This window comes from Anomaloglossus baeobatrachus, chromosome 12, assembly GCF_048569485.1.
Source record: "Anomaloglossus baeobatrachus isolate aAnoBae1 chromosome 12, aAnoBae1.hap1, whole genome shotgun sequence".
NCBI lineage: Eukaryota > Metazoa > Chordata > Amphibia > Anura > Aromobatidae > Anomaloglossus > Anomaloglossus baeobatrachus.
In genome coordinates this window covers 59,818,475-59,890,563 of record NC_134364.1, presented here as the reverse complement: position 1 = coordinate 59,890,563, position 72,089 = coordinate 59,818,475, and the positions used below count along the sequence as shown (strand labels likewise).

Sequence of the window (72,089 nt, the reverse complement as noted above, 5' to 3'; positions counted from 1 at the left end):
GGGGGTGCCCAGTTGGGTATAAAGTTGTGGCCCAAAGTTTTGAGACTGACACAAATTTCAGTTCTTACACAGTTTGACCATTTAGTCTTTTTAGATCTTTTAGTTGGATGTTTCTGTCGTTACTTCAGTACGATTTAATTAGCATTTCATAATTTTTTAATCTTTTTTTGACAAATACATCAAGTTTATGTGGACTCCATATTTACAATGTTGACCCTTATTCTTCAAGACTTGTGCCCTTCGCCCCAACAGTATCAATATAAGCTTCTGGGCCACATCCCGATGACCCATTATTGTCTAATCACATTGTTGTCTTATCACAATTTCAGAGTTTTTGTTTGTCTACCCACTTTTTGAGGATTGACCACCAGTTTTCAATGATATCGAGTCAGGTGACATGGTCTCCATCTCGAGTAAACATTTTTCATCAACACATTGATCTTAGAGGTTAGGAGAAGTCGCTCTTGGAGGAGGTTTAGATCACAATATTTATTCCTGGCATTGATCTTGGCCAACATAGTAGTGAGCCCCCTCCATGGAGGAGAAGCCACCACACATGAAAGATCTCAGAAGGCTTTACTGATGGTAGACACCAGACTCATCGCAGTGCTCACCTCTTCTTCTCCGGACAATCATTCTTCCTGAAGTCCCAACCAGTCTGAAGGAGGCTTCATCAGAGAGAAAAAACTGTACCCCTGTCCTCTTAAGTCCAATCCATGTACTTCCTGCAAAGTTATTTCTCTAATGGAGCTGCCTTCAGACTCGTTGAGACATCTGGAAGAATGTCCGGAGAAGAGGTGACCACAGCCATAAGTCCTGTGTCTGCCATCAGTAAAGCCTCCTCAGACCATTTATGTGTAGGGGTGTCTCATCCATGGAGGATATACAATTAGAGAACCCCGGCACACAGTATGGAAGGAGAAAGACAGTCAATGATTCTTGTTGTATGTTCTAGTTTTATTCAGGAAGAATTTTTTCACAGTAGGTTGAAAAACAGTCTTTTCATGACAACAGGGAGTTACATTAAAGTCCGACGTTTCGGCTCTTAAACTAGCCTTCACCAGGGACAAGAAAGGTACTAAATTTTGAACAGACAAGATCATAAGAGACATAATTATAATGACATCATGTTCAAAGTAAAAACATAACAACAGAGTTTTTTCAAGTGATGAGGTTTTAGAACGTGAAATATGTGCACGTGGAACAGTGTTAACCAGATGTAGATTTTTCCCCCGAGCACCAGGTTTATAGTAGTGAGCCCAGCTTATTCTTTACTGTCATCCATGGAGGAGGCTCACCAAAATGTTGCCATCAATAAAGAATGGTATCTAAACCTCCTCCAAGAGTGACTTCTCCCATCATCCAGGAGCAATGTGGTAATGATGCTAATTCCAGCATGATGGAGACCAGGTTATAAGGCAAAAATGATGACTAAGTGGCTCGGGAAACAAAATATTGACACTTTGGGTCCACGGTCAGAAAACTCCTCAGATCTCAATCCCCCTGAGAACCTGTGGTCAATCCTCAAAAAGTGACAAATAAACAGAAATTGTGATGAACTCCAAGCCTGAATGGTTCCTCAGTCAGTATTTGGCCCAGAAGTCGATAAGATATCCAGCTGCTGGGGAAAAGGACAAAAGTCCTGAAAAATAAGGATCAACACTGTAAAAATAGAATCTTTGCAATTTGCCGAATTTGTCAACAAATTTAAAAAATATATATATCAAATGCTGATCATAGAACTTCAATAACCATAAAAACACTAAAGAAACAAACTGTGGAAACCATAATTTTGGTCAGTCTAAAAACATTTGGCCACAGCTGTACACACACAGTATTGATGCTTCTTGTAAGTGTTTTATCTCACCTCAGAGCTGGAATAACAGCTACACTGCTCAGTAGTGAGGTATCATTATGTATCAGTATTGACCAGTGTAGCTATTATTCCAGCTCTGAAGTGAGATAAAACACTTACAAGAAGCATCAATACTGTGTATAGTCGTGACCAAAACTTTAGTGCTGCATAGAAACATTAGAGAAGGAATCCCTCATATCTCTGTGTACAAGCGACATAGCAGCTAGTCGATAATGTTATCCCTCATCTCCATACACGGCTGCTTATGCTGAACAGCCACCAGATCTGCTTTAACTATACCATGTTTCCCCAAAAATAAGACACGGTCTTATAATACATTATTTTTTGCCCCAGAAAATGCACTAGGGCTTATTCTCAGGGTAGGCTTCTTTTTAGGGAAATATGGATTGGGGTAAGTTTACCCCCCAAAAAAGGCAGCCATCCAACCAGGAGAATCATACTTACAAGACGACGGACATCTGCGTCGCTACCAGGTCCTCCTGCGATCCACAGCTGGCGCTCCCAGTAGGTCCTTGTGTGCTCCACAGCAATCCTCCCCTGCTTCAGGTCGGCACACATATATACACACATACTGGCATGCAGGAACATCATACATGCATACATATACACACACACATCCACACACCAAAACATCCGATGATACCATACTGCTTTTGTCCGGCAGTGCTGTGGAACGAGAGGACCTGTGGTGGAACATATGGAGGACCTGCAGTGGAACGTATCAATGCATTCCACTGCAGGTCCTTGATGAGTTGCACCTCAGGTCCTAGCGTTACACTGTGTCCCAAGTCCCCGGAGCAGTACGGTATCATCGGATGTGTGTGTGTGTGTGTGTGTGTGTGTGTTCATTTAACCGCAGGTCTTTGATGCATTCCACCACAGGTCCTTGCGTTCCATATCGTCCCATTCTGGGTCTGGTGAGTATGATTGCATAGTCTGTCTTCTCTCTTTTTGGGTTGTCACTTTATTTTGGGGGTGTCTTCTTTCTTTTGGGGGAGTCACTTACTTTTGGGGGTGTCTTCTTTCTTTTGGGGGTGCCCGCTGTCTATAATGAAGTGTCCTGCAGTATTATTTAACTTTTTTAGCTGCCTGGACACTTCATTATTGAACCGCGACTAGGGCTTATCTTCAGGGTAGGCCTTACTCCGAAAAAGCCAAAAATTCATGCTAGGGCTTATTTTTGGGTTGGGGCTTATTTTCGGGAAAACACTCTGGACATGTCTTTAAAATGTTCCCCCTATAGGTAAATCTGTCCCTGTCATCTCTGGTAAAGCCCAAAATATTGCCTGCCCAATGTCTAACTCTTTTTACATACAATTAACTATTTCAGAACAGGTAAAAAAAAAGAAACAGCTCCTCTAAAACTCAAAGGAATTAACTTTACCGTTAACGACTTAACAGATAAGCAGGTAAATGATCCTTGAAGGGTAACTACACTCAGGAAGATACTTTAAGTGTAGAGCCTGAAAATAATGAATTTTCCTGGACGGCAAAGTGTAATGGACGCTCCCTGCAGTCTGATTGCAGTCCATAGATACACGGACGATTCCTGCAGAAAATGCCATTGAAGGTAATTAGGAAGAATTTAATTTAATGGATTTTATCGCCTTAACTTTCTTATGCCTTTGTATTCACAGCATACGTTTCCATGTATTCTCACGGAGTTTAGGTAGATAATATGGTGTCCAGGGACAGTCGACTATGAGCGGGTAGGGGGGACATATCAACTTGTAGGGTCCACATCAGCAGCTGGTAGGTTTTGAGTTTTGAGGGCTGATTAGGGACATTCCCATCCCCCTTCTCTACTTACCTGGTTACACCCATATCATATACATCCATAATTGTATATTTTAATCTGAGAGCAACCTTTTTTCTTTCTCTCCTTGTTTTTCAGTATACTGTATAGACATACAGTGTCATAGGTTGACCCAGTGTTGGATTGTGATGCCAAAAACCCTCCAGTAACATTGACTCTGAGGGCCTACTGCTCAGCTACTGGGTATTGTCATGGCTTGGTTTCGGGATTCGATCCAGTGACCTGTTGTTGCATGGAAGGTTCTTATGTCTGCTGCGTCATTGTCTTTTCTTCCCTGTCCAAAAACTGATGGTTCTTATGGTCTTTGTTTTCCTTTCTTAGTTCACTCAATACCAGGTGTTTCTCATTTTCCCATCATGTTCACATTCTGGGTAGGATTATATATATTCACCTTGCACTGCACTTCCTTGATGGCTATACCTCTACGTAGGTGTGTGTGTGTGTGTGTGTGTGTGTGTTCTTATAATAGGCATTTAACCTGTCCAAGTCAAAAATGAATTGGAAAAATGCATAATTTGTGTTTAAACCGCATAGGGTTATACTGCATGGAAAAAAATGCATTTGTCAGGTCCCCTACCTCTTTAGATAAGTTGGCCAAACATTGCCATTTCAAATTAAAGAATGTACGTCTGGAACACCAATGGTGTGGACAGGGTGCAAGACTCATAAATATACAACTAAACAATAGGATAAAGAATTGCAACTCTTTATGCTATTGTTTAGTTGTATATTTTTGAGTCTTGCACCCTGTCCACACCATTGGTGTTCCAGACGTACATTCTTTAATTAGTATGCATTTTCTGTCTGAGAACCCTGCCCCACCCACAGCCATGTGTCTTATTTCACATATATAGCTTGGTCCTTTGCTTCCCATACAGAGCAAGTTTTTTAACTGCAGGTGAGGTTACACATAGGTTAGGGACCCCAAAAATAGAGATTACCTTGGCGTTTGGTTTGGGGCTCCTTTGCATTGATCAATACAATGGCTAAACATCTCTCATCCCTATTATTCATAGCAGTTATGCAGATACCATTTTCATGTTTTTCACTTTTTTCAGATAGCCCATTGTATTTATCAGTCTAGTATTCCCATAGCAGTTCTGCTTTTCATTATTCCCCTATACATTGTGACTGGTGTGCGACTCTTTAAACATTGCCATTTCGGCAGATCATCTAATGTGTATGGAGGCTGCCTGACATTACCAATGAGATGATCTTCGGGTGAGAAGGATCAGTCTATTGGAATTTCATAGGTCCAATCCTTGTTTTCAGGTGCAATAAGCCGCTTTCAGAGAAATCTTTAGTGGGGCAGAGGAGTCTGTAGTGGGGTGGAGGAGTCTGTGGTGGGGAGGAGGAGTCTCTGGTAAGGTGGAGGTGTCTGTGGTGGGGCGGAGGAGTTTGTGGTGGGGTGAAGGTGTCTGTAGTGGGACAGAGAAGTCTGTGGTGGGGCGGAGGAGTCTGTGGTGGGGAGGAGGAGTCTGTGGTGGGGAGGAGGAGTCTGTGGTGGGGCGGAGGAGTCTGTGGTGGGACGGAGAAGTCTGTGGTCAGGCGAAGGAGTCTGTAGTGGTGCAGAGGAGTCTGTAGTGGTGCAGAGCAGTCTGTAGTGGGGTGGAGGAGTCTGTAGGGGGGCAGAGGAGTCTGTAGAGGGCAGAGGAGTCTGGAGTGGGGCGATGGAGTCTGGAGTGGGGAGATGGAGTCTGGAGTGGGGCGATGGAGTCTGGAGTGGGGCGATGGAGTCTGGAGTGGGGGGTGTAGGAGTCTGGAAGGGGCACAGAGGAGTCTGGAAGGGGCAAAGAAGAGCCTAGGAGGAGATGTAGGAGTCTGAAAGGGGCACGAAAGACTCCCGAGGGGGACGAAGGAGTCTGGAGGGGAAAGACAAGTGGAGGGGGATGAAGGAGTCTACAGGGGGATGGAAAATCTGAAAAAAAAACAGGGGAGTCTGGCAGCAACTTTCTTCTCTCTCCCTTTTGAAACCATATGAACTGTGTTAGTCAAGTACCCATATGTACAAGGGTGTTTGGGAGAGGTAACGGTCTGTCGAATTTATGCTCAACTGACAGCCATCTCTTTTATGGCCATCTTTAGAGATAGACTTGGCAAGTGATCGACTCAAAAGTCGACTCCCAATTGGGTTGTTTTCTGCTGGACATTTTGGGGTCCATTATTGTGTCAGATGATGGATCCTCTTGTGAGCCATTCCGACCCTGAAAATGAAAATACACCCTTCTAGGCCGTGCACCTATATACTCCCGGTCTATTTTCCGCTTCCATTATGAGATCATATTGAAATAGCCAACCCCATAGAAAATTACCGGCTACCGGAGAAACAAAAATACATAGAAATGGATAATATAGCCACAAGGTGAAAGCTATAATACAGAATAAAAAGAATAAACCAGAAAATAAAAAAAGAATTAAAAGTAAACCTTAAATTAAAAGAAAAAAAACAACCTTATTTGAAAAAAAAGGCATTTCTCAAACTCAAGCAGAACAGTAAAAATCATAATATAAAAAAAAGCAATAGACACGTAGAAAACCTCGGGGGCACCGGAGAATATGAGAAAGGAGAACTTACAATGAGAAAAAAGGTGAATATATGCAGAAAATGCACCGAACCGACCAAATGTCCTCCAGCAAAGGTAATCTCCTTAAAGTGAACCCTTTCCTGGGATGAATTATTTTTATGCAGGTTTTTCATCTCGCCAAATGAGAGCTGAAATTGCGCTGACAGAAGATTATTAGCGCGGTGATGGCTCCGAGTCCCCGGAATACACTTTTAAGTAATTTGAAAACAAATATTGTATTTATTGCATCTTTAGAGAACAATAAAAGGCGAAGAAAAACTTCTGTCTGGCGGTAATGAAAGGTTTGTGTTAACACGGCCGTAAAACGCCGCCGCTTGTAAACGAGAAGTATCTATATTGAGTTATTAAGGACACTTTAGTGTGTTTTAAAATATAAAATAGGTATTAGAGGGAGACATTACTGGTCTTATGTGAAAGAGAACGGCTTGTGTCTGTTTCCCTATGACAACACTTCTGTTGTCATAGGGAAACACACTCAGTTTTCCTTATTTCCTAAATTTGTATTTGCTGCTTTGAGATGAATAAGCATCATTTTATTTTTTGTTTTTCAAAAATCAATAGTGCATATTAAAATGAGAAACTTTGTATTATATCTTATCAAAGAAATCCAATTCTTTCACTCTTAATTCGTGGCGAAAATTTGTTTTTAGAGACGACAAGGTTTCCATTACCAAGGGAGGAAAGGGCACTTGGTGCTCATAAAGTTCTATGGAGAACTGTGACTGTCATTTCAGGATAACTTGCAGCAAAATGTCTGTGTTAGCCTCTAACTCATCCTCCTCGGCTGTGTCAGCATATAGCTCCTCCCCTTTGTCTGTGATGGCCTCTAGCTCCTCCCCCTCTGTTGGCTTCTAGATCCTCCCCTCTGTGTCAGAGAGGAGGAACTAGAGGCTGACAGATGGAGGGGGGAGCTAGAGCAACACAATCAGAGGGGAGGAGCTATAAAGAAAGGGAAGTGCAAGAGGCAGACACACAGGGGGAGAAGCTAGAGGCAGACACACAGGGGGAGAAGCTAGAGGCAGACACAGGGGGAGAAGCTAGAGGCAGACACATAGAGGGGAGGACCTAGAGGCACACAGAGGAGGAGGATGAACTAGAGGCTGACAGATAGAGGGGAGGAGCTAGAGGCTGACCAAAGGGTAGAGGCTAGCACAGGGGAAGAAGTTATAGGCTGACACAAAGGGGGAGCAGTGAAAGGCAGGCAGAGGGGGAGGAGCAAGAGGTCGATAGATACAGGAGGAGGAAATAAAAGCTGACACAGACAGAGAGGAGGAACTAGAGGCTCTCTGTGTTGACCTCTAGCTTCTCTTCCTTTGTGTCAGCTTCTAGCGCCTCCTCTCTGTCTTCATTTAGCTCCTCCCCCCTCTGCCTTTCTCTCCTCCCCTTTTGTATTAGCCAATAGCTCCTCCCCATCTGTTTCTCTCTCCTCCCCTCTGTCTGCCTCTAGCTCCTCCCGTTCATCAGTCAGCCTCTAGCTCCTCCTATGTGTGCCTTTAGCTCCTCCCCTTCTGTATTGGCCAGTAGCTGCTCCCCCTATCTTTCTCTAACGCCTTCCCTGTCTGCCTCTAGCCCCTCCCCTCCATCTGTCTGCCTCTAGCTCCTCCCCTTCTGCATTGGCCAGTAGCTGCTCCCCCTGTCTGTTTCTCTAACTCCTCTCCTGTCTGCCTCTAGCCCTTCCCCTCATCTGTCTGCCTCTAGCTCCTCCCTTGCTGTATGTGTCTGCCACTAGCCTCTCCCCTCTTTGTGTCTGCCTCTAGTTCCTCCCTCATCCATAGAATTTTAAAAGCACCAACTGTCATCTCCTATCTCAGTAATGGGAGACTCCGTCTTCACTGAATAAAGATTTTAAAAATCAATTTAAAAAGAAGAATCAATCCAGGAGGGGAAAGAAGTGAATTTCGCTTATAAAATATATTACAAAGCTGCTTATTTTCATGTGTACAGTACTATTAATTTATGAAATAAAAATTGAAATCCGTGTTACTCTTTAAATTCACCATATAAATGAGAAAACTTTCTCCCCTAATTTCCCAATACACATACTTTAATAAATGTTTGGAGTATTTTTTATGTCCTTAGGATAACAGTTGTCAGAGTAAAAACAAGTTGCCCAAAAAGATTTTAAAAAAAAACAACCAAAAACGTTTCCAGCTTCCTCTATTACCCGCATAATTAGAATTCTTTATCTTTAGTACTTTGTGTTCTGCTGATGTTCTCTACTCCTCCTGAAATGTCTGAATTGTTTAGAAATGAAGTGTCAACATACACATACTTATTTTGACAGGATCCAATTAGTGATGAAAGTACTGGGCTAAACATAGTTGGCAACATTATCAACTTTGCTTTGAATGTTCCAATTTTAAAGTTACAGTTGTCACGGGTGTCTCACAGGTGACAGACAGGCCTGTGGTGTCTGGCTGAAGAAGGTCACAGCATTTGGCTGCACAGAATGCTCCCTGACTTTCTATTATTCTTGCTTGATGTATTTGGTATCCTATGTATCTCCTCTGCTTGGTTTTTATCACTTTCCCTTTAGGACCCTGCGGAGTTCCTCATCCTTTCAGCTGCTTTTCATCAGCACTTCCCTTGGTGTCTTTATACACCCTCATTCCCCCTTACTCTGTGCTGGTGATAGGTCTAAAGCCCACTTTACACGTTGCAATTAGTTGTACAATCGCATTTGCGATGTGACACGCCCAGGTTGCATATGGGATCTTATGAGATTTCACGTTGGTCGTTCATTTGCTGTCACACGAGCGTTAGTAGTCTATCTTAAATTGATCAATGTTATGTGCGATCCTTTAGATCATGTGTTCTGTGACGTATGCATTGGGCACCTTTTTTTTTTTTTTTTTATTTATTGACTTGCCAAGCGTGTGTAATGTGTAGGGATGCGTTTTTACTATGTCATCTGCCATTCAGCTCTGCTACATGGCCGCTAACAGCAGACACAGACAGCCATGTAGCAGAGCTGAATGGCAGATGACAGCAGACACAGACAGAGCCGCACTGTCAGAATGAACTCGGGTGAACTTCACCCGACTTCATTGTCATGCTGCGGCTCTGTCTGTGTCGCGTCCTGATTAGCGGTCACCTGTGAAGGACTCACCGGTGACCGCTAATCTCCTAAATTACTGAAGTTAGCAGCCCTCTCTCATACTCACCGATCCCCGGCTCTGCACGGCGTTCACACTGCTCCGGCGGCTTTTACTGTTTTGAAAAAGCCGGCCGCCCATTAAACAATTTCGTATTCCCTGCTTTCCCCGCCCACCGGCGCCTATGATTGGTTACAGTGAGACACGCCCCCACTCTGAGTGACAGGTGTCACACTGCACCCAATCACAGCAGCCGGTGGGCGGGTCTATACTGTGTAGTGAAATAAATAATTAAATAATTAAAAAAAACGGCGTGCGGTTCCCCCCAATTTTAAAACCAGCCAGATAAAGCCATACGGCTGAAGGCTGGTATTCTCAGGATGGGGAGCTCCACGTTATGGGGAGCCCCCCAGCCTAACAATATCAGCCAACAGCCGCCCAGAATTGCCGCATACATTATATGCGACAGTTCTGGGACTGTACCCGGCTCTTCCCGATTTGCCCTGGTGCGTTGGCAAATCGGGGTAATAAGGAGTTATTGGCAGCCCATAGCTGCCAATAAGTCCTAGATTAATCATGTCAGGCGTCTATGAGACACCTTCCATGATTAATCTGTAAATTACAGTAAATAAACACACACCCGAAAAAATCCTTTATTAGAAATAAAAACACAAACATATACCCTGGTTCACCACTTTAATCAGCCCCAAAAAGCCCTCCATGTCCGGCGGAATCCAGGATGCTCCAGCGTCGCTTCCAGCGCTGCTGCATGGAGGTGACCGGAGCTGCAGCAGACACCGCCGCTCCGGTCACCTCCACGCAGGTAATGAAGACAGCCGCGCGATCAGCTGCTGTCACTGAGGTTACCCGCTGTCACTGGATCCAGCGGTGGCCGCGGGTAACCTCAGTGACAGCTCAGCTGATCGCGCTACTCACCTCAGTTGCTGCGTGGAGGTGATAGGAGCGGCGGTGAGTAGCGCGATCAGCTGAGCTGTCACTGAGGTTACCCGCGGCCACCGCTGGATCCAGTGACAGCGGGTAACCTCAGTCACAGCTCAGCTGATCGCGCGGCTGTCTTCATTAGCTGCGTGGAGGTGACCGGAGCGGCGGTGTCTGCTGCAGCTCCGGTCACCTCCATGCAGCAGCGCTGGAAGCGACGCTGGAGCATCCTGGATTCCGCCGGACATGGAGGGCTTTTTGGGGCTGATTAAAGTGGTGAACCAGGGTATATGTTTGTGTTTTTATTTCTAATAAAGGATTTTTACGGGTGTGTGTGTTTATTTACTGTAATTTACAGATTAATCATGGAGGGTGTCTCATAGACGCCTGACATGATTAATCTAGGACTTATTGGCAGCTATGGGCTGCCAATAACTCTTTATTACCCCGATTTGCCAACGCACCAGGGCAAATCGGGAAGAGCCGGGTACAGTCCCAGAACTGTCGCATATAATGTATGCGGCAATTCTGGGCGGCTGTTGGCTGATATTGTTAGGCTGGGGGGCTCCCCATAACGTGGAGCTCCCCATCCTGAGAATACCAGCCTTCAGCCGTATGGCTTTATCTGGCTGGTTTTAAAATTGGGGGGAACTGCACGCCGTTTTTTTTAATTATTTAATTATTTATTTCACTACACAGTATAGACCCGCCCACCGGCTGCTGTGATTGGGTGCAGTGTGACACCTGTCACTCAGAGTGGGGGCGTGTCTCACTGTAACCAATCATAGGCGCCGGTGGGCGGGGAAAGCAGGGAATACGAAATTGTTTAATGGGCGGCCGGCTTTTTCAAAACAGTAAAAGCCGCCGGAGCAGTGTGAACGCCGTGCAGCGCCGGGGATCGGGGATCGGTGAGTATATGAGAGAGGGGGATAGACTGACATGGACAGAGAGTGAGGGACAGAGATAGTGACCGACTGACAGAGATTAGTGACTGACAGACATTGTGAGGCGCTTCAGAACGCAGCTTTTCAGCTGCGCTCTGAAGCGGACCTTTTTAAGCTGCGGTGCAGAGCGCACACCTGCGCACATAGCATCAGACACCAAAATCGTATGAGGGATGTCACACGTTACAATTGACTAGGTTCATGCAACAAAACGCTCAATTCTAGAGAATGATACGATGTGTTTGCGATCAACGGTTTTGCGTACAATCCTGATCGCAAGTAGATGTCACACGCAGATACCTCACAAACGATGCCGGATGTGCGTCACTTACAACTTGACCCCAACGACAGATTGTGAGATATGTTGAAGCGTGTGTAGCGGGCTTAATACCCTTAACAAATCTTCAGTGCAAGCAGTCAGCTTGTATTCATCTGGAGAAACTTTGCAGTTCCTTTCCTTGAGTCATCTGGAGAGAAGTTATTTGTTTACTTTCCCCCTGTTTGTTATCCCTGTGTCTTCTTTAGGGCTTAGTGGGGTTGACTAAGTGCTCATCCCATCCACTCCCTACCTATGGCCTACTTCTGGATCAAGTATCAAGCTGAATGCAAAGGTGCAGAATCTATCTAGGGTGGTGAGGGAAGCCGAGGCCCAGCGGTAGGCTTGGTCAGGGGTCACCATGTCCCCTACCCTTTTGCTTGGTACTTACCTAGTATGATAATAATGCTGGAAAATGCTTGGGCCGTAAAGGGGTGATGTTTATGGAAACTCCAACTATGAGCGTGCAGTTCCTGTGGATTGCTGTTTGTCCCCTGTGGGATTTCCCAGACAGGTCTCCATATACTTTTCCATCCTTGCTGTTGGCAGTATGGAAATGCTGGGACACAGAATAATTTCAAGAGAAGCAATTCAATGCAGAGTTATAAGAAGGGTGGCTTCACCATTATTATATCATAGGGAAAGCAAATTGAGAAAGAGAGTAGAGACTCTCATAGAGCAGTAGCACAAAATAAGCAAAGTTGGTTGATTAAAGTTAGTGCACAAGGGTTCACGAACAATTAAAGGGTGTATAATGGTTGCCAGACATGTCACGATGGGGAGATATGCATCATAGAGGTGGTTATCCTCAGTGTTGTAAACCCGGAAGCAAGCTGCAATACTGAGAGTGTTAATAGGGCATTGCAGGGCCAGGCTCACAAGCAGTCAGAGAGATGGGTGGGGACATACTGTGTGGAGAGGTGTGGGGGCATATTGTAGAGAGTCATCCATCATACTGGGTGATGTTTATTATATTGTGTGTGGGGGTATCATACTGTGTTGGGGCCATCATATTGTTTGTCAAAGCCCACATAATCCTTCCATACAGTTTCAGGCCTCCACACTGTGTGTTTTGGGTGTCACTGTAAGGACATAATTTTGTGTAGGCTGTCACGGTGGGGTCACCGTAGTGTGTGTGTACTGCCCAGTCCCACCAAGTACAATACGATGGATCTTACAGCTTCTTCGCCTCCCACCCCTTAGAGTATAATGGCTAAAAGAGCTCCCTGCACACTATGGGGCTGTGGTGTCGTTATATGGGGACAGTGGGGACATTATACAGTGTGGTGGGGAGTTACAGTTGGGTCTATCATGCTATGGGGGCATCATTTTGTGTGTGGGCTGTCACAGTAGGGACATGATACTATGTGCGGGGCTGTCACTGTGGGGACATCATATTATGTGGGTGGTAAAGGTGGCGACATTGTACAGCGATAGAGGTTGTGGGCGCCCTCATACTGTATGGGTGGCTTGGGGGACATAATAGTGTGTGTGATGTCACTGTGGAGTCTGATTTTTGGGACATTGTACTTTGGTAGGGGCTATTCCGAGGGCAGCATTTAATGTAGAAAGCTGGTAGGACACCGTACTGTGTGGTGTTGTCATGGTGGGGGAATTGTAGCACCCCTGAAGTAATCAGGGAGCTACAAGGTACTGCATCCCCACCGTGATGCAGGGCCTACCCCCTTAGGGACCTGGAAACCCAGTGCCGGTACCACGCAAACACGCAATCCCAGTTTTCCCCAACAATACCCCATACAATCCCCCATACTAGGGTCGGCCCAATGGATGGCCGCCTAGAGGTGGAGCCAGTCCTCCACTAGTTGACCAGGTGGGAGGGGCAGACTGTGGACGGAGAGACAGTAATGGAGTAGGAGTGTGATCTTGACCGTGAAGGTGTGGAGAGAGAGAAGAAGACAGTTAGTAGTAGTAAAATACAAAAAGACAGTTTGCACTCGGATAATGCTAAAGTATGGAAACCATGAATATGTGAACATAAACCTGCATTACTGCTAAGGAAAATCTGAGAAAAATGAGATATTTAGCATATAGAAATGGCCATTTGTATGTCTGCCCAGTTGCCTCGTCACGGCATATCTCGTAACTGGGTCCCTAACGCTATGCTGAAGCCTCTCTCTGGGTTAAAAACCTCCTGTGTATGGGCAAGTAGGAACCTGCTATATAGGATAGGATTACCTGTGGCAACTGGGGGAAGGGTGCACGGTCAGAAGGTATGACCCTCTTCATATAGACAAAAAAAAAAAAATGACTGCACCCCTCGACCCAACGTGTGAACAGGTGCATAACTGAACATGACATAAAATACAAAAATACAGTTTGCACTCGGATAATGCTAAAGTATGGAAACCATGAATATGTGAACATGGACCTGCATTACTGCTAAGGAAGGGGAAACTGGGAAGATATACAAATGGCCATTTATATATGCTAAATATCTCATTTTTCCCTTAGCAGTAATGCAGGTCCATGTTCACATATTCATGGTTTCCATACTTTAGCATTATCCGAGTGCAAAGTGTCTTTTTGTATTTTATGTCATGTTCAGTTATGCACCTGTTCACACGTCGGGTCGAGGGGTGCTGTCAGGTTTTTTTTGTCTATATGAAGTTAGTAGTAGTAAGACGGTGAAGCTGGAGAGGAAGTGACTGTCGGTCATGAGTGAACAGTAACCTGGTGCTCAAGAGGGTAGTTGCCGGTGGAGTACTCCCGGAACTACGCACCGAAAAGGTACAGGACCCTAGGACAAGCAGAAGCTCCAGGCAGGTTTGTTAACACCTGCACATCAAGGACCTTGCTGACCCTAAGAATCCAAAGACTCAGTAGCAAAGGGAGAACCAGGGACAGGACCAGAGACTCCAACCCCACAGGGTTCACAATACCGTCAGGCGGACAGCAGTGGAACACCACCACCAGACGGGGAGCCCCAGTTGCTCTACGCCACGGTGACACACTAACCAGAGACAGGTGCAGGGGAAGAAGGCACCAGATTACTAACTGGCACTGGGTACAAGGAAACCTGGTTGTGAAACCAGCCGGCCTCGGGCAACCAGTTACCCTCACCGGACAGTTAGTAAAACTAGTTGCACTGAACGTTTGTGTGGACTCCCTGCTTCTAACATCTGTCACATCACCTACCCTCTGGGGCCCGGCCCTGCTTGCGGAGGGCCTACCATCCAGGCTGCCATTAACACCAGCCCCAGCAGTGGACATTGTGCAGCGGCGGCTCCATACACATAGCCGCAACACCGCAAGTGGCGTCACAAGTCAACATTACTTTAACTCCCCTGTAAATATCCCCCTTTACAAAAAGGGCCCAGGGCACGGAACCGGGCAACGGCCACCACAGTGGTGATCCCCAGACATACACCGCCCGGGACCGAGTACCCCATATCCCTGGGCGACACAGAATATTGGTGTGTAGGGGGACGATCATACTGTGTGGGCTCATTATGGGGATATTATACTGTGTGAAGGTGTGAGGGACATCATGTCGTGTGTGAAGCCACCTACAAACACACAGTATGATTACTCCCACAACCTCCAATACTGTGTGGCCATCAAACTGTGGTGTGGCTTTGGGCCATTACACTGTGTATTGGTGGCGTTACTATTCTTTGTGGGGGACTCCACACTGTTTGTGTTATCTATAGTTTCCCTTATATTGTGTGGTGTCCTTGTGCGGTTACTGTACTGTCTGAGAAGCTAAAGAGGCCATCATGCTTAGTAAGGGGCTATGGAAAAGTGTGGGGGGGTTCAAAGGTGTGGAATTGTAAAGTTGGGGACGTAATCTGTTGGCGGGGGGGGGGGTCATTGTGGAGACCTCAAGCAGTTTGTAGCGCCATTATGCTATGTGAGGGGTTGTGAGAATAGTGTACTGTGGGTGGAGGTGATCTTGGGGACATCATACTGGGTGGGGTAGGTCATTATGGGGGCCGGCACATTGTATGTCTGGGGATGGGCTGTGGAAACATTATACTGGGTGGAGGGTATTATTATACTGTTCAGGGGGGACACAGTATGTCCCTACAGAGAGTGGGCAGTGGCTATGAGTTGTGGAGTCGAATTTGTACTTTTCGTAAGGATCACTCCATACATAATTACATTAGTCCAGTTGGGACACTAAAATGTTAAGTCCAAGATACACAAAACATGAAATACTCAAACCAGTTACATTGTACTTATAGAGGTTGAGAATAACTTGCCTTTCAATGACGGGGTCTTTGTTGCTCACATTTTGCTGTTCTGCAACTATTCTAGGGGTTTGCAGCTTTTGGGAAAACTACAACTTTTAACAGTCCAGTTTGTGGTCTTTATTCAGGGCATGCTGGGAGTGATAGCACAGTCTTGAGCAGTGGTTCTTAAACAATTGCCTTTCTATGCAGATTCCTGCATCAATACTAAGAAGGCGAACGGGGGATTTCGGGTGTGATGGTGCAGAGCACAAACCTGAGCGAAGGGTGCGATTTAGCGACCCCGAGGCCATCTACATCCATGGTAGGTAAAAACTATATTTTACTCTGTAAAGATGAAGATTTTATTAATTATTTAAAATAATGGGATTCTGGCAGCTGCCGATTTTAGACCAAGAAATCTTTCCCCTATCTGTAGACTGCACTTAGTACAATATCGGTATATTTAGGAACTGAAATAACAAGGTTGCAAAGGCAGAGAGTTTCTTGAAATATACAATAATTGTCATTTTCTATTCTTTTAATGGCACTTTGTCTCTACAGCGCCTATTGGGACGAAGGAGGATCCATGGGTACAGACTACAGGTAATTGACTGATTCCTTTTCTTTTTTATTGACCAACTGAAGTGACAGAGTAATACATAACTACATGAAGAAATAATCCTGTGTATAGCACTACTATGTAGTGCAATTTTTTTAATAATTAAAAATTGGAATTATTTTTTCACAAATTAGGTCAAACTCACACAAACCCCTTTTTTGAGGCAATCTGTCAGATGATTTTGTAGTACAATACTAATGTCTTTAAATCGGGCTTAAGAAGACCTTTCCGGATCAGTGAATGTTATTGCTCTACCTTATCCTGTTACTCTGCTGTAAGCTCCACAGAATTCAGTGTCTTGTGCACGCTAGTCAAGTGTATGTAAATACAGTCTGCTCCCCCCACCCACCTGCTAGTGCATTCACTATCACTGCTGAGAGATGGGGAGAGTATGAATGAGGGCAGCAGTGCAAACTCAGTTCAGATTTACTATCACATCACTGATGGCAGCCCTGAAAGGTGGGAGCAGTGAATTGTATTTAAATATGTTGAATGGGTACTAGTCCCACTGAATTCTACAGAGTTTGCAACAAGATAAAAGGATAAAGTAGCGCAATAAAATGTTCTGATCCTGAAAGGTCTCCTTAAGCCCTATTTAAAAATAACATTAGTATTATACTAGAAAATCACCTAACAGATTCCCTTTAATGGGCTTCTAATGTACCATGTTTCCCCTGAAAATAAAACCTACCACAGAAATAAGCTTTAGCATGAATTTTCAGCCTTTTTGGAGAATGCTTAAAATATAATTCATACTCCAAAAATAAGCCCTAGTTGCAGTTCAATAATTGTTCAGGCAGCCAAAAACGTTAAAGAATACAGCAGGACACTTCTTTAAAGAAAGTAGAAAGCCCCAAAAGAGAGAAAACAGTCTTCCCCTCCAAAAAAAAAAACAAAACAAAAAAACACTCACCAGACTCTGAACAACTACAGCAGTTACAGATGACGGTGGATGGGCTCTCACATATAGATCTATGTCGCTTATGGGTCCCCCGCTATTCTGCTCATACACACCCATCAGGTCCCAGTAGCACTCCACTCACACACACACAGGCAATATCACTCTGCTCTCACAAACTCTGCATGAATGATACTGCTTCGAGCTAGCAGGGGGAGCAACGCTGTGGTGTGCACGGGGACTGGACAGTGACGCAGACCAGAATGTGAGAGGAACCCATACACTTGCCAACTCTACATGTTAGGGGTCTGGTAAGTGCAATTTTCCTGTAGGGTATCTGCCTTTCTTGGGGGGGTAAACTTAGCAGTACATAGGGAATACAGTGTTTCCCCAAAAAATAAGCCCTACTGCATTTTTCGGCACCAAAAATGTAAGTCCCTGTCTTATTTTCGGGGAAACACTGTATAACAGAACTCACCTCGTGGATTGATTTTGTAACAAGAACTGACACAATCTCTGTTTGAGGAATGATGGTAAAAAAAGTAAATCTGTTCCTCACGTATCATAAAAAATTCATTCATTTTTCTTCTAGTGTCACTGATTCCTAAATTGTAAGCCGGCCACATAACAATACCCCCAAATCTGCTAGAACCACCAAATTTCCTGCATCATGGCACAAACCCTGACCCCAATCTGTTTTGGTTCCCTAAGCCCCCTCTCATCCCTTACACCTTAGACTACTGCCATTAGTGTGATCAGGTGACGCAAGTCTAATTTGTGTTGGTACCCACGACAGATGACGAAAAGGAACTGGCTTGTCTGATTTTGGACTGGAGATTCTATTGTAATCCGCTACTCACAGAGAACACAGGAGCGCTCCTGTGTATGGGAGAATTGGGCAAGATGGCTGATGGCCAAAATATGGTCCTGTGGGTAGTTATCTCATTGTATGGGGAAGCTTTAGAAATTGCAAAAAACAAGACTGTTGGAAAAGTTGTATTCTAGTGTCTGGAAAGTGGATTTGGCATATTAGTTGAATCTGTAAACTACCAGAGGTTTCTTCACCAAATGTATCAATCAATAGGTCAACGATGCAAACTCTAGTTCTTGAGTTTCAAGATGTAAAATATGTGGTGTCCCCTACTGTATGATATTGAAAATATGAAATATTTCCCAGATTTGTACATTCTTTTCCCAAGAAGCAGCAAAAAAAAAAACAAAAACCTAGTGAATGCCCTTATTGTCTCCCGCCTGGACTATTACAACCTCCTGCTCTGTGGCCTCTCTTCTAACAGTCTCGCACCCCTACAATCTATTCTAAACTCTGCTGCCCGGATAATCCACCTGTCCCCGACCTCTCCTCTCTGCCAATCCCTGCACTGGCTTCCCATTGCTCAACGACTCCAGTTCAAAACATTAAGGGCTAAGCCACACGGCGAGAAAATCGGTGCGAGTGGAGTGCGATAAAACATCGCATTCCCCTCGGACCAATTCTAGCCTGTGTGTCAGCACACATGGGCGATTATTTTCTCAGCCCTAATCGGACTGAGAAAACAATCGCAGCATGCTGCGATTGTAAGCTGAGTCTCTTTCTCTCGCACCCATTCAAGTGAATGGGGCGAGAGAAAAATCGCACTGCACTCGCGGTACACCGGTGTACTGCTAGTGCAGTGCGAGAATGGCAATAGCCGGCTACGCAGTAGAGAGGGAGAGAAATCCCTCCCTCCTCTCCTGAGTGCCGGCCCGCCCCTCTGCAGCTGAGGTCTGCTCGCACGAACGGACCTCAGTTGCAAGGACACAGGCATGACACTCGGCTCTGCTGTACTGCCAGCACGAGCCGAGTCTCATGCAAGTGGATCGCAGTAGTGCCCGTGTGGCCCCAGCCTTACCATGACTTATAAAGCCATCCACAACCTGTCTCCTCCCTACATCTGTGACCTAGTTTCTAAGTACTTATCCGCACGTAACCTTCGATCCTCACAAGATCTCCTTCTCTACTCCCCTCTTATTTCCTCTTCCCACCATCTCATCCAAGATTTCTCCCATGCATCCCCCACTCGGGAGTGCTCTGCCACAACACATCAGACTCTTGCCTACCTTGACAAGTTTCAAAAAGGAACTTGGAAGACCCACCTGTTCCGACAAGCCAACCTGCTGTAACCCTCAGTCTGATATAGCACCGCATGACCATCTCTACCCTCCACCTACTGTATCCTTACCCACCCCTTGGAGACTGAGCCCTCACCGGTAGGGACCTCTATCCTCCTGTACCAGTCTGTGCCTTGTTTTATTTATGTTTATTGTACTTGTCCCAACTATATGTACCCCTTTCAACATGTAAAGTGCCATGGAATAAATGGCACAATAATAATAATATTATTATTGGTGTCGTCTTATGGTAAAAAAGGCTCTTTGAGCCCCCAAGAATCCAGGTATCTTCCCCTGAAACCATGTTTTTGAGTGTAAGGGTTTAGGTTTTAGTTCCACTCATGGTAGGTCCTGGTGCCTGAAGAAGTTCAGTGGTTCCTTTACATCAATAATGTCCTTCTATGTGGATAAGTGTTAGGAAACCTCTACTTGTAGGAGCTTTGAATACAGGTAGACCGATAACCACAACAAGCGGATTGTTCCAATGCTCCATGTTCTAAATAAATGCTGTCAAGAAGCTTGTCCATGTTTTTGATGGCTCAAATAAATGCATATATGTATTACTTCATGGAAGAATGATATTGATTCCTTCTTGTTTCTGCAGCCAATGAAAATTATTCTGTCGGTTTCCGGCGACCCTTCATCATCGGTGTTTGCATTTTGACAATCATGGGACTGATTCTCTATTGTCATCATTCGCAGCTGAGTATCAACGCGTTCAGTTCGAGTTTTGTAGTCTTCCTTCTCCGCCTGAAGCACAATGCAGCAATTTGCTGGAATTTCTTAAAAAAGGCAACAATAAAACAATGGCAGGACATCTGAACAATCTCACAAGTGTACAATGGTCTCCTGTACAGCTGCGGAGTACTGGAACAATACATCACATGTGACTGTAAAGACAGAAGACATCGGCGAAAATGTGGATGGAATAGAACATCTCTCGCCTTCAACAAGGACTCTATAAGGTTACATTGTTTTATTGGCCTACCCATTACTGAAGGGGTTGAATACTTTTGCTGGATACAAAAAAGAAATGTGAACTTTGGTGTTTTGGTGAAGACTTTCGAGAATCTTGTGAATCAGAAGTAAAACTTGATCCCACGATTGACCACACTGGACCTTTCCCATCTTTCATCTCCATCTTGTGGAGATCCACCTCACTGAGATGTACAGTTATGAGCCCGAGGAGTTGTAGGAAGGACAAGAAGAGGAAAACCAAGTTTCTCAATGACTTTCTGCAATGGTTTCTTCATCCATAGTGTTACTGAAAACCAAATATTAATACAGGGCGTTCCGTGGAGGACAATATGGGTTTCCTCTCTTGGCCACGATGCCGGAGTGATATTTCAGGGTTTTTTTTTTATACTACAACATTAATCACCTAGGCATAGGGTAGATCACAAAGAGTCCTATATGAAGAAAGATCCATAAAGCACTAGTACAAAGGACCCCACGCCACAGTTTTTCCTTATTAGCGGTTTCGCTCTCTACACCTGTGCTCCTATCTATCAATAAGGAGCACAGGCGTAGAGATTGAAAAAGCTAATATGTATCAAATTACCCACCCTAAACCCCTGCTACTGTTCTGTCTACAAACGATCAGACAATAGGGGGAGTAATTCATGTTTGGAAGTGAGGAAAAGGAGGCTTCTGCACCTATAGTGCTGGCAGTATAGGCACAAAAAGGGACAGCCCACTCAAAAAGAAAGAATGGCAAATTATAGAGTGAACATTGGGATAATACCTAGATATGTTAGACTGGTTTGTCTGCAAAAAGCAGTTTAAACCTGGTATACCATAAAGAAGATCTGTTACTTGCCATAAAAAGGACATTATTGGCATCTTTAAAGGGGGGTTGTCTGCTGAAAACAGATGATCACCTATCCGTAGAATAGGTCATAGGTTACTGATATATAAGTGGTGAGACAATCTGCTGGGAATTGCTCCGATCAACACAATGGGGCAGTTATATCCCCGTGTGTAAGTGGTAAAATCTGCATGTGAAACTACATCAATACAACAAAATTATGCATCGAAATAAACAGTCATCGATGTATCATTCATGGTTTATTTCAAGTATAAATGGTGATATTCTCTTACGGCTTTGATACAAGCAGTAATAGGTCTGCACCGGACAATAAATAATATTACCGTATGGCTGTTTGCAGTACATGTAATTCTTCAGTTTGCAGCACATAATAAGCTGAGCGGTAAGTGTAGCAGCGTACAATCATCAGGATTCCTACAGGAGTTTCTACAGTGCATGCTAAAAAGTCACAATCTGCTCACAGGTATATGTATATAATTGTGTCATAGTATATGCCAATAACTACAGTGTTGGTGCTGTACCTTTTTATAAAGACACATTACCCTTATACAACTTTAAAGGAAACCTGTCAGTACATTTTTACATATGGATGTAATAGTCTTGCTGTGTAGGCGCTTGTCTGACAATAATATCGATTAGTGATGAGCGGGCACTACCATGCTTGGGTGCTTGGTCCTCGTAACTAGTGATGAGCGGGCACTACCATGCTCAGGTGCTCGGTACTTGCTCGCTCATCACTAGTTACGAGTACCTGATCATGGTAGTGCCCACTCCGCACTAGTTACGAGTACAGAGCACCCGAGCATGGTAGTGCCCGCTCATCACTAGTCACGAGTACTGAGCACCTGAGCATGGTAGTGCCCGCTCATCACTAGTTACAAGTACTGAACATGATAGTGCCCCCCATCGCTAATTATATCCTTCTTGTTATATGTTGATAAGAACCAAAAAGTCTCTTTCTCCCACAAAATCAGCACATTCCTCCCATCATGAATGTTGCCACAGGGTTGACTTTTTTTTTTTAAGCTACTTTTAAACAAGAACCCCTGAAATTCCTATTGCTGTCCTACAAAAGAAACCCCCCTTGATGTTATTTATGGCATTTATTATCTATTATTATGCAATTACCATCATAATGTGTTGCAATTTTCGAAAATGCATAAAATAAATATCTATTTACATCAAGCAAAGTGAATAATAATAATAATTATAATATACATCTCTATACACAACAAATCATGCAGAAAAAACATAAATAAGAAATAAATAATAGATATGAGATTGATAGAGAGACGGCCGTTTCCATTCATAACAAGTGGAGGCTCACAGGGTGAAGCGCGTCATTTATCGGTACGAATAATAAATACTCGAGCTTATTCACATACGATAAAGCAGAATCTATGCTGCTCAGTTACATAGGAATACACATGGTTCTGTGGACGGATTGCGTACGCCATCTTCACACTGGAAAGCCTTGATCATAAACCAGTGGTTATGGCTGTATCTAATCTTCAGGGACAACAGAATACAGCCTATAACAAACTGACAGATCTGCAACAAAATCAGACATCTGAATTTCCGTCAGCCCCATACAATAGGGTATATTAATAAATGATCACAGTCACTGTGTTTATGGATGTGAATGGCATTGTTACCTTATAGGCTGTATTCCGTGTAAATTAAAAGGAACCTGGATATCTATCAGCCCTTTATGCTAGGCTATTATGAGAAGACTCTTGATATTGATCAGAACGACATTCATTTCCTTCCAGAATAATCAATACATTTTAGGCTGTATTCTTTAGTGAATGCAGATAATGTACAACTATAAAGAAAGATAATCTGTCTTTCCAACAGCCTTATACCATAGGCTAGTCTTTTTTTATAGGCTATTCTATAATTTACAGATGAGTATGGATGAAAATGATAATTTAGTATATAGGGCTGCCAGAAATTCTGTGAGTATTCTTGTTCTTAATAAGAAAGACACAGATTTCCTTTCGGAATCATCAGTACGTTATAGGCTGTGTTTTATGTAAAGGCCATTCACAGGTTATATACAGCCATAAACAAAGAAAATCTGAATTTCCAGCAGTATTGAACAGTAGAATATTAATCTAATGTATTCCACTTACTATTAGGATATCCATGGTTTACAGCTGTATAAAACCTGTGAATGGCATTGGCATGTTATAGGCTGTATTCTGTGTAAAGGCAATTTACAAGTTATATACAGGTTATAAAGTCTAATAATGAATTATTAGATTATAGTTGTGAATACCCCATGTTACATTGATGCTGGAAAATCAGATTCCCTTCCAGAAAGATCAGTACTTTATAGGCTGTGTTCTGTATAACTAAGTCTGGAAGGAACCTGATTTACCATAGGGTATTATCAACCCTAATACAATAATTTATGGGTAGACCTTGTTTATGGCTGTTTATAACCTTTGATTTGCATTTACACAGAATACAGCCTATACAGCTGATACACCAGCTATTATGAAAATATTCATGTTATTAATAGGAAAGACATTATGACTGTAGATAAACTGCAGGTGCAAACCAATACCAACAGTCTTTCCTAATTGTAACAAGAATATCCTCATAATAGCTTGGCAAATATGGTTTCTGGAAATAAAAAAATTGCTTGTGATCTCATTCCAGAATCATAAATACCTTTATAGGCTGTATTCTGTACTACTGGCAGGCTATATACAGCCATTAACTACAGCCTATAACTTACTGAGGAGTCTGGATAAAAATCACAGGGAACCCAAATTTACAGCTGCCATATACACAAGGTTAAGAAATTATTCCTCTTATTATTAGGAAATACGTAGATTGTGGCTGTATATAACTTGTGAATGGCCTTTACATAAAACACAGCCTATAACTTAGTGAAGATGAAAATGACAATGAATTTGAATATACATATTTACAGCTGCCATATACTTAATAGAAGAAATAATTTCTCAATCTTATTAGGAAATATGTATAATATAGCTGTATATAAACTGCGAATGGCCTTTACATAGAACACAGCCTATAATGCAACGATGGTTTTGGAAGTAAACCAAAGAGAATCTGGATTTCCAGCAGCCTTATACAATAGGGCAATTATTAAATTATTCCAGTTACTATTAGGATAGACTTTAATTATGGTTAAATGTAACCTGTGAATGGTATTTATAGGCTGTATTCTGTTTAATGTACCAAAGAGTCTAGAAGGAGATCATGGGGAACCTGAATTTACAGCAGCCTTATACACAAGGTTGAGAAACTATTTCTTTCATTATTAGGAAAGGCATAAATTATAGCTGGATAAAATCTGTGAATGGCCTTTACATAGAACACAGCCTATAACATAATGATGATTCTGGAAGGAAATCACAGGGAACCCAAATTTACAGCTGCCATATACATAATGTTGAGAAACCTTTTTCTTTTTATCATCATCATCATCATCATCATCGGTGTATATAACCGGTGAATGGCCTTTACATAGAACACAGCCTATAACGTACTGATGATTTTGGAAGGAAATTAAAGAGAATCTTCCCTATTGTATAAAGCTGCTGGAATATAATTTATTAAAAGATCCCAGTTACTATTAGGATAGCGTTTATTTATGTCTAACTGAAACCTGTGAATGGTATTTATAGGCTGTATTCAATGTAATTTGCCAAAAAGTCGAAGGAAATGACAGGGAAATTGATTTTTCAGCAGCTCTATATAGTAGGCTATTGTGGGAATATTACTGTTATTCATAGGAAATAAATTGTTTATGCCTGTATATAACCTTGCAGGTACTACAGAACACAGCCTAGAACATACAGATAATTCTGTAAGGAAATCGATTGGAATATGGATTTCCAGCAGTCATACACACCAGATTATTGTGCATTTATCATTATGAAAGATAACGATAATGGCTGTAAATAACCTACATTAGCATTTTCATAGAACACAGCCTATAACATACTCATTATTCTGCATGGAGTTCTCAAGGAAACTAAATTCACAACAGCCCTATATACTAGTATAGTATGAGATGTTCTTGTTACTAATAGTAAAAATGTTGTTAAAGGCAATCTGTCAAGTGATTTTGTAGCACAATATTAATGTTATCTTTAAATAGGGCTTAAGAAAACCTTTCAGAATCAGTAAGTTTTATAGCTCTACCTTATCCTGTTATCTTGTTGTAAGCTCCATAGATTTCAGTGTCTTGTGCACGCCAGTTAAGTGTATGTAAACACAATTTGCATATTCACTGCTCCCCATACTTCTTAGAGCCTTTACTATCACTGCTGAGAGGTGGAGGGAGTATGGGTAGGGGCAGTAGTGCAAACTCTGTTCAGATTTACTTTCACTGATGCCAGCACTGAGAGGTGGGGGGGAGCAGGGCATATGCAGTTTGTATTTACATATGCTTGTCTAGCTACTACTTCACACTGAATTCTATGGAGCTTACAATAAGATAACCGGATAAGGTAGAGCACTAAAACTTACTTATCCTGAAAGGTCTCCTTAAACCCTACTAAAAGATATTAGTATTGTACTAGAAAATCACCTGACAGAGTCCCTTTAAGCGCTGCATATAGCCTGTACTACAGCATACAGCCTATAAAGTCCTGAAGATTCTCTTTCACAATCATAGAGCAACTATTCTTTTCAGCAGTCATATACAGTAGGATATTATGAAATTATCCCAGTGACTATTAGGAAAGACCTTGTTTATGGCTGTATATAACCTGAGAATGGCCAACACAACAGAATACAGCCTATAAAGTACTGAAAAGTCTGTGGGGAAATCACAAGGAATCTGAATTACCGGCAGCCCCATGGTCTATTATTATCAGTAGGAAACACATTTTGCATATAACACTTGCAGTTTAGGCAATTCCTAAATACATTCTCAAGTCTTGTTTTAACAATATTAATTTGCATACCGCTGATTAATGATTAAATATTTACAAACTTGATGTTCACTTTTCCAACCTTTTCTTGATTTCTGGCTACAGCTCCTCTAAAAGCCAATGTGTCTCCATGGCTACAGACTACAAACAAACCCGGTGTAGTCAGACGGATGATGTTATGATTGCAGAATCAGTGTCCAATGAAAATGTACTTTAGCTGGAAATAGGTGAGAAATTTCAGGCGGATGTGAGCAGAATCGGGTGTGTTTGTAGTCTGTAGCCGCGGTGGCACATAAATCTGCATGGGAGCTGCATACCAAATTCCGTATGTAGTCTTGATTGAAAAAAGAAAAAAAAGCTATTACTGCAGATGCATTTGAGCAACAAAATGATTGCAAAAGTATAGAGCTGTTAACAGAGTTGTAAGATTGCTCTAATCTCTTTTTTTATTTTTGCATAATTCAATATTCATGACACAAAAAATGATTTTTCAGAATATATGTGAACCTCAGCTTATGCCTCCCCCCAACGAGGTCGTTTAGGGTTCCCCACATTAATGGATTTAGATCTGAAGAGAGGAATGACCTTGGTTAGTTGAGCTGGTGCCATAACTTTTGCAACTGATGTTTTACATTCATATTTTTTTGAGGGGGAGGGGCAGGGATAGTAAATATTAATATTTTAAAACGTAAATTTGCAGGGAAAAAAAAAGATACAATCTTCTGACACTCATTGGTCAGGTGGCACTGTGGTCATCATTATTATATTAGTGAACACACCCGCTGGAATAAAATATCTGGCCATGGCTGGTGGCGGGGCACAGACATATTTTAGATCATGCCGCTTTTCTCTTCTTGTGGAGAACTTCTTGAAGAAGACTTCCCAATCAGCAGCTCCTTCTCTTGAATCAGGCTGTCCAGCAAATCTTCCTGGCGATAGTTGTGGTAGACCTTCAGGAAGGCCAGGATTGTAATACCGAGCCAGGATAGCCAAGCGGCCCAGAGCCCGAACTAGGAGACAAGAAACAGGACAAATATCTTGTTAAAATTCATGTAAAATTAAAGGAACATGGTGGTGAATGGCTGTGTGCAGTGGCATCAGACTGAAGAGGACTGAGGGAGGAGCATTGTTCACCTGCTCTCAGCCAATCATCATCTCTGGGTGTGTCCTCAGCTCTCCTCCCACTAAGTCCTTTTCAGACTAATGCCGGCACAATGATGTTCTAGAATTACTGGTAGGATTATGTTCAATTTAGGTAGATTTCTTCTAATTTAGCTGGCAGATTTGTCTCGGTCCGAATTTAAACTGTCCACTGTGTTAACATGGCCTTATACCTTTTATTTTTCTTTCACTCGCCAATTTGGAAAATTAGGCAATTGGGCAAGCTATTAATTTATATGGCTGCTGTGTGTGTAATGTCAGCTCCGCCAGAGCAAAACACACTCTCAAATCTGGCCAAAAAATAAGGATTGTGACCGCAGGCCCCGCCACAGCTCTAAACTCACCAATAGGGTATATGAAATGGAAATAGCTATCACTTACCTGTGCAATGGCAAACTGGTCATAGAAGGCCGAATTTTCCAAGTTGAGCTCGAGGTCTCGATCCTGGAGTTCTTCACAACTTCACACAAGGAAAATAGATTTAGGATGAGAAACATTAATTTGTTTTTCATAATATCGATAGGAAATACAAACCCAAATTAAATGTAAAATAGCGCCCCTCTCTAGGTGAGGGTAAAATAGCGCCCCTCTCTAGGTGAGGGTAAAATAGCGCCCCCCTCTAGGTAAGGGTAAAATAGTGCCCCCCTCTAGGAAAGGGTAAAATAGTGCCCCCTCTAAGTAAGGGGAAAATAGTCCCCTCCTTTAATGGTAAAATAGTGCTCCCCTATAAGTAAGGGTAATATAGTGCCCCTGTAGGTGAGGGTAAAATAGTGCACCCCTTTAATGGTAAAATAGCGCTCTCCTCTAAGTAGAGGTAAAATAGTGCCCCCTTTTAGGTAAGGTTAAAATATAGTGCCCCCCTCTAGGTAAGGGTAAAATAGTATCTCCTTTAAGTAAGGGTAAAATAGTGCCCTCCTCTAGGTGAGGGTAAAATAGTGCCCTCCTCTAGGTGAGGGTAAAATAGTGCCCTCCTCTAGGTGAGGGTAAAATAGTGCCCTCCTCTAGGTGAGGGTAAAATAGTGCCCCCCTCTAGGTGAGGGTAAAATAGTGCCCCCCTCTAGGTGAGGGTAAAATAGTGCTCCCCTCTAGGCAAGGGTAAAATAGCGCCCCCTCTTGGTGCACATCATCATTGTAACCGGACAGTCTGGCGCTTACAGATCCTAATTTTGTTGGCAAAAAGGGATTTGGGCCAAATACGGTGTTTGCTCAGTATTTTCCCTCAGTATTTGTAGCCAATATCAGGAGTGGAGCAATCACAGGAAAAGTATAATAGTAACACGGGCATCACGTCTGGATTTATCACCCACTCCTGATTTTGGCTACAAAACTGAGGTGAGAAAGTCACAAAATACTGAATGTGTGCACATGGCCTTATAGTCCTTAGGGGTACTTTGCACGTTGCGACATCGCAAGCCGATGCTGCAATGCCGAGCGCGATAGTCCCCGCCCCCGTCGCACCAGCGATATTTTGTGATTGCTAGCGTAGCGAACATTATTGCTATGGCAGCTTCACATGCACTCACCTGCCCTGCGACGTCGCTATGGCCGACGAACCGCCTCCTTCCTAAGGGGGGCGGGTCGTGCGGCGTCACACGGCAGGCGGCCAATAGCAGCGTAGGGGCAGAGATGAGTAGGACGTAAATATCTCGCCCACCTCCTTCCTTCCGCATTGTAGCCGGGACGCAGGTAGGAGATGCTCCTGCGGCTTTATACACAGCGATGTGTGTGGCCGCAGGAACGAGGAACAACATCGTACCCGTCGCTGCACCGGCATTATGGAAATGTCGGACCCTACACCGATGATACGATAACGATGCTTTTGCGCTCGTTAATCGTATCAAAAAGGATTGGCACACTACGACATGTAGCCGGATGTGCGTCACTTTCGATTTGACCCCACCGACATCGCACCTGCGATGTCATAGTGTCCAAAGCCCGCCTTAGTGTTGACCACAATTTCATTGCATCCCCTTCTAGGTTCACAAATTGGCGTCATATAGGAAACCCCTTATACCATTCATTATAGAAGATCATTTTCTTCTTTATTTACTAAACTTAACCCAAAATATGAAAGCCATTATTTCTAGATTTTTGACACTTAAATAATAATTTTGGTTTCGGTCTGCCACTGATCCACCAACTTGAAAAGGTAAATGGAATAAGTGAAGGATGGCTACTTCAATTTTTGTTTGTAGGCATCATTGGAAGGGTTCTCTGGCAGCATCGGAAGTGGTCGGTGCCAATGACGACGCCAGTACAAGTTTGGTTTACGACCACCAGTGTCACAGACACGTGGAAGAGCGCACCGTTGGAGAAACCCTTTAAGATCCCAAGTAGTATTACATTACTGTTCCATTGTGCAAGGGGGCGACCATGCCGGCTACAAGCCACACACGGGTGGTGAAACCCCTGTGTCCATTCTCCTCATATAAGAGGTGGGAAAAGCACAATGACCCCCCACACTTTGTAGGCTCTTTCAAAAATGCAGAGGCCCAAGTGATGGAAAGAAAAGGTGGAAGAACAAATTCAGGCCCTTTAGTATCACAACAAAGCGGGGCTGGATATTGGACGTAGACGCCATTTTGGTGACATTTCTTGCCCTTATGTCTGAGGACTCCATTAGTGATGGGCAAACCCAGAACATGGGCTCCTCAGGGAAGTCTGTGTTACTGTTCGGGTTAAAGCAGGACAATCATACTTGCCAAGTTCCCGTGCAGCTGTCTCACTGCTTCCGGGCCTGTTCATTAATTCTCATGAATATTCACTACTTCCCCCACCCACTGTAACTGTCTGTGATTGGTTGCAGTCAGACTGTCGGCGTCTGTGATTGGTTGCCCTCACACTAGGCGTCTGGGCCCCAAAGTGGAGAGTAAAAAAAAAATAATTGGAAAAAATGGCCTCGTATATTGATACTCAGCACAGATAAAGCAGACAACTGGAGGCTGCAGCCCCCGACTGTGTGTGAGTTATCTTGGCTGTGTATCAAAATACGAGGGACCCCATGCAGCCTTTTTTATTTAAATAGTTTTAGAAAACGGCGTCCGATCCCCCTGCAAATTTTGATACCCAGACAAGATAAAGCAGGCAGCTGGGGGCTGGTATTCTCAGGCTGGGGAGGCCCATGATTATTGGACTCCAGCCTCCCCAGCCTAAAAATAGCAGTTCACTGCTGCCACAGAATTGGCGCTTGCATTAGATGCGCGAAGCCTAGCGTTTATCCTGCTCATCCCGATTGCCCTGGAGTGGTGGCAATCTGAATAATATAAGGGGTTAATGAGAGCTGTGATTTGTCAAAAAATCACAGCTGTTATCAAGCCCAAGGTTTGTAATGGGAAAGGGTCTATGAGACCTTTCCCATTACTAATTGTGTAAGCAAAATAAACACAAAACACAGAAAACAAAAAATACCCTCTTTGTCCAATTTATAAACCCCCTAAAACACCCCAGCAGGCTGGACGTAATCCACACTACGATGTCCCATGAAGATCCCAACTCTAATACATCTGAGGTCACAGTGCACGGTCACATTAGAAACCATGACTGATCATGGTGGCCTACAGGATACAGTGATGGAGCCGTGAGTGCTGTGATGTCAGTAAGTTCACCTGAGGTCACAGATGGTGGTTCCCACGGTGCCCCAGCTGTGACTTCAGGTGAACTCATTGAACAAAAATCCGATCTTGGATTAACAGATTACTGACTTCAATGGTGCCACATTACCTGATCAACTGGTACCACTGAAATGAATAATACAGTAATGCTGGATTACCGGAATTCGCAAACATTTTTTACGCAGTTTTCTGCCAGGAGATGCAGATTTGGTGCAGAAATATCTGCAACAACTTTCTGCACCAAATCTGCATTTCCTGGCAGAAAGACGCACAAAACAACACAGTGTCAAAGACGGCGTAACCATTTTGTGCATTTTTTATCTAAGTAGATGTGCAGAAATTTCTGCACCAAATCTGCATCTCCTTGGCAGAAAGACGCACAAAACAACAGTGTCAAAAACGGCGTAACCATTCTGTGCATTTTTTATCTAAGTAGATGTGCAGAAATTTCTGCACCAAATCTGCATCTACAAATCTGCATCTTCTGCCAAAAAACCGAGTCAAAAACTGTGTTGCGGATTTGTGTGTTTGTCTGCTAGGGGATGGAAATTTGGTGCCGAAATGTGTTGCAGAAATTTCTGCACCAAATCTGCATCTTCTGGCAAAAAAACATGTCACAAATGAGTGCGCATTCTGGTAATCCAGCATTGAGTTCAATGGTCCTTGATAACCGGATTAGTCACTTTAATGGTGCGAGTTAATCAAGTAATCCAGCACCATTGAACTCAATAATTCAGTAATCCAGGACCACTGAAATCTAACCCAGGTTAACAGATTTGAGTTCAATGAGTTCAGCTCAGGTTATTTTAGTTAGTTGGGGTACCGTGGGAACCGCCAGCTGTGACCTCAGGTGAACTCACTCATGTCACCACTCACTGCTGCGGCTCCATCACTGTGTCCTTGACGCCGCAGTAATCGGTCACGTATTATGATGTGACAGCGCACTGCGACCTCAGGATGTAGCAGAGCCGTTACCGTCATGGGACCTTGTGACTGTGGATTATGTCAGACCTGCAGGGGTGTTTTGGAGACTAATAAACTAGTGACAGAGGATTTTTTTTTTTTAAATAAAGGATTTTTCTCTGTGTTTTGTGATTATTTCTTTTTACTTACACCATTAGGAATGGGCTTGTCTCATATACCCCTCCACATTACTAACAGCTGTAGTTTTTCAATAAATCACAGCTGACATTAACCCCTTATATTATTACAATTGTCCCCGCTCCAGGGCAATCAGGATGAGCTATGCAAGTGCCAGGATTGGCATATCTAATGGATGCACCAATCCTGGGGCGGCTGGGGCTGCTATTTTTATGCTGGGGAGGGCCCAATAATTATGTTCCTCCCCAGCCTGAGAATGCAAGCCTCCAGCTGTCTGCCTTATCTGCGCTCGGTATCAAAATAAGGGGGACCCCATACCATTTTTTCAAGATATTTATTTATTTTTACACTCCAGGGACCCAGACAGCTAGTGTGAGGGCAACGAATCACAGACCTTGTCACAAATGGTGGGTGGGGAAAGCAGTGAATGTTCATGAGACTTAATGAGTGGACTCGGAAAATAGTGTGACAGCAACGCGGGAACTCGGCTAGGCTGGACCCGCCGAACCCGAACATCTGCAGGTTCGCCCATCTCTAGACTCCATCAGACATCAGTTTGGTTGTTTTTTTGCATATGAAAAAATTACTATTTGTCATCATTCCGCATACATTTTTGGACCATCTCTTAATTTTTATGGGCTTTTTTTCCTATATGCAAAGAATAGAAAATTCCACGTTGCTACTACTCAGAAAAGAAAAAATGGATAACACAGGGTTGGATTCAATGGACTGCATTGATCCATGGATCAAAAATGTGAAGAAATAAAAAGATAATAGCAGGGACTAAAACTTAACTTTTAATACTCCAGATAAAAATATATCAATGTTACAAAAGTGCAGTAAAATTGCCAAATGGCTATAAACTGAAGTGGTCTCACCCAGATGTTCTCCAGGGATAACAGGACACACCGATCCAGGGTTGATCAGAAGCGGAATAAACCAGGGTAAAGCATTGGGAGATGGTAAAATATAAACCCTGTCGTGCCCCGTGCCAATGCTTCCGCCCTGACAAGGGCAGCGCCCAAGTGAGCTGTCTGCCCCACAACCAAACAAAAAAGCGTTCTCCCAACGCGTTTCCCTCTAAGTGAGAAGAGTTCTTCAGGGGAGAATAAAGAACAATTTGAACAACCTGCAGTGGCAGGGTTCAAGAGGCTGATCAACCTGCAGTGGCAGGGATCAAAGGTACAGGCTATGTGTCCAAGTATAGGGTGGTACATGGACACTGGTGCCTAAGATCGCTATATACCCATTGCTAATTAATCATTACCTTCGGCTGTGCAGGGAAGCACCCTGCATAATTCTCCATTCGTGCCCACACTGTCGGCGTCTGAGATCACTTCCGGTCACATGACCGGCAGACTTCCGCGCTCCAGTCTGGAACGCATAAGCACCCATTGGATGGGAAAAACGTCAATCAATGAGGTCACATCCGGTTTAGCGATAAACAGTATTATGATCAAACAAAGCTTCCCCATCCAATCACTCCGTACAGGGGGCCCGTCACCAACGTACAGTGGCGACTCCCTGCATAGTATTAGGTTCATGCTATACCCTATACTTGGACACATAGCCTGTACCTTTGATCCCTGCCACTGCAGGTTGATCAGCCTCTTGAACCCTGCCACTGCAGGTTGTTCAAATTGTTCTTTATTCTCCCCTGAAGAACTCTTCTCACTTAGAGGGAAACGCGTTGGGAGAACGCTTTTTTGTTTGGTTGTGGGGCAGACAGCTCACTTGGGCGCTGCCCTTGTCAGGGCGGAAGCATTGGCACGGGGCACGACAGGGTTTATATTTTACCATCTCCCAATGCTTTACCCTGGTTTATTCCGCTTCTGATCAACCCTGGATCGGTGTGTCCTGTTATCCCTGGAGAACATCTGGGTGAGACCACTTCAGTTTATAGCCATTTGGCAATTTTACTGCACTTTTGTAACATTGATATATTTTTATCTGGAGTATTAAAAGTTAAGTTTTAGTCCCTGCTATTATCTTGTATATATTGGACTATTGGGCAATATTTACCTGCTTTGCAGGTTTCTGCTGTTGTAAAGAAATAAAAAGACTACAACATTAGTGATGAGTGAACACTACCGTGGGCGCGACTCAAGTACCAAATATAATGGAAGTCAATGGGGAAATCTTCCGGAAAAATGCTCGAGTTCCTCATTGACTTCAATAATACTAGGGTCACGATACTGTAGCCCATTTACCAGAATTGGTCTAAGGCTGCTTTCACACATCCGGTTTTTCCTGTGCGGCACAATCTGGCGCTTTGCAGAAAAAAAGCAACCGTTTTTTTTTGCTGCCGGTTACGGTTTTTTTTTGCATAGACTTACATTAGTGCCATATTGTGCCGCATGGGATTGCGTTCCGTCCATTTTTTGCCGCATGTGGCAGATTTAGCAGATGCGGCGGCTGGATGGAACGTTGCCTGGCACGATTTTTTTGTCCGTCAAAAAAAACAACGCATCGCGCCGCATCAGCCCGATGCGGCGCAATTTTCAATGCATGCCTATGGACACCGCATGCGGCGTCCTGCGGCAAACACCGCATCCGGCCGTCGCATGCGTTTTTTTCCACTGCGCATGCTCAGTAGCCTGCCGCAAGCGGCAAAAAACGGACGGGCTGCATGTAAAAAACGTATGCAAAGGATGCGGTATTGTCGCCGCATCCGTTGCATAGGTTTTAGAGCCGGATTGGCCGGCTCTGCTAAAACCGGAGGTGTGAAAGCAGCCTAAGATGCAATACCAGACACAGGCCACACACAAAGGGGGGCGCTGTATCTATATAAAAAAAAAATAGTGTAGTCCCAGCTTGTTATTCTCTTCGTTAGTGGGAGACGTAAATCTTTGCACCAACCTGTAGGGCCGGCTTCCTTTCTCGGTAATGGCATCGCACCACATGTTAAATCCGACGCTGACAATAGTGCTGGCAATAAATGTAACGAAAACCACAAAGGAGCTGATCAGCAGATTCAGGAAGGCGTAAAAGAAGGAGCTGCAATAAAAAAGAAACACAATATAACTCATGAGAAGACGAAAAGAGCAGAAGCAGCAGAGTGCGGCGCGGGGATACGCGCTGTCCCCAGACGCCGGCGGTAATTAATAACTCCAAGGAGATGGCCGAGGCTCCGGATTACTCCGCTCTCGTGTCATTATCCGCGTCACCTAAATCCCTTTATTTTTCTGCTTAATGAGATTTGAAATCATACACCCTAAAGTGGCGCCTCATTTTAAATAGCGCAATCCAAGGACTATTCACTTCAATGGAGAGAACCTGCAATACAAGACACAACCTACGGACAGGAGTGGCGCTGTTTAGATGTCAGATGTCATCTTGTATGGGGATGGAGAGGTCATCACTTTCTGATAGTTGGGGGGGTCTGATCTCTAGGACCCCCACCCATCCTGGAAACACAGCGGATGTGGCACTTTAGTAGCACCCTAGAGGCGACAATCTCCATTTAACAATGCTTGACGAAGCACAGATGTAGCAGAGCTAAGTTTGTAAAGTGCCCTTTGTATTTTTAGTGCAACAATGGTTAAAAAGGACCAATTCAACTCTGCTACATCTGTAGAATAAAACCCTGGAGCTGCGGATTAGGAGATCCACAGCTGCTCTACCTGCTAATCTCTCACTGCCGCAGTTTAACCCCTTAGATACCCCAGTTAGTCCTGACATTGGCATCTAAGTGGTTGGAATTGAAGGTGATGACCATCCTGTCTCCAAATCAGCCCCCCGGCTTAGTCGGGACCCCGCAGTGATAATACCGGATGGCGACTGATGCCCGGGCTTCATAGGAAATCGATAATATTACAGTAGTGATCGAGTGATCGCAGGTGATTCCCAGGACGACCAATAAAACATGGAAAAATAAATTAGTACAGATCTCCCGCTGTTTCCCTGGAAAAAAAATCTAAAAATGTAGAGAAATAAAATGTGGAAATTATTGTTTGTAGCTGTTCAAAACAATAAAACAAATATTTATCCCAAATAGTAAACAATAAATACATAAATAAGGAGACAAGAAAGTCCTACGGACCCCAGAATGGTGAAGATCAAACCCACAGCTGAAAACGAGGCCAAAGTCCCAGGTCCAGGGAGAGAAGGAAAAGGTGAAAGTGCAGAAGGGTCACTGGGACTGTCACCAAAGCGCTGGCACAGACCCGGAGCCGGCACAAGACCCGGAGCCGGCACAAGACCCGGAGCCGGCACAAGACCCGGAGCCGGCACAAGACCCGGAGCCGGCACAAGACCCGGAGCCGGCACAAGACCCATAGCCAGCACAAGACCCATAGCCAGCACAGACCCGGAGTCAGCACAGACCCGGAGGCAGCACAGACCGGGAGCCAGCACGACCCGGAGGCAGCACAGACCCGGAGGCAGCACAGACCCGGAGGCAGCACAGACCCGGAGGCAGCACAGACCGGGAGCCAGCACAAGACCAAGAGCCGGCACAAGACCAAGAGCCGGCACAAGACCCGGAACCGGCACAAGACCCGGAGCCAGCACAAGACCCGGAGCCAGCACAAGACCCGGAGCCGCCACAGTCCTGGAACTGGCACAGACCCAGAGCCAGCACAGACCTGGAACCAGCACAGACCTGCAGCCGGCACAGACCCAAACCCAGTAAAGACCCTGTACGGACCCAGAGCCAGCACAGATCAGGAGCAAGCACAAACCCAACATGGACCCAGAGCTGCCACAGATCAAGCACAAACCTGGAACCATCATAGTCCTGGAGCCGGCACAGACCCAGAACGGACCTGGAACCAGCACAGACCCTGCACAGACTCAGAACCAGCACAAACCCTGCACAGACCTGGAACCAGCACAGACCTGGAGCATGCTCAGACCCGGCACAGACCCGGAGCCGGCAGAGACCCGGCATGGACCCAGAGCCGCCACAGACCACGCACGGACCTAGAACCAGCATAGTCCTGGAGCCGGCACAGATCCAGAGCATGCACAGAACCAAAGCCGGCACAAACCCAGCAGAGAGCGGAGGCAGCACAGACCCAGAACCAGCACAGACCCTGTATAGACCCGGAGCCAGCACAGATCAGGAGCCGGCACAAACCCAACATAGACCCAGAGCCACCACAGACCAAGCACAGAACTGGAACCAGCATAGTCCTGGAGCCGGCACAGACCCAGAACCTGCACAGACCTAGAACAGGTACAGACCCAGAACCAGCACAGACCTAGAACAGGTACAGACCCAGAGCATGCACAGACCTGGAACAGGTACAGACCCAGAGCATGCACAGACCCAGAGCAGACCCGGAGCTGGCCCTGTTCCAGAGACATGTGGATGGCTGGAGACCGCATAGGTGGACATATAATTGGTGCAGCATGTGCGGCCACACAGGAGTAAGGGGGTCACTACTAACTCCAAAGCAGCAGGAATTGTGCATTATGACAAACTCGAGCTACAAGGCCCTCTCCTGCCTGTGCCCACCAGTGGGACGCCAGGCGTGATGTGACCTCCAGCCCCGCAGGGCCCCGGGCCGCGTGCAGCAGAGCGGCTCCTCATACTCACTCCTCGTGGCCCTTGCACAGGAAGAAGAGGCTCCTCCAGGCCTGCACCGCCGCGGCCAGCAGCGCCAGCACCCCGGAGAACACGCTGAACCTGCAGGCGGACTCCGGCCCCCACTCGTCCACCGTGAAGTGCTCCCGCTCCAGGCTCACGTTCCCGCTCAGCCACAAGCCCTCCGTGAACAGCAGACATTTCCCGTGGAAGTCCGCGCTGTTCTCGGAGAGAGGCACCACGGCGATGAAGCTGAAGAGGAAGGCCAGGAAATACAGGACGCACTGGGCGAAGAGGAAATTATTCAGCGCCATTTTCCATCCACGGAGGTCGAGCTCCTAGAGAGGATGCGCAAAAGGCGCAGCTGCCTGGAGACAGGATGAGGAGAGGCTGCGTCATCCTCCTGCATCCCTGGTCCTCCTCATCCCTCACAGCTCCATCCCTGGTCCTCCTTATCCCTGACAGCTCCATCCCTGGTCCTCCTCATCAGCTCCATCCCTGGTCCTCTTTATCCCTCATCAGCTCCATCCCTGGTCCTCCTCATCAGCTCCATCCCTGGTCCTCCTCATCAGCTCCATCCCTGGTCCTCTTTATCCCTCACTAGCTCCATCGCTGGTCCTTCTCATCAGTTCTATCCCTGGTCCTCTTTATCCCTCATCAGCTCCATCCCTGGTCCTCCTCATCAGTTCCATCCCTAGTCCTCTTCATTCCTCACTAGCTCCATCCCTGGTCCTCTTCATTCCTCACTAGCTACATCCCTGGTCCTCCTCATCAGCTCCATCCCTGGTCTTCTTTATCCCTCATCAGCTCCATCCCTGGTCCTCCTCATCAGCTCCATCCCTGGTCCTCCTCATCAGCTCCATCCCTGGTCCTCCTCATCAGCTCCATCCCTGGTCCTCCTCACCTGCTCCATCCCTGGTCCTCCTCATCAGCTCCATCCCTGGTCCTCCTCATCAGCTCCATCCCTGGTCCTCCTCATCAGCTCCATCCCTGGTCCTCCTCATCAGCTCCATCCCTGGTCCTCCTCATCAGCTCCATCCCTGGTCCTCCTCATCATCTCCATCCCTGGTTCTCCTCATCCCTCATCAGTTCCATCACTGGTCTTCATCATCAGCTGCATCCCTGGTCATCCTCATCCCTCACCAGCTCCATCCCTGGTCCTCCTAATCCCTCACCAGCTTCATCGCTTTTCATGCTCATCCCTCATCAGTTCCATCCCTGGTCCTCCTCATCCCTTATCAGCTCCATCCCTGGTCTTCTTCATTCCTCATCAGCTCCATCCCATTTCCTCCTCATTGCTCATCAGTTCCATCCCTAGTCCTCCTCATCCCTCACCTGCTCCTTCACTGGTGCTCCTCATCCCTCACCTGTTCCATCCCTGGTCCTCCTCATCCCTCACCTGTTCCATCCCTGGTCCTCCTCATCCCTCACCTGCTCCATCCCTGGTTCTCCTCATGCCTCACCTGCTCCATCCCTGGTACTCCTCATGCCTCACCTGCTCCATCCCTGGTCCTCCTCATGCCTCACCTACTCCATCCCTGGTCCTCCTCATGCCTCACCAGCTCTATCCTTGGTCCTCTTCATTCCTCACTAGCTACCTCCCTGGTCCTCCTCATCACTCCATCCCTGGTCCCCTTTATCCCTCACCAGCTCCATCCCTGATCCTCTTCATCATCTCCATCCCTGGTTCTCCTAATCCCTCATCAGTTCCATCACTGGTCTTCATCATCAGCTGCATCCCTGGTCATCCTCATCCCTCACCAGCTCCATTCCTGGTCCTCCTTATCCCTCTCTCACCAGCTTCATCGCTTTTCGTCCTCATCCCTCATCAGTTCCATCCCTGGTCCTCCTCATCCCTCATCAGCTCCATCCCATTTCCTCCTCATCACTCATCAGTTCCATCCCTGGTCCTCCTCATCCCTCATCAGCTCCATCCCATTTCCTCCTCATGGCTCATCAGTTCCATCCCTGGTCCTCTCCATCCCTCACCTGCTCCATCCCTGGTCCTTTTCATCCCTCACCTGCTGCATCCCTGGTCCTCCTCATCCCTCACCTGCTTCATCCCTGGTCTTCCTCATCCTTCACCAGTTCCATCACTGGTCCTCTTCATCATCTCCATCCCTGGTTCTCCTAATCCCTCATCAGTTCCATCACTGGTCTTCATCATCAGCTGGTTTTTTTTTATGTTATTTTGTTGGTTTTTTTCCCCTGAAAATAAAAGCGGCGTCAATTCTGGGAGTGTTTTTTGTAGAAAATAAAATGCTCCAAATTTAGTTTTTCCTAGGCAATTTTTGGACATGGAGTTATTAGAATCCATGGTAATAAAAGAAGAAGAAAAAATACTGAAAAAAATATATTAATTTGGTTTTTTTTTTTGCATTTTTCTACTGCATTTGATTTAGAAGTCAATGTTTAAAAAACAAAAACTCTCCAATAAATGTGCATCTTCTTCCACATGACGTGAAGCGGACATGGCAAGCATGCAGAAGGTGCTCTGGTCACATAGGACACCAATGAAGGGCTTTCGGGGCTAAATGCAAAATGCTATTTGTGGCAGAAAACTAATGCTGCACATCTCCCTGATAACACCATCCCCACCATCACACATGGTGGTGGCAGCATGCTGAGGTGAGGAGGCTTTTCTACAGCAGGGGCAGAAAGCTGGTCAGATAGGAAGATGAATGGAGCTAAATACAGGGCAATACCGGAGGAAAATCTGTTAGAGGCTGCAAAAGACTTGTGACTGGAGCATAGGTTCACCTACCAGCAGGACAAGACCCTAAACATCCTGCCAGAGCGACAATGGAGGGTTTAGATCAGAGCATATTCCTGTGTCTGAGCGGCCCAGTCACAGCCCAGGCCGAAATCCCGTTGAGAACATGTCTCCATCAGTCATCTCCATCTAATCTCACTGAGATAGAGCTCGTGTTCAAAGAAGAAGAGGCAAAAATGTCAGCCTCTAGAGGTGCAAAGCTGGAGAGACAGACCCCAAAAGACATGCAGCAGTAACTACAGCAAAAGGTGATTCTACAAAATATTAATTCAGGGGGGCTGAATACAAATGCACGTTACAATTTTCAAATTTATATTTTTAAAATATTTAGAAAACCAGGGAACATTTCCTTTACACGTCACGAATACTTGTTACTTAGTGTTGGTACATCATTAAATCCCAGTAAAATACATCTAGGTATGTGGGTGTGACGTGAAAAAATGTAGAAAAGTGGTGTGAATACTTTTTTGAGGCACTGTAGGGAAAAAAAGCTGCAGCTTCATCTCCCTCCTCCCCCTCCCCTTTCTTGTATTTGGATTTTTTTATGACTTCGGACATTTCTATGCATTCGCAGGCTGGAAATGGGAAGTATAGGCAGCTAAAAGTTGATAGATGCAGAATTGACTTTCTTAATTTGTTAATTGCAATATATATACCACGTATGACTGTTGAAATAATAAGATAAAACATGGAAACACAACCTGAAGCGCTGGATGCATTATCTAATGTCGCACATGTGGACTTAGTCGCTGAACTGCTGTAATTATACTGGTTTTGTGTCAGTTTATAGCTAATTGCTCCTTGCAAACAATGTTTACACACGCGGCGCTCCTTAGTCTGGGGATAATTCGGATGATCTGACTTCTCCCGCTCTCGATATTCCATCGCTCTCTGTAACGCAGGACCCAGTTACACTATGAGGCACTTCTCGTTTGTGGAGGTTTTCTGTACAGATACATTCTTGCCATACGGAGCAGCCGACTCCTTTACCTCTGTGCTATAATTACTCCTCCTATCCGTCTCCTCTGTATTCTTTCCTGTAATTGCTTCATTTTAATAATTATAGTCGAGCCCGACACAAAGAATTGCTATATTCTTTCCATTGTGTGGGAGGTAAAATGGTAATCTCTATGATTTGCATCTATTTATGCACGTCAGGTTCCAAGCAAGGTGTGGAATGATGAGTTCTCTAAATAAAGATCGGAGCTGAAATCAGGGACCAAAGTAGATCAAGGCCGCTCCGGTGGCGCCGTCTCTAATCCCTTCCCTCCGACGCCAATTTTAGTTTTTGCAGTTTCGGTATTTTTCTTTCCTTCTTCCCAGAACCATGACTTTTTGTTTTATTACTATTGTTCCATCCACGTAGTCATACGAGAGCTTGTTTCGCGGACGAGTTCTATTTTTCAATGCCACCATTATTTTAGCATATGACGTACTGAAAAATGGGGGAGAACAACAAATCCAGTAAAATAAGGTTTGCGGGGTTACCATAATTTTTCAACTCCGTGCGATTACGAAGATGCCCAACATTTATGTAGCGATGAGCGGGCACTACCATGCTCAGGTGCTCAGTACTCATAACTAGTGATGAGCGGGCACTACCATGCTCAGGGGCTCAGTACTCGTAACTAGTGATGAGCGGGCACTACCATGCTCAGGGGCTCAGTACTCGTAACTAGTGATGAGTGGGCACTACCATGCTCAGGGGCTCAGTACTCGTAACTAGTGATGAGCGGGCACTACCATGCTCAGGGGCTCAGTACTCGTAATTAGTGATGAGCGGGCACTACCATGCTCAGGGGCTCAGTACTCGTAACTAGTGATGAGCGGGCACTACCATGCTCAGGGGCTCAGTACTCGTAACTAGTGATGAGTGGGCACTACCATGCTCAGGGGCTCAGTACTCGTAACTAGTGATGAGCAGGCACTACCATGCTCAGGGGCTCAGTACTCGTAACTAGTGATGAGCGGGCACTACCATGCTCAGGGGCTCAGTACTCGTAACTAGTGATGAGTGGGCACTAACATGCTCAGGGGCTCAGTACTCGTAACTAGTGATGAGCAGGCACTACCATGCTCAGGTGCTCAGTACTCATAACTAGTGATGAGCAGGCACTACCATGCTCAGGTGCTCAGTACTCGTAACTAGTGATGAGCGGGCACTACCATGCTCAGGTGCGCAGTACTCGTAACTAGTGATGAGCGGGCACTACCATGCTCGGGTGCTCAGTACTCGTAACTAGTGATGAGCGGGCACTACCATGCTCGGGTGCTCAGTACTCGTAACTAGTGATGAGCGGGCACTACCATGCTCGGGTGCTCAGTACTCGTAACCAGTGATGAGCGGGCACTACCATGCTCGGGTGTTCAGTACGCTTAACTAGTGATGAGTGAGCACTACCATGATCAGGGGTAGTCAGCACCCGAGCATGGTAGTGCTCGCTCATCACTAGTTACCAGTACTGAGCACCTGAGCATGGTAGTGCTCACTCATCACTAGTTACCAGTACCGAGCACCCAAGCATGGTAGTGCCCACTCATCACTAGTTATGAGTATTGAGCACCTGAGCATGGTAGTGCCCGCTCATCACTAGTTACCAGTACCGAGCACCTGAGCATGGTAGTGCCCACTCATCACTAGTTATGAGTATTGAGCACCCGAGCATGGTAGTGCCCGCTCATCACTAGTTACCAGTACCGAGCACCTGAGCATGGTAGTGCCCGCTCATCACTAGTTACCAGTATTGAGCACCTGAGCATGGTAGTGCCCACTCATCACTAGTTACGAGTATTGAGCACCTGAGCATGGTAGTGCCCACTCATCACTAGTTACCAGTATTGAGCACCTGAGCATGGTAGTGCCCACTCATCACTAGTTACCAGTATTGAGCACCTGAGCATGGTAGTGCCCACTCATCACTAGTTACCAGTACTGAGCACCTGAGCATGGTAGTGCCCGCTCATCACTAGTTACCAGTACCGAGCACCTGAGCATGGTAGTGCCCGCTCATCACTAGTTACCAGTACCGAGCACCTGAGCATGGTAGTGCCCGCTCATCACTAGTTACCAGTACCGAGCACCTGAGCATGGTAGTGCCCGCTCATCACTAGTTACCAGTACCGAGCACCTGAGCATGGTAGTGTTCGCTCATCACTATTGGTAACATTTGGGGTAAATATGATGCTTTGACCGCTTTTAATTTTATTTTTGGAGCAAGTGCAGTGACTGAAGCCTGGCAGTTCTGGCATTTTCTTTTTTGGCTGTTACCATATGGCTTTCACATAGTTTTAGATTTGGATACATAACACTTTTGCGATCAGAGAAATCTTCTTTCTCCTCTTGGACGATTATTCATTCACAATTCATGGCTAAAATTTAAATTCAGTGAAGACAGATGTTCTCCTTATTGAGATAGGAAATGAAAGTTGGTGCTTCTAGAATGCTATGGAGGAGCCAGCGGCCAACACCGACCTTCTCCATAGATGTTTATGAGCACCAACTGTCATTTATCTCAGTAATGGGAAAGTGTGTATTCGCTGAAGATAGAGGTTACCCATGAGTTGAAAATTTTGGGAATGAGTAATCAGTCCATGTTACAAGGTGTTTGTTAGGATAGCAAAAGGACAGAGGCTCCTATGCTGTCCCTCACACTAAGGGATCCTAGCCTATCCCTAACCTCAGGGTTACTCTTGATGGTGGAGATGCCAGAGTCTCGTTCCTGGCTATGCTCCTGACCAGTAATACCCTGATACCCCCACTCCCAGCAGGGAAGGACGGGGCAGGAGTGTGAAGGAAAACAGATCAACAGACAAGTGAAAACCAAAACTCTGACACACTGCAAACACACAGGAACAAACAATGAGAGACTAAGGAGAAAAACAAGAGCATGGAGTTTACCACAAAAGACAATAAGGGTAAACGCCACAACTGCACTCCGGAACAAATATAACAACCATCAGATAGTCTGGATCACAACATCTCACTAGACCACCTAAGGCCCGTTTCACACATCATTGTACAATGGCATCGCGGCAAGGTCCAGTCACATGCTCTGATCACATGACAGCATGTGACCAGAGCTTGCCACGATGCCATTGTACTGTATTACACTGTACTGGAGTGTGCCAGATCCGGCAATATGCCGGATGTGTGAAACGGTCCTTAGATAAACTATAGCTAGCATAGGTGGAAGGATCTAGCCAGCATATATAGGAGGGGAGCAGATGTGATTGGCTCCCCCACAACATGTGATCAAAGGAGACTAAAAAGCAGATCAGCAGAAATTAACTCTTGATAGCCTGTCTATGAATTACCACTCTGCAGGTCGACTCCCGAGTCTGACTGCTCTGATTATAGACTCGAGAATTTCTCAGGCTGAGTGTCAGAATCTGCAAACTGAACAGAACCTGACGCCACCATGACAATCTGCGAACTTTGTAAAAATGTCCATGTGACAGTCCAGGAGGAGAAAGAAGCTGATAGAGCTAAGATATATTACATATAAATGAAAAAAAGTCAAACAATGGTTACTCATGAAAGACAAAAATAAAGAGCATGTTATTTATTTTCCACAAAATGTATGACCTCCTGTGCGCCATTTTGATCATTTTGGCCTCACACCATCAACAACAAGACAAATAAAGACAAGTAAAAGTCTAATATTAAGTAAATTATAATGTATATATATATATATATATATATATATATATATATATATATATATATATATATATATATATATATATATATATATATATATATACACACACATATATACATATACATATATATATATATATATATATATATATATATATATATATATATATATATATATATATATATATAAAGCTGAATGTATATGTGTATGTATGTGTGTATGTATGTATGTATGTATGTGTGTGTATGTATGTGTGTGTGTGTGTATGTATGTCCGGGATTGGCATCTGCACCGTTGCAGCTACAGCCACAAAATTTTGCACACTCACACTTTTGGACCCCGAGAGCGTTATAGGCTATGTTGTAAGGTGAAATTTTAACCCCGCGCGTTCCAATTTACCAATCAATTTTGCCCCTATCTACATAATGGGGAAAAAGTAAAACGAAAAGTGTATCCGCACCGTCACATTTACAATCACGAAATTTTGCACAGACACCTCATGTGACCCAGGGAACTTCGTAGACTATGTTTTGACAGGAAAATTTAACCCCGCACTTTACAGTTACTCTCCAAAAAACATGTCTTCATTAAAGTAAATGGAGCCTGGAACTACAGGTTATTAGTAGGAGCTGTGATTGGTTGCTATAGGAACAAAAGACATTCATAGTATAAGAAGCTTATATGTGAGGTAATAAGATGTCGGTGGGGAGACGGAAACAGACAGATAGAGAGAGACAGACAGAGAGAGAGACAGACAGAGAGACAGGGAAAGAGACAGACAGAGACAGACAGAGACAGACGGTGAAAGAGACAGACAGAGACAGACGGGGAAAGAGACAGACCTGGAAACAGACAGACCTGGAAACAGACAGACCTGGAAACAGACAGACCTGGAAACAGACAGACCTGGAAACAGACAGACACAGACATGCAGACAGGGAAGGAGGAGACCGCCAGAGAGACAGACAAAGAGAGATGGGGAAAGACACAGACTTTGATAGAGACAGACCTGGAAAGAGACAGACGGGGAAAGAGACAGACCTGGAAAGAGACAGACGGGGAAAGAGACAGACGGGGAAAGAGACAGACGGGGAAAGAGACAGACGGGGAAAGAGACAGACGGGGAAAGAGACAGACGGGGAAAGAGACAGACCTGGAAAGAGACAGACCGGGAAAGAGACAGATGGGGAAAGAGACAGATGGGGAAAGAGACAGACACAGACATGCAGACAGGGAAGGAGGAGACAGCCAGAGAGACAGACAAAGAGAGATGGGGAAAGACACAGACTTTGATAGAGACAGACGGGGAAAGAGACAGAGAAATAGAGACAGATAAAGACAGGCAGACAGGGAAAGAGACAGACAAGAAAAGACACAGACAAAGACGGCGAGACAGACCTGGGAAAGAGACAGACCTGGGAAATAGACAGATGGGGAAAGAAACAGAGAGGAAGAGACAGACAGAGGCAGGCAGACGGGGAAAGAGGAAGACAGGGAAAGAGGCAGACGGGGAAAGAGGCAGATGGGGAAAGAGACAGACGGGGAAAGAGACAGACGGGGAAAGAGACAGACGGGGAAAGAGACAGACGGGGAAAGAGACAGACGGGGAAAGAGACAGACGGGGAAAGAGACAGACGGGGAAAGACAGACTTTGATAGAGACAGACGGGGAAAGAGACAGAGAAATAGAGACAGACAAAGACAGGCAGACAGGGAAAGAGACAGACAAGAAAAGACACAGACAAAAGAGACGGCGAGACAGACCTGGGAAAGAGACAGACCTGGGAAAGAGACAGACCTGGGAAATAGACAGATGGGGAAAGAAACAGAGATGAAGAGACAGACAGAGACAGGCAGACGGGGAAAGAGGCAGACGGGGAAAGAGGCAGACGGGGAAAGAGGCAGACGGGGAAAGAGACAGACGGGGAAAGAGACAAACGGGGAAAGAGACAGACGGGGAAAGAGACAGACGGGGAAAGAGACAGACGGGGAAAGAGACAGACGGGGAAAGAGACAGACGGGGAAAGAGGCAGACGGGGAAAGAGGCAGACGGGGAAAGAGGCAGACGGGGAAAGAGGCAGACGGGGAAAGAGGCAGACGGGGAAAGAGGCAGACGGGGAAAGAGGCAGACGGGGAAAGAGGCAGACGAGGAAAGAGGCAGACGGGGAAAGAGGCAGACGAGGAAAGAGGCAGACGAGGAAAGAGGCAGACGGAGCACATTACTTTGCAAATTTAATTAAATCTGTGTGGAATATCTGTGGTGTTGAAATATATGTTGTGAAATGCTTCTATTAGCTTAGTTTTTGCCTTTTAATAATTACATTTCTATTTGTTTTGTGGTTTTTGTGTGCAGAATACATTTTTGTTAATACATTCTATTTTGTTAACAGCAGTTAATAAAAGTACGCGTAGTACAGCTAGTATATATATATATATATATATATATATATATATATACACACATACATACGTACATACATATACAGTATAGCATAGTATATAATATATATATATATATATATACTATGCTATACTGTGTGTGTGTGTGTGTGTGTGTGTGTGTGTGTGTGTGTGTGTGTGTGTGTGTATGTATATATATATATATATATATACACACACACATTATATATATATATATATATATATATATATATAGAGAGAGAGAGAGAGATATATAGAGATATATATATATATTATATATACAGTATATTAGTGCCAAGGCAGCGTAAGGAGACTTATAGGCCATGCAATTCTCCTTTGGGATCTTAAATATGCAAATAGCCTCTTTAGAAGGAAAGCGCCTTGATCTCCGGCGCTATCTATTCAATGTAGCAATCCTAAAAGTTAATATTGATCTTGCCACATGACTTAGGCTATGTGCGCACGTTGCGTAAATACATGCAGTTACGCTGCGCTTTGTAGCGCAGCGTAACTGCATGCGTCCTGCGTCCCCTGCACAGTCTATGGAGATTGTGCAGGGGCCGTGCGCACGTGGCGTCTTAGAGCGCAGCGCTTCGGCTGCTGCCCGAAGCGCTGCGTTCTAAGAAGTGACATGTCACTTCTTCCGTGCGCTTTGCCGGCAGCTCCTGCTCTGTCTATGGCAGGAGCTCCAGGCAGAGCGCATGGAATCGGCTTTTTTTTTTTTCTCTACGGACATTTTCTGCAGCGATTTGAAGCGCACGTGTGCTCTTCAGATCGCTGCAGCAATTTCTGCAGGGCTAGTACGCAACGTGCGCACATGGCCTTAGAATAAAAGCTAAACCAGAAACTCCCATTTGCAGACACGTGTTTTGGGGTGTGTGCCTCTCATCAGTGCAATGCAGGTAATCTGATTTGACTGGGTGAGAGGCCTCTGGTGGTCTAAGTGGGAACATTTCTCCTTGCGTAGAATGCCAAAGCGGCGTCAGGAGACTTATAGGCTATGCAATGCTCCTCTGGGATTATAATATGCAAATAGCCTATTTACAAGGAAGAAACTTAATATCTGGTGCTCCTGTGACGCCCTGGCTGGGCCAGGTAGTCACAGATAGGGCCCCGCATTACACTGTTCCCTAGCAGGTAACAGCAGCCAAACACATAACACTCTAGTCACCTCCCTCAGTGCTTGATGGACACACCAGGGGGCGGAACCAGGCGGTTGGAAGACGCCCACCTAGGAGTCTCAGACAGCCTGGGGCGGGAAAGTTGAGTCTAGCTCAGAAAGTGAAGTCTAGAGGTCAAGTGGAGAGGTGTGTGGGCTGGGGCTGTGTGCAGCTCCAGCAGAGGCGAGAACCCAACCTAAACCAGGGCCAGAGTAGGAGCCCTGGTACTGCTGGCTAGAAGGCAAACAGAGGCCTCTGTCTGCAGGAGCCGGGAAGACGGCTCGGTGGAACTGTGGTTGAACGGGACAGGGTAGTGGCCAGCCGGTACCGACCCGGGGAACCGACTCAGAAATTGGAGCACAAAGGGGGGTACTCAGACCCTGAAGCTAGGTCCAGAAGCTACTGGGGACTAGCTAATTCACTGATTGCGGCCAGGACTAGTGGTCCTGTCCCACCCAAAGTCCCGAAAGAAGGCAACAGCCCAACGAGGGGGATAGAACACCGCCGCGGCTCAGAGATCCCACGGGCCAGCGCCTGCGGGCAAAAGGGCTCCTCAGGCTACCACAGGCCGGGAGCGGACTCCTGAAGTTGCAAGCGCAGGTAGTCCACCATCACAAAAAGGTGCGGGAGAAAGACAGAGACCACCAACCGGGTGGGGGAACCAGACTGCAGCCGGCTGCGGGCACCGACCACCATCACCTTGGTTTACCAGAGACTCGTGTGTGTTTACTAATCGTGAGTACATCAGTGCCCAACGGCGCCCATCTCCCTGCACCGTCCAAACACTCCCCAACGGGTCCCGGGGCCACCATCCCTGCCCACGGAGGGGTTAACAACTTGCTGCATAACATCTCCCCCGGGTGCCCCATAACTGCAGCGGTGGTGTCCACCTTCACCACATCCTATGGGTGGCGTCACAAACTCAAACATGGCTCCGGCCATACACCTACGTCCCCAAACCACAACTCCCTTTTGATCGACGTGACCGCAGGACCCCCGGGTCCTGAGACCCTCGAGCCACCCACTGAAGGACCGGATCTGAGCGGCTCGGCTGCTGCCGAACACAGGGCGGCACACTCCCTATTGGATGTAGCAATTCCTAAGTTAACGTCGACCTTGCTGCATGACTATGGATAAAAGCCAAACCAGAAGCAGAAACGTGTTTGAGTGTTTGCGTCTCATCAGTGCAAAGCAGGAGATCTGATTTGACTGTGTGGGAGGCATCTGACTGGTGGTCTAAGTGGGACATTTTCTCCTTACAGAAAATACCAAAGCAGCGTAATGAGGCTTATAGGCCACGCAATGCTCCTCTGGGATCTTAAATATACAAATAGCCTCCTTAGATCGAAGAGTACTTGATCTCCGGTGCTACCTATTGGATGTAGCAATCCTAAAAGTTAATATCGACCTTGCTGCATGACTTAGGATAAAAGCCAAACCAGAAACAACCATATCCACACACGTGTTTCAGGGTGTTTGCTTCTCAGCAGTGCAAAACAGGAGATATGATTTGGCTGTGTGAGAGACCACTACCTGGTGGTCTAAGTGGGAACATTTAATCATGAGGAGAATGCCAAAGCGGCGTAAGGAGACTTATAGGCCACGCAATGCTCCTCTGGGATCTTAAATATGCAAATAGCCTCCTTAGATGGAAGGGGACTTTATCTCCTGTGCTACCTATTGGATATAGCAATCCTAAAAGTTAATATTAACCTTGCCACATGACTTAGGATAAAAGCAAAACCAGAAACTCCCATTTGCAGACATGTGTTTTGGGGTGTGTGCCTCTCATCAGTGCAATCCAGGTAATCTGATTTGACTGGGTGAGAAGCCTCTGGTGGTCTAAGTGGGAACATTTCTCCTTGCGTAGAATGCCAAAGTGGTGTCAGGAGACTTATAGGCCATGCAATGCTCCTCTGGGATTTAAATATGCAAATAGCCCTTTTACAAGGAAGAAACTTAATATCTGGTGCTCCCTATATGATGTAGCAATTCCTAAGTTAACGTCGACCTTGCTGCATGACTATGGATAAAAGGTAAATCAGAGGCAGAAACGTGTTTCTGGGTGTTTGCCTCATCAGTGCACAGCAGGAGATCTAATTTGGGTGGGTGAGAGGCCTCTGACTGGTGGTCTCAGGGGTAAACGTTTCTCCTTGCGGAGAATGCAAAGGTGGCATAAGGAGGCTTATAAGCCATGCAATGCTCCTCTGGGATCTTAAATATTGAAATAGCCTCTTTAGATGGAAGAAATGGAAGAGAACTTGATTTCTGGTGCTGCTTATCGTATGTAGCAACCGTCTATATTGGCTTTGCCACTAAGGGTATTTACATCCTGAGAACTATATAATGTATATTAATTAAGATGGACCCCATAAAACAACATTAGGAAGATGATATGCTTTATGGTGCTACCTATTGGATGCAGCAGTCATAAAAGTTATTATCGACCTTGCCGCATGACTTGGGATAAAAGCCAAAGCAAAAACTCCCATTGCAGACGTGTTTTGGAGTGTTTGCTTCTCATAAGTGCAAAGCAGAAGATCTGATTTTGCTGCGTGAGAGGCCGCTGACGCGTGGTCTAAGGGGGAATGTTTCTCATTAGGAGAATGCCAAGGTGGTGTAATGAGACTTATAGGCCATGCAATGCTCTTTTGGGATCTTAAATATGCAAATAGCCTCTTTAGAAGTAAGAAGACTTGATCTCTGGTCTAGCTGTTGCATGTAGCAATCTTAAGAGTTAATATCAAACTTGTTACATCACTTAGGATAAAAACCAAACCAGAAACACCCATTTGTAGACATGTGTTTTGAGGTGTTTGCTTCTCATCAGTGCAAAGCAGGAGGAGGCCTCTGACTGGTGGTCTAAAGGGGAACATTTCCCCTTGCAGAGAATGTCAAGGTGGCGTAAGGAGGCTTATAAGCCATGCAATGCTTATCTGGGATCTAAACTATGCAAATAGCCTCTTTAGAAGGAAGAGGACTTGATCATTGGTGCTACCTATTGGATGTAGCAATCCTAAAAGGTAATATCGACTTTGCCACATGCCTTACGATAAAAGCCAAACCAGAAACTCCCATTTGTAGACGTGTTTTGGGGTGTTTGCTTCTCAGCAGTGCAAAGTGGGATATCTGGGTGAGAGGCCTCTGACTGGTAGTCTAAGGGGGAACGGTTCTTCTTGTGGAGAATGTCAAGATAGCGTAAGGAGTCTAATCAGCCATGCAATTGTAGCGCCCCTGAACTACTCAGGGCACTACTAGGTACTGCATCCTCAGCAGGATGCAGGGCCTACCCCCAGGGACCGGGAACACCAGTGCCAGTGACATCTCCACACACCAAAATCCCAGTTCCCACTCCACACCAGGGGTAATTGGCTAGTCAGACACCAAAGGGATGGCCACCTAGAGGGCAGAGCCAGTCCAGGGGACTAGACAGCCTGGTGGGAGGGGACAGTGAGCAGTCAGGAGTAGAGAGTCAAGCAGAGAGACGTGCCCAGAACTGGATCGTGTAACGGCGACCCGGCGGCACAGGAGAGTGGTCGCCAGGGTAGATACACCCGAGTACCACTGGGACCAGAGCACTGATTGGGCACAGGGCCCTAGGTCAGGCATCAGCTTCACGCAGCCTGGCAATTACCTGCACAGTGAGGGGACCTTCACAGACCTCACTGACCCAGAGATCCGGGGGCATCAGCAGTAATGGGAGGATCAGGGTTCGGGACACGGACCGGCCCTACAGGGTCCACACTGCCCGCCGTACGGATGAGGAGACTGCCAAAAGGACAGTCGGGCCTCAAACCAGCTCCAAGCTATGGGGACCCAATCACACTAAGGGTGTCGGGGACAGAGCAACCGAGTCATCAACTGGCACTGGAATTAAAGGGACTTGAACCAGCCGTCCAAGGGCCCAACTGTGAGTAAAGATTGTTAACTTACAACCCACAGTGTGGCCTCCCTTCTTCGGCGAAAGTCCCCACCATACATCTCCCCGGGCTCAGCCCTACTTGCGGAGGGCCTACCACCACAGCTGCCATTACCACCAGCCCTAGGAGTAACCAACTCAGCAGCGGCGGTTCCACCATCTTAACCGCAACCCACAGGTGGCGTCACACCAATGACTTTAATTTCCCCTGTAAATACTCCCTATTAAAAAAGCGCGTCCCCAGGGTCACGGAACCGGGCAAAGGCCAGCAAACACCTGTGATACAGCATCCCCGTACATATACGGCCTGGGACCGAGTACCCCATAGCCCTGGGCGACACACAATGCTTATCTGGGATCTTAACTATGCAAATAGCCTCTTTAGATGGAAGGTGCCTTGATCCCTGGTACTTATTGTATACAGCAATCTTCTATATTGGGTGTGCCACTAAGGGGGTTTACATCCCAAGCACAATATACAGGATATCAATGAAGCAGGACCCCATATAAAAACATATGGAGCAGTGTTTCCTTTTAATACGCACTGTATATATTTATTCTCGATCGTCCTCAATTATAACATTGCTAGCGGTGAAATACTGCACCCGAACCGCATGACATTAATTTGCTCTGTTTAATTCAGGATGCCACAACAGTGGAATTAAAATCCAGCGTCTTCTAATGCGCGTCAGCCTGGAAGCAGGGAAGCCGGGGGTAAATCACAATGTCAGACCCCCTTTCATCAATCCTTTATGGCATTTATATTATTTGGTGTAAATAAGAACCAGGGTTTGTCATAAAAAAGCTAATAAAATTATATGACTATTAATGCCACCATCATAAAGAATTCCATGGCGGGTGCTTTATAACTTGTGGGAGGCTGAAGAAAGAAATGCTCCATGGAAGAAGAAGAAAAAAAAAGTGCCGTGAGCTCACACAGTGTACAGCCTGGAAGTCATTATTTATATATGGTGTCTAATGTAGCATTAATTTATTATCCATATTTACCATTACTGGAACAGAATCACATATGCCACAGAATTGTCCACTCCCGGTTTCCCCGTGGCTCCCTTACGGTGTACCCACTCTTTAAGATGCTGAAAACCCCCCACAGATCAGTAAGAATCCCAGGCCGGAGACCCCGACCGATTGCTCAGAAAACATGTAAAAAGTGCCCACCCTAAGCAGGCAGTATTGCTGAGCTCCTACATGAGCATGCACACATCAATGCGCCATAGACTTTGAATGGGAGATCGCCTGCAGCACTCATCAGCAGGAGGGGAGGGGATTGAAGGAGGGGAGGTGTCTTTGTGTGCGATACCAATGTGATATGACTGAAAGAATGAGTGTGATTACTAAGGGATCATAATCAAAAGATATAGTGATCCCAGATATTATTTGATCCATCAATAATTCATTATCAGAGAGAGATATCCTCTGGCTGATCCTATTTCACTATGACCAAAGAATACGTGTCAGACAGATCTTGAGCAAACCACGATAATGAGGAAGTAACGTTTACAGTTCCACAGTCAGGGAACTTGTGGTTAGTGGATAACAGGTGTAAGGAAGCTAGCATGTAAAATTTACGGCTCATTGCAATATCTCCAGGAAAACTGTGGTCAGCCAGTGGTCAACTCGCAGAATGTACAGGAAATGTGCAGGAAGCTGCTTGTGCCCACAGCAGCTTGTGGTCAAGTTACATGAACATGACTCGGCTGTCACATGCTGGTCACCAATTAACCACTCAGAAAACACAACGTACAAAGTTTCTTATAAAAGGACCGGACTCTATTAAAGGGGTTATCCGGCTTCTTTTGACTTTTTTTTTTTATTACCCTATTGGGCTACATTGGGGCAGGTAAGTAGATAGAGAGCACTTACCTGCCCTGCTGTCAGCCCCTCTCCCCTGACTCAGAGTGGTCATGTGACCGCTCCTGCCGTGATTTTGCTGCTTCCAGTCATTTCATGTCAACATGGGCAGGACCATGTTGACATGCAAATCTGGAACAGCATGTCGCCTCCCTGCTGGGCGGGTACATTGCATGGAGTCCCCTCCCCCCTTCCCTGCACCCTCCCACACATTCCCCCGCACCCCTTACTCTCCCCGTAACCTCCCCCTGCACTGCTGTGGGGTCCGTGACCTGGGGGAGGGGCCTGGCGGCGGCTGCCGCGGTGTCACCGCCAGCACCAGGCCCCTGCTCAGGATCGCACATTCAAATGTACTGGCATCACAGATCACAGATGCCTGTACATTTGAAAGCGCTGATGAGAAGCAGCGCAGCGCTGCTTCTCCTCACTGTCCCGCTGTCTGTGCTCTCTTCAGCACAGCGGTGACATCACTACTGTGCTGATATGTCCAGAGCACAGACAGCGCGCGAACGTGCAGGAGCGGCAGGGACCGAGGACGGGTGAGTATGTACTCCCTACATGTGTTCCCTATGGGGGTAGGGGGTGTCGGTACAGAGCGCAGTGTGCGTGTGCAGTACAGAGCCCTATGTGCGTGTGCGGTGCAGAGCCCTATGTGCGTGTGCGGTGCAGAGCCCTATGTGCGTGTGCGGTGCAGAGCCCTATGTGCGTGTGCGGTGCAGAGCCCGATGTGCGGTGCAGAGCCCAATGTGCGTGTGTGGTGCAGAGCCCTATGTGCGTGTGCGGTGCAGAGCCCTATGTGCGTGTGCGGTGCAGAGTCCTATGTGCGTGTGCGGTGCAGAGCCCTATGTGCGTGTGCGGTGCAGAGCCCTATGTGCGTGTGCGGTGCAGAGCCCTATGTGCGTGTGCGGTGCAGAGCCCGATGTGCGTGTGCGGTGCAGAGCCCGATGTGCGTGTGCGGTGCAGAGCCCGATGTGCGTGTGCGGTGCAGAGCCCAATGTGCGTGTGTGTGGTGCAGAGCCCGATGTGCGTGTGTGTGGTGCAGAGTCCGATGTGCGTGTGTGTGGTGCAGAACCATATGTGCGTGTGTGTGGTGCAGAGCCATATGTGTGCGTGTGGTGTGCAGAGCCCGATATGGTGTGGGGTGCAGAGCCCGATGTGGTGTGGGGTGCAGAGCCCGATGTGGTGTGGGGTGCAGAGCCCGATGTGGTGTGGGGTGCAGAGCCCGATGTGGTGTGGGGTGCAGAGCCCGATGTGGTGTGGGGTGCAGAGCCTGATGTGGGGCTGTTATTTGCAATGCTGTAGTGATAACAGGTCAGGTGCTGGGGAAGAATACTGACAGGGAATGTGTGTGCAGGGGGCAGGCAGGGGGCGAGGCTGGACACCGGGGAGGGGCTGGACAGTGAGGCCGGGCGGTGCCAGCTCTGACTGAGGTTTTGCACAGGAAGTGGTCAGTTTGCTAGAGCTGAATGTAAACAAAGAGCTGCAGAGAATAAAGGGTGAATTCAAGAGGAACAAAAGTTAGAAAACAAAAGATAACAATGTAGGGATGTTTTATATGACAATACAGCACAGATTAGCTTACCAAAAATGTTTGCGTTTATGTCGGACAACTCCTTTAATGAGATTAGGGGAACATTTCCAGGACGCTCAAGTGGACGCACTGTTCCTGTGATGCAAATGCCATGTTGTTTCCTTATCACTAATCGAGTCCCTCCGATGAGAAAGGATTGCTACAACATAACGGTAATGTTGATGCATATTTCTGTTATTGTATAAGATTCTATGACTATAAAGTAATTCTAATGCCTATGTACCATTGATTATTCATGTGCTATTAAAATAAATAGTATCTTGCTATAAAGAATCTTAGTATTCGTGCCTGATTAGGATATCAGTGAGCGCTTCGTAAGTACGGGCTTTCAGCCCCCTTTTTAGTAGAATTTAGCAAGACAGTGTGACGCCCTGGCCTATCAGGTCGTCACAGGATATTGTGCAATCTGCCCTTCTGCATGATATCCACCTCCTTGGTTACAGATCCCTGACGTTTGGTGTTGCCAAGAACAAGCTAATCAAAACCCTACCAACACTCTGCACCACACCCACCAGACACATCAGTGGACAGCCTGAAGGGAATAGGGCCGCCCACTTGGGGGGTTGGTTAGGGAGGATCAGGAGAGAGCAGTAGTGTGTAGTGTTGGAGGTGAAAGGGAGAGGAGGTCAGGAGCTGGGCTGCTCGTGTACTAAGTGGCAGACATTGGTCTGGGCCTGGTAGGAGCTGGAACCCCGATCGCAGGGGATCGTGACAAGTGGCACGGACTGTCGAGGAGGGCAGCCGGCGGCCTTGTGCCATCTCTGGGCAGGGGCCAGGGCTTGACGGGATACGTGGACCCTAGGCCGGGAAGTAGCTTCAAGCTTCCTGGTAATTCACCCGAGGAGGATGGAGCCTTCAAGATTCGTTCTCCACTGGCTCCAAAATTGGAGTACTAGCATAACGAGTGCGATAGGACTTTTCCAATCCGCAGTCCAGAAAATCCCAAGCGTGAACCCTGAGAGCAAGCTCACCCAGTTAGCCACACTGGGGAGTGGGACCCGACTAGTTTTACACTACAGGGGCCAATCAGTAGAAAGATGCCAAGCAAAAGGTCACAGGCTAACAATCAACACCAACGGGCACGGGATCCAGGCGTGCTCCCTCCCTGCTGCAGCAGTGCTCAGAACTTTGGTTTACAAGTTGTCGGGGTCAGCGTTATTGGACTGAGTGAGTACGCAGTGACCCTTATTTCCCCAACGGTATTCCCCCGCCAGCATCACCGAGTCCCTGGCCATCCCCCCTACCCACGGAGAGGTTTAACACCTGGCTGCCATCCCATCGCCACCGGGTGCGCCCAACGGCAGCGGTGATACTCCACCTTACCACACACCATGGGTGGCGTCACGAACTTTAAACATACAGTCCCCTGTAAATACCCCCCCCCCTTTTATTTCGAGTTGCCGCATGACCCCCGGGTCTGAAGACCCCTCGAGCCACCGCGGATCCGGATCCGAGCAGCTCCGGCTGCTGACACGGGGACGGTACATCTGCCCCTCACTATGTCGTATGGATGATCTATCCAAAGCTAGGTAATCAATATATTGGTGATATACCTGTACACAGAGCATGTTTGCTGGCTAAATTAAATAACACCAAAACTAGCGCCGATTGCATAACCTTAAAAGCATGATAGCTTCTTTTAAAGGGAGACTGTCAGCACAGAATGACTGTGCAAACCAAGCACAAATGCCCAATGCATCATGGCACAGCCAATCATTTTTGTGCATCTTCCCACCTTCTTGTTTTCCATCTATCTCCTCCATTGCTTAGCTCTACAAAGCTGGAACTGTCAAAGAAGAGGAAGAGTGGAGATAGAGGGAAAATATGCAGGTGAGATGATGTATTTAAATGTTCGGCTGCCATGTTATTGTTGTGATGTATAATGTCATATGTGTTGGTAATGTGCAATGTGAATCGTGACATGTTAGATGTGTTGAGATTGTGTTGTGCCAGATAGTGAGGCAAGATAGAGTTACTGTTTTGGACTAGCCCAGAGTGGGAGGAGCTAAAGTACAGGGACAGTGACCGTTTCCTGTCAGAACATCAGATAAGGGCCAGTGTGTCAAGGGGACAGACCAAAATTCTGGTTAATCAATGAGGCTGCATGGCGTGGGTGTCCATAGGGTGTGAGGAGACCAGGGCAAAGGATAGCAAGATCCAGAATACAGAAAAAGAGTTAAAAGAGGGACCGGGTGATCATCTGGAGACAGGTCCTGGGACAGGACCCTAGCGGTATAGCCCGGAGTTTACAACTCTGAAAGGTAATGGGCCTGGATGGTATATAAACATTAGACGAAGTGAGTACCCTGGGCAGGAATTCCTTTAGTGTCAAAAAGCTAGAGGTTAAGTCCGGCCACATTGGCAAATCAGTGTACTAGGAGGCAGATAAGACACGGAATCATGGGTTTAAAGATGACTTTCACCGACTGTACTGTTGTACTAAGCTGGGTAGAGGTAAAGCAAGTGAGACTATTGGAGGAAGGAACAAATGAAGTGGAAAGAGTAGAGAGATTAGGTGAATGGATGCTCTGTGTTGATGAAGGAATGTAGAACGAAGTTGAGAAGTTGTGTACGCACTAACGTACATAGTTGTCATCAAAACGTCTATTAGGTAAAATGTTTATTAAGAACTGGTGGTCTCTCTCATTCAACTGGTTAACATCTCGTCCTGGCCAGCCAAAGCCATCAGCGTCATGTGGCGTAACACAAGTCTACACACCCAGCAATGATCCCTTCTCATGTAGTGAGCTGGGACCCAAGAGATGGCAACCTCGCCCATGACTACCGCCCAACACCACATTATACATGGCATAGTCGGCATGATAGAGACTTGTATACGAAAGAGTGGACCGATGCTGGGAAGATCCCAGTCACATAAAAGATGGCGCCAAGCAAGGACTTTAAAATGGTGGTGGATGACTAAGTACTAAAAGAAGGTCCCGCCTATCATGGGCGTCGAAGACACAAAAGGGCACAAAAATCTGTCAAGCCCTCCAGAGGTTACACCTACCGGAGGGAGTGTCAAGACTGGAAGTGTCAGCCCACAGTACGGTGCCCGCCCCAGCAGAGCAAAGGGGGAAAGAGAAGGCCTACCCTACGATATCGTATGCGATTTGCAACGCCCCCATCGTATGTGTGGCACGTTCAATTTGTTGAACGTGGCGCACAAACGATTAACCCCCGTCACACGTACAGTCATACGAAAAAGTTTGGGCACCCCTATTAATGTTAACCTTTTTTCTTTATAACAATTTGGGTTTTTGCAACAGCTATTTCAGTTTCATATATCTAATAACTGATGGACTGAGTAATATTTCTGGATTGAAATGAGGTTTATTGTACTAACAGAAAATGTGCAATCCGCATTTAAACAAAATTTGACAGGTGGTGCAAAAGTATGGGCACCCTTATCAATTTCTTGATTTGAACACTCCTAACTACTTTTTACTGACTTAATAAAGCACTTAATTGGTTTTGTAACCTCAATGAGCTTTGAACTTCATAGGCAGGTGTATCCAGTCATGAGAAAAGGTATTTAAGGTGGCCACTTGCAAGTTGTTCTCCTATTTGAATCTCCTATGAAGAGTGGCATCATGGGCTCCTCAAAATAACTCTCAAATGATCTGAAAACAAAGATTATTCAACATAGTTGTTCAGGGGAAGGATACACAAAGTTGTCTCAGAGATTTAAACTGTCAGTTTCCACTGTGAGGAACATAGTAAGGAAATGGAAGAACACAGGTACAGTTCTTGTTAAGCCCAGAAGTGGCAGGCCAAGACAAATATCAGAAAGGCAGAGAAGAAGAATGGTGACAACAGTCAAGGACAACCACAGAACACCTCCAAAGACCTGCAGCATCATCTTGCTGCACATGGTGTCAATGTGCATCGGTCAACAATACAGCACACGTTGCACAAGGAGAAGCTGTATGGGAGAGTGATGTGAAAGAAGCCGTTTCTGCAAGCACGCCACAAACAGAGTCGCCCGAGGTGTGCAAAAGCACATTTGGACAAGCCAGTTACATTTTGGAAGAAGGTACTGCGGACTGATGAAACAAAGATTGAGTTGTTTGGTCATACAAAAAGGCGTTATGCATGGAGGCAAAAAAACACGGCATTCCAAGAAAAGCACTTGCTACCCACAGTAAAATTTGGTGGAGGTTCCAACATGCTTTGGGGCTGTGTGGCCAATGTCGGCACCGGGAATCTTGTTAAAGTTGAGGGTCGCATGGATTCAACTCAGTATCAGCAGATTCTTGACAATAATGTGCAAGAATCAGTGACGAAGTTGAAGTTACGCAGGGGATGGATATTTCAGCAAGACAATGATCCAAAACACCGCTCCAAATCTACTCAGGCATTCATGCAGAGGAACAATTACAATGTTCTGGAATAGCCATCCCAGTCCCCAGACCTGAATATCATTGAACATCTGTGGGATGATTTGAAGCGTGCTGTCCATGCTCGGCGACCATCAAACTTAACTGAACTGGAATTGTTTTGTATACATGAATGGTCAAATCTACCTTCATCCAGGATCCAGGAACTCATTAAAAGCTACAGGAAGCGACTAGAGGCTGTTATTTTTGCAAAAGGAGGATCTACAAAATATTAATGTCACTTTTATGTTGAGGTGCCCATACTTTTGCACCTGTCAAATTTTGTTTAAATGCGGATTGCACATTTTTTGTTAGTACAATAAACCTCATTTCAATCCAGAAATATTACTCAGTCCATCAGTTATTAGATATATGAAACTGAAATAGCTGTTGCAAAACCCCAAATTGTTATACAGAAAAAAGGTTAAAATGAATAGGGGTGCCCAAACTTTTTCATATGACTGTAGTTACCCGTCCATACGACCTCGATGTGGGCGGTGAACGTCCACTTCCTGGAGTGGGAGGGACGTTCGGCGTCACATCGACGTCATGCGGCAGCCGGCCAATAGAAGCGGAGGGGCGGAGCCGAGAGGGACGTAAACATCCCGCCCAGCTCCTTCCTTTCGCATTACCATCCGGGAGCCGCAGGACGCAGGTAAGATCTGTTCATCGTTCCCGGGGTGTCACACACTGCGATGTGTGCTACCCCGGGAACATTGAACAATCTGACGTTCAATTCATGAGGAATGAACGACGTGCGTGCGATGAACGTTTTAACATTCAATCGCAATCGCACGTACCTGTCACACATTGCAATGTACCTTACGATGCCGGATGTGCGTCACTTACGACGTGACCCCGCCGACACATTGAAACATATATAGCAGCGTGTAAAGCGGGCTTTAGGGGTAGACTGGGAAGGCAAGTATGAGAAGAAGACTTCTTAATCTGGTGAGACAAGCCTTCATGAAGGGAGCGCATCATCATAAACAACCATTGATCTGTCCTCCAATTGGTAATTTACAAGATAACAAGAAATGAAAGGAGTGTAGAGGTGGCGCGGGGCAGTTGTAGTAACGGGTAGGGACAAATCCTGGCTGCACAGCCCTGCAGTGTCAGTCCATGCTCGGCCACCTCCACAGTGAAAAAGGGACATTTTCTGGGACATGTAATGAATAGTACACACTGGTGGACCAGAGCCCCTGGCGTCCTGGTTTTCTGGACCGCGTTCAGGCTGCTGGCTACAGCTGGTCCCAGTACTTTCAGGCACCACTCAGACAAAGTTCTTTGCAACAAGAAGCAATCTTTTACTGGTCTTGACACGTAATAACTGCAGAGCAGATTCACTATGGACATTTTGCTTCAACGTTACAGGGATTCTTTAACAGTTAGTCTGTACCCTCTTGTCCCCCGAAGGGGATACCAATATCAACCGGTACTTCATATACTTTTCAGGCCACCCACTTCCCTGGTACTTGTGATGCGCCCACGGGTCGGGGGCTACTCATGACTGGGCTGCGGTGCTTCTCCTTGGTCGCCGCGGTGGCCTTGCCTGGTTCCGTGACCCTGGCGGTGTCAAAGATGGGGATGGGGATGATGGGAGTAGTTGTTTGTGACACTACTAGTGGTGTGAGGCCAATATTAGACGCCGCTGTGGTTGCTTTCTCTGCTGGGGCAGATGATAATGCAGCTCGGATGGTTCAGCTCTCCACAGGCAGAGCTCAGGCTCCAGGGAGGATCATGGTGGTAGTAGTCACCTATGGCACAGGGGCGCGATGATGGGAGCGCTGGAACTGATGGGACGACACGGAAGATACAATTCAAGTTATTTACTTACTTAAAGCACACTGACATTGGAGTGCCAAGGCTACGCTGTGAGGGGCTTCAGCCGATCCTGGCTATTTCGGAGGTCGAGGCCTGTGTTTCCTTCTGTGCAAAGTTTTTCGACAGTTTCCCTCCACCCCAGCTCCTGGGCGGTGGAACGGGTCACGGGTGCCCTCCGCACTCCCCACGAACCCTGAGATCCATCGTCCCAGTGCCAGTCTGGTTCTCAGGTACCTTCTTCCCCTGCACCTGTCTCTGGTAAGCGGGTCCCTGTGGTATGAAACACTATGGGTCCCCGGTCTGTGGTTTGTCCACCTCTGTCCACCTGATGGTAGCGTGAACCCTGTGGGGATGGAGTCTCTGGTCCTGTCTCCGACTCTCTCTTTGCTACTGAGTCTTCAGATTATTTAGGGTCAGCAAGGTCCTTGATGGTCCCCTTTGCTGTGCAGGTGTTAACAGGTCGGTTTGAAGCTCTTTCCTGTCCTAGGTTCCTGTACCCCGTCGGTGCATAGTACCGAGAGTACTCCACCGGTAACTACCTCTCCTGGGTACAAGGTCACCATCAACCCGAGTCAAGACGTTGCTCAGTCACCTCCTTCACTTTCACTGTCTCACACTTTCACTGACTACTCTCCACAGTCTGCCCCTCCTACCTGGTCAACTAGTGGACTGGATTGGCTCCACCTCTAGGCGGCGATCCATGGTCCCACTCTAGCTGGGTACCATTGTATGGAGGATTGTTGGGGAAAACTTAGATTACCTGGGTTTTTGTTGGCACCGGCACTGGGGTTCTGGGTCCCCAAGGGGATAGGCCCTTTATCCTGATGAGGATGCAGAACCTTGTAGCACCCTGATGGTCTCAGGTGCGCTACACACCCCCTTACAGGAGATGGCAGTAAGGTTGAGAAAACTGAGTACATCATGGGTCATCCCACTGTAACAACCTCGGAGATATCAGCGGCCTCAGTGGGACGATCTGAAATCAAGCGTTTATTTTCCTTACAGCGCCACCAGGGGAAATGAAGCATTACACAGTTCATATTAACAGGAAAGGGTTATTCTCATCTGTTTTTAATGGGCAAAATGGGATTAATTTTAGGCCCTGTGTGAACATAGCCGTAAAAAGATTGTCCACTACTTTTACATTGATGACATGTCCTTAGGATAGGTCATCAATGTCTGATTGGCCGGGTTCAGTCACCCTGCACCTTTGCTGATCAGCTACTCTTCCTGCCGCCGGAAGATGGAAATGCTCAGTTTTGGAGCTGCCCCGTCAACTGATAGTGGCTGCGGCTGAGTACTGCACATCCGCCTCCTATTAATTTGAATGAGAGGCGGATGTGAACTCGGCCGCTATCAGTTGAAGGGGCAGCTCCGGAACCCGAGCATTTCCTGCTGCTGACACTGAGAACAGCTGATCAGCAGGGGTGTGGGGTGCCGGACTCCGGCCAGACATTGACAACCTATCCTAAGGACAGGTGTGCCGCCCCGTGTTTGAGTTCGTGATGCCACCCACGGGTTGTGGTGAAGGTGGACACCACCGCTGCAGTTACGGGGCACCCGGGGGAGATGTTGTGCAGCAAGTTGTTAACCCCTCCGTGGGTAGGGATGGTGGCCCCGGGACCCGTTGGGGGAGTAGTTGGGCAGTGCAGTGAGATGGGCGGCCGGAGGGCACTGGTGTACTCACGATTAGTAACACACACACAAGTCTCTGGTAAACCAAGGTGATGGTGGTCGGTGCCCGCAGCCGGCTGCAGTCTGGTCCCCCCACCCGGTTTGTGGTCTCTGCTTTTCTCCTGCACCTGTTTGTGTGATGGTGGACTACCTGCGCCTGCAACGTCAGGAGTCCGCTCCCCGGCTTGTGGATGTCGGAAGAGCCCTTTGCCTGCAGACGCTGGCCCGTGGGATCTCTCTGCCGTGGCGGTGGCTTTCTATCCCCCTCGTTGGGCTGTTGTCTTCAGTCGGGACTTTGGGTGGGACAGGACCTATAGTCCTGGACGCAATCAGTTGATTAGCTAGCCCCCAGTAGCTTCTGGACCTAGCTTCAGGGTCTGAGTACCCCCCCTTTGTGCTCCGGTTTCCGAGTCGGTTCCCTGGGTCGGTACCGGCGGGCCACTACCCTGTCCCGGTCCACCATGGTTCCACCGAGCCGTTTTCTCGGCTCCTGCAGGCAAAGGCCTCCGTATGCCTCCTAGCCAAAAGGTGCCCGGGCTCCTACCCTGGCACCTGTCAGTCTGCTACAAGCCTGTCACACAGGCCTGACCTCCTCCACTAACAGACTCAAACTAGAAAACTGACTACTTTTCCCGCCTCAGGCTCTCTGAACTCCTCGGTGGGCGTGGCCAACCACCTGGCTCCGCCCCCTGGTGTGTCCATCAAGCACTGAGGGGGTGACTAGGGTTTTAGTGTTTGCAGCTGTCACCTTGTTAGGGGACTGGTGTTGTGCGGGGCCCTATCTGTGACTACCTGGCTGGCCATGGCGTCACACTCCCCCTGGTTAACCACAGACCGTCCGCGGCCTGTCCGATCACCACCGTTTATTTTCTTTTGTAACTGGAAAAAGATAAAAGGAACATATTTACAAATATAATAACAGTATTTACATTTTCAAGCATATTTTTGTTCTCTTCCCTTGTGGGAGGCATGTTACTTAAACGTAGCAAACATTTTTATTAACCGGGAACGGGATGGGACCTGATCCTTTCCATTTTGCCCACCCAAGCAAACCTAAACCTTGATGCTGCCTCTAAAAACAGGTCAGCATCCCTTTTCCCCAGTCCAGGAAACTGGTTCGGGTCCGGGTGTTGCCCACACAGGCCGGGTAATAAGTTCCTTACCCAGCAGTCTCTCAGAGGCCCCACCTCCAGGGGACCCCCTGACCCGGAGGGTTGTCACTAGTTTCCTTGGTGACGGGACCCCGGCCTCTTCTGCCGCAGGCCCTTCCTCCAACCAGCCTCTCCGGAGACTGTAGACATAAAAAGGGTGGTCAGGGACTATTTACAAGGCCCAAAAGTTTTTGGGTGGCCTGCTAGTTCTCAGCCATGTCTTTGTATATAAAATTGGGTAAACAACGGGCAATTAACAAAGTCCCAACGGGGACGGGCAGAAAGGTAGCCGGGAACCGCTACCACTTAACACTCTGATTCATCTTCAAACAGCAATCTCGTGGCGCAGCTGCCGTTGCTGCCGCTCCCAGTACGGAGCGTCGGCTGCCTGCTCCGGGTCAGCCTGTGCAGGGGACGGGCTCAGACGGAGTCCCTCCGTGTCGGCTACGACCAGCACCTTTGGTAATGAGAAATCCCGCTGTGATGTGGCCTGCTCTGCCGCTTGGCAGCTACACCCCCCGTGCCTCAGCCGAGGCCGGGTGTTTGGGAGCGGTCAACGTGACTTGCGGTGCTGGCTTCTGGTCGAGTGCTGCCTCCGTTGCGGCCATGCGGACTGCCGGAGCTGTCGTCATCACTGGTGCAGCCAGGCTCGGGGCCGGATGGGATGTCGTCAGCGGTACCGGAGCGATGGTGACGGTAAGGCCTGAGGGCCCAGTAGCTGGGTCCTACCCCGTAGATGGTACGGGCTCCGCTGCCACGGACTGGGGCAGAGGGTCGGTCGGGGCATTGGCTGCAGACACGGGCGACGAGGGAGACAGCGTGGTGGATGGGAGCAGGCCGGGTCCCTCAGCCGCAACGGCCGGTTCCTGGGGAACACAGGGGCGTGGGTCACTGCTTACCCGCTCCTCCGAGATCATCTCCGCTTCACGCGCCCGGACAGCTGCAGCCAGGCCCTTCATCCCCAACATCCACTTCGCCAGCATGAAGTGGGCTTGGGCCTGGGTACTCCGACACATCCTGCCGCGTTGGTATCCAGGAACGGGTCGCCGCAGAGTCCTGGCGTCCCTGCACTTTCCAGAGTTAGTCACATGCCACTGATCTTCACCCGCTTCTCCCCCTGGGTCTTTTCACGGCACACCTCTTCTCCAGCCGGTAAGTTTCGATTTTCCACTTCCGGCTTTGCTGTACGGCCATGTTCCCAGGGGACGGGGCTTCAGCTTTCGTGCTCTTTTCGCGGGGAAGAAGACTCTGGCAGGAATCTTCGCGCCAAAAGATGGTGGCAAGATGGCGGATTTTGAAAATTTCACAACGGATCACCGCTGACTTCACTTCAAGGCGCACTTCACTAGGTAAGTGAATGGGTAAGTATCCTGTTCGTGACGCCAGGAAATCTGTGTGTGCCGCCCCGTGCTCAGCGGCAGCCGAGCTGCTCGGGTCCGGACCTTCAGTGGATGGCTCGAGGGTCTCCGGACCCAGGGGTTCACGGTCACTCCGGTCTAAAAGGGATTGGCGGTTTGGGGATGTAGGTGTACGGCCGGAGCCGTGTTTGAGTTCGTGACGCCACCCATGGGTTGTGGTGAAGGTGGACACCACCACTGCAGTTACGGGGCACCCGGGAGAGATGTTACGCAGCAAATTGTTAACCCCTCCGTGGGTAGGGATGGTGGCCCCGGGACCCGTTGGGGAGTAGTTGGGCAGTGCAGGGAGATGGGCGGCCGGAGGGCACTGATGTACTCCCGATTAGTAACACACACAAGTCTCTGGTAAACCAAGGTGATGGTGGTTGGTGGTCGGTGCCCGCAGCCGGCTGCAGTCTGGTCCGAGTCGGTTCCCCGGGTCGGTACCGGCGGGCTACTACCCTGTGCCGGTCCACCACGGTTCCACCGAGCCGTCTTCCCGGCTCCTGCAGGAAGAGGCCTCCATATGCCTCCTAGCCAAAGGTGCCTGGGCTCCTCCCCTAGCACCTGTCAGTCTGCTACAGGCCTGTCACACAGGCCTGACCTCCACTAAACAGACTCTAACTAGAAAACTGACTACTTTTCCCGCCTCAGGCTCTCTGAACTCCTCGGTGGGCGTGGCCAACCGCCTGGCTCTGTCCCCTGGTGAGTCCATCAAGCACTGAGGGGGGTGACTAGGGTTTTAGTGTTTGGCAGCTGTCACCTTGTTAGGGGACTGGTGTTGTGCGGGGCCCTATCTGTGACTACCTGGCTGGCCAGGGCGTCACACAGGCAATCATTGTAAAAGTAGTGGACAACCCGTTTAAAGTAGAACCGTCCCCATGACAACTCACGTGCATTCCAATTGCTAGCAATGTAAACTTTACCTTTACGTTTGTGACCTTTAATAAATATATGGAAACTGACATTGCATTGTAAAATAAAACACATCTATATCTGTAACATATATATATATATTTTTTTTTTAGGAAAAAATTAAAAATCAAATTATCCCCCAAAAAATCATTAAATTTAGAACTTGGATTTTTGCCCGGGCAATGGAGTCATCAGTCACAGCACTTGTCTGAGTCGTACCTCTCTCCGGAGCTCTGCATCCCTCCACCCCTGAGCGGCATTATGCCGCAGTGGCATGCACGAGTCGTAGATCTTCCACGTCGCTCCTCACATTTAATAGCTCACAATGGCCGGTGACTAAATTACGGCATTTTATGGCCATCTTATAATTATACACACACACAAGCGCAGTGAAAATACCCAGCAGGGCAAAATAAAAAGCCGTGTTCAAAAATATAAATTTTTATGCCGAGACATTATGTGTGAAGTGCGGGCGAGTCTGTTATCCACATCGAGGGGTCTGATTATTTCATTTTACTGCCGACCTTTATTTCTAACTTCTAGTAATAAAAGTCTTTTTAAAATGTTAACAAAACACTAATTCATTGAGGGTTTTTTTTTACGACTCATTTATCAGCCGAACCCCCACCCCCCGCTGCAGCGGATTCTTGTATTTCTCCACGGTGGTCAATAAAATATTGCGTATTGTCTAATCTCTGGAGTATTGAGAAAAACATTTTCGTGCCAGGCCTTAAAACAAAAAAATGAGTGGTTGGGTCCATAAAATCCATAGAAAATCCATTTATCTCATTACAGCATATAAGTATCGGAGAGGAGGTCCCCTTTCATGTGCCAAGAGTAACTGCGGCTTCTTAAAAGCGACCCATTCTTTGGCGGACCAGGAGCGCCCATTCATTACCAGGAGGGCCATTCATGCAACACTACAGCTGCTACAGGTGATATATATTCCCCAGAGATCATACCTAATGGACCGACACTCCATAAAAATCAGCCCTTTAAACACCCCAAAATTCAGCCAATTTGCGGTTTCATTTTTTTTCCTCCCCTTCATCCACAAGCCACAACTTTTTTATTTTTCCTCCCACACAGCCGTCCGAGGGTGTGTTTATTGCGGAACGAGTTGTAGTTTTGAATGACACCACTTATTCTTCTATATAAACTACTGAAAAGCAGAAAAACTAAATCAAATAAGGGAAAATGCAGAAAGAAATGCAATTCTGCCTCTGATTTTTGGGTTTTGCTTCCCCTGCGCCCATTGTGCCCATTGCCCGCAAGTAGAACTTCTGGAACCGGATTATCCAGATCCATACAAACATGTTGAGACCAAATACACATACATATACACATATACACATATATATATATATATTATATATATATATATATATATATATATATATATATATAAAGCTGAATGTGTGTGTGTATGTGTGTGTGTGTATGTCCGAGATTGGCATCCGCACCGTCGCAGCTGCAGCCACAACATTTTGCACACTCACACTTGGGTCCAGCCCCAAGAGCGTCATAGGCTATGTTTTGAGGGGAAATTTTAACCCCGCTCTTTACAGTTATTCGCCAAAAAACCTGCCTCCATTAAAGCGAATGGAGCTCTGAGCCACAGTGCAGCCAGAACTTCAGAAGCATACGCAACCACGCCCTTATATGGAATGTTGGCATGTCACAATGCAGCCAGGGAAAGAGACAGACACAGACATGGAAAGAGGCATACACAGACAGCGTAATAAACAGACAGACAGGGTAGGAGACAGACACCAAGAGACAGACACCAAGAGACAGACAGAGAGACAGACAGAGAGACAGACAGAGAGAGACAGACACAGACAAAGAGACAGGCTGATAGGGAAAGAGACAGACAGGGAAAGAGAGGGAAAGAGAGGGACGGGTTAAGAGAGACACAGACAGGTAAAGAGACAGAGAGACAAAGAGACAGAGAGACACAGGGAAACAGACAGACAGGGAAAGAGAGGTAAAGAGACAGGGTAAGAGACAGACAAAGACAGGTAAAGAGACAGACAAAGAGACAGACACAGGGAAAGTGACAGAAGGAAAGAGACAGGGAAAGAGAGGTAAAGAGACAGACAGGGAAAGACACAAACAGGGAAAGTGACAGAGATAGATAGACAGACAGGGAAAGAGATTGAGACAGATGGAGAAAGAGACAGAGACAGTCAGAGACAGACAGGGAAAGAGACAAACAGACAAAGAGCGAGAGAGACAGAGATACATACAGAGGGGGAGACAGACATTATAATTACATTTCTATCTACCTGTGTTGTGTTTTTTGTGTGCAGAATACATTTTTGTTAATACATTCTATTTTGTTAACAGCAGTTATTAACCCGGGCGAAGCCGGGTAGTACAGCTAGTATATTATATATATATATATATATATATATATATATATATATATATATATATATATATACAGTGCCTACAAGTAGTATTCAACCCCCTGCAGATTTAGCAGGTTTGATAAGATGCAAATAAGTTAGAGCCTGCAAACTTCAAACAAGAGCAGGATTTATTATCAGATGCATAAATCTTACAAACCAACAAGTTATGTTGCTCAGTTAAATTTTAATAAATTTTCAACATAAAAGTGTGGGTCAATTATTATTCAACCCCTAGGTTTAATATTTTGTGGAATAACCCTTGTTTGCAATTACAGCTAATAATTGTCTTTTATAAGACCTGATCAGGCCGGCACAGGTCTCTGGAGTTATCTTGGCCCACTCCTCCACGCAGATCTTCTCCAAGTTATCTAGGTTCTTTGGGTGTCTCATGTAGACTTTAATCTTGAGCTCCTTCCACAAGTTTTCAATTTGGTTAAGGTCAGGAGACTGACTAGGCCACTGCAACACCTTGATTTTTTCCCTCTTGAACCAGGCCTTGGTTTTCTTGGCTGTGTGCCTTGGGTCGTTGTCTTGTTGGAAGATGAAATGACGACCCATCTTAAGATCCTTGATGGAGGAGCGGAGGTTCTTGGCCAAAATCTCCAGGTAGGCCGTGCAATCCATCTTCCCATGGATGCGGACCAGATGGCCAGGCCCCTTGGGTGAGAAACAGCCCCACAGCATGATGCTGCCACCACCATGCTTGACTGTAGGGATGGTATTCTTGGGGTCGTATGCAGTGCCATCCAGTTTCCAAACGTCACGTGTGTGGTTGGCACCAAAGATCTCGATCTTGGTCTAATCAGACCAGAGAACCTTGAACCAGTCTGTCTCAGAGTCCTCCAAGTGATCATGAGCAAACTGTAGACGAGCCTTGACATGACGCTTTGAAAGTAAAAGGTACCTTACGGGCTCGTCTGGAACGGAGACCATTGCGGTGGAGTACGTTACTTATGGTATTGACTGAAACCAATGTCCCCACTGCCATGAGATCTTCCCGGAGCTCCTTCCTTGTTGTCCTTGGGTTAGCCTTGACTCTTCGGACAAGCCTGGCCTCGACACGGGTGGAAACTTTCAAAGGCTGTCCAGGCCGTCGAAGGCTAACAGTAGTTCCATAAGCCTTCCACTTCCGGATGATGCTCCCAACAGTGGAGACAGGTAGGCCCAACTCCTTGGAAAGGGTTTTGTACCCCTTGCCAGCCTTGTGACCCTCCACGATCTTGTCTCTGATGGCCTTGGAATGCTCCTTTGTCTTTCCCATGTTGACCAAGTATGAGTGCTGTTCACATGTTTGGGGAGGGTCTTAATTAGTCAGAAAAGGCTGGAAAAAGAGATAATGAATCCAAACATGTGAAGCTCATTGTTCTTTGTGCCTGAAATACTTCTTAATACTTTAGGGGAACCAAACAGAATTCTGGTGGTTTGAGGGGTTGAATAATAAATGACCCTCTGAATAAACTTTTCACAATTTAAAAAAAAAAAAAAAAAAAAAAGAAATAACATTCTTTTTTGCTGCAGTGCATTTCACACTTCCAGGCTGATCTACAGTCCAAATGTCACAATGCCAAGTTAATTCCGAATGTGTAAACCTGCTAAATCTGCAGGGGGTTGAATACTACTTGTAGGCACTGTATATATATATATAGATATATATATATATATATATATATATATATATATATATATATATATATATATATATATATATATATATATAATATATAAAGCTGAATGTGTGTGTGTGTGTGTGTGTGTGTGTATGTCCAGGATTGGCATCTGCACCGTCACAGCTACAGCCACAAACTTTTGCACACTCACACGTCTGGACCCCGAGAGCATCATAGGCTATGTTTTGAGGGGAAATTTTAAACCCGCGCTTTACAGTTATTCGCCAAAAAACCTGCCTCCATTAAAGCAAATGGAGCTGGGAGCCACAGTGCAGCCAGAACTTCAGAAGAATGCGCAGCCACGCCCTTATATGGAATGTTGGCGTGTCACAATGCAGCCAGGGAAAGAGACAGACACAAACAGGGAAAGAGGCAGACACAGACAGGGTAAGAAGCAGACATAGACAGGGTAAGAGACAGACACAAAGAGACAGACACAGACAGAGACAGACTGACAGGGAAAGAGACAGACAGGGAAAGAGAGGGAAAGAGAGAGACAGGTTAAGAGACAGACACAGACAGGTAAAGAGACAGTCAGACACAGGGAAACAGACAGACAGGGAAAGAGACAGACAGGGAAAGAGAGGGAAAGAGACAGACAGGGTAAGAGACAGACACAGGGAAAGAGACAGAGGGAAAGAGAGGGACAGAGACAGACGGGGAAAGAAACAGACAGCGAAAGTGACAGAGATA

At 46.4% G+C, this 72,089-nt stretch overlaps 1 protein-coding gene across 1 annotated transcript; it reads right to left on the bottom strand.

Moving 5' to 3' along the window:
• Nucleotides 1–21,483: 21,483 nt before the first annotated feature.
• Nucleotides 21,484–37,999, bottom strand: TMEM179 (transmembrane protein 179). The gene is made up of 4 exons (XM_075330468.1): nt 37,592–37,999; nt 34,909–35,046; nt 27,719–27,797; nt 21,484–27,186 (listed from the first exon to the last, which is right to left on the bottom strand). The coding sequence occupies exons 1-4, from the start codon at nt 37,891–37,893 to the stop codon at nt 27,007–27,009; spliced, it is 699 nt and encodes a 232-aa protein (XP_075186583.1). The 5' UTR covers nt 37,894–37,999; the 3' UTR covers nt 21,484–27,006.
• Nucleotides 38,000–72,089: the final 34,090 nt, after the last annotated feature.

What these genes read in the sequence shown, in the direction of transcription:
- TMEM179 (XM_075330468.1), bottom strand. Translation starts at nt 37,893, where the DNA reads ATGGCGCTGAATAATTTCCTCTTCGCCCAGTGCGTCCTGTATTTCCTG. An exon ending in CTGTGCAAGGGCCACGAGGA is followed by an intron (nt 35,047 to 37,591) that starts GTGAGTATGAGG and finishes TTTTTATTGCAG; the next exon opens with CTCCTTCTTTTACGCCTTCC. An exon ending in ACCAGTTTGCCATTGCACAG is followed by an intron (nt 27,187 to 27,718) that starts GTAAGTGATAGC and finishes CTTGTCTCCTAG; the next exon opens with TTCGGGCTCTGGGCCGCTTG.